We start from the raw sequence: 66,350 nt of genomic DNA, 5'->3' as shown, positions 1-66,350 counted from the left end.
CTTTTTTTTTTTTTTTTTTTTTTAAGTTGTGGTATGTGAGAACTTTAGTTGCGGCTTGTGGGATCTAGTTCCCTGACCAGGGATCGAAGCTGGGCCCCCTGCATTGGGAGCATGGAGCGTTAGCCACTGGACCACCAGGGAAGCCCCGAATTCAGGTTCTTGACACCCAGGATGGCCCAAATCAGGCAAGGAGAAAGCAGCAAGTGACTAAAGAAGGGCTGGCTTAGTCTGAGAGCACCTTCGTGTCCTACACATGTGCCTCTCTGCTCCACGGCGTCCTCACCCAGAGGAGAGGGACAGTGTTGTACCTGCCCAGGGTTCCCTGAGGACTGCAGGGAGCCAGCGTGTGGGAGGCACTAGGTAAATGTTACGTTTCCTTCCTTCCACCTCAGATTTCCAGAGCGACAGACGGGAAAGCCTGGGCCAGGGCCAGGTTCATGTGATTCTCCTTCTTTATATGGTTTTTAACAGCAAAAGTCACTACAATCATCCTGTGAGAAAGGTAATTTGGATTGGGGCCAGCAAACTGCCTTTCTTTAACTGCCTCTATCAAAAATGAAATGCAATTAAAATTCACAGGCTTGCGAATGAACAATACAGTTCACTTTCTGCAGTTTTACTGAATGCTGCTGGCTGTGGCTGCTTGGTGGGCAAGATTACAGAGGCAGACAGCAGGCTTTGCCATCAGAGTGGCCCTCAGTGGGCCGTTCAGACCGGTGGACCCACACGAGGGCCTCACCTGCTCCGAGTTGCTGAGGCCAGCCACGAGCCACCCCTGACACATACTCTGCTCAGGAGTGGGTGAGAGCATGCTTGCCTGTGTCTCTCCAGAGGGTGAGCTCCTGGGGGCAGGGTCTGGGGCCTTGACCGCTTCAGAATCCCCTGCACAAGCCCCACAGGTGTGCAGAAGACAAGGTGAAACCACAGCCAGCAAAACAGAAGAAAATGCATTTGCCCCGGGCCCAGCACATCTAGTTCTAGGGATTTATCCTCCAGGTTCACTCACACAAGTTCACCAAGATGAATGTGCTCAACAAGGGTCCCTGGAGAGCCCTGGGTAGCAGGAAAAAACACAAAGACAAAACCACAAATATCAAAACGCACACACATCTCCCCCCGACAGGAAACAATCTAAATGTCCGCCAAGAGAGGACTGGTTCATTCCATCATGGTACGTCCAGACAGGGGAATACTATGCAGCCTTTAAGACTAGGCCCACACCTGCTGGTAGATGAAGATGTCTAGGATACGTTACACTAAAAAAAGCAAACTGCAGGGGACTTCCCTGGTGGCACAGTAGTTAAGAAACCGGCTGCCAATGCAGGGGACACGGGTTCGAGCCCTGGTCCGGGAAGATCCCACACACCGCAGAGCACCTGAGCCCGTGCACCACAACTACTGACCCTGTGCTCTAGAGCCCACAAGCCAAAACCACCACTGAGCCCACGTGCTACAACTACTAAAGCCCGAGCTCCTAGAGCCCGTGGTCCACAAGAGAAGCCACCACAATGAGAAGCCCATGCACTGCAATGAAGAGTAGCCCCCACTCGCTGCAACTAGAGAAAGTCTGCACGCAGCAATGAAGACCCAATGCAGCCATAAATAAATAAATAAATAAATAAATAAATAAATAAATTTATGAAAAAGCAAAAGCGAACTGCAGTACTATTTGTATAAGATGATCCCATTTGGGTAAAAAAAAAAAAAAAAAGATGATTATACACACCCTTGAATATGCATAGGAAATTTCTAGAAGAAACTTAACAGTGGATACCTCCGGGTAATAGAACTAGGGGCCCGAAGGAGATGGAGAGTTTTATTTTATATTCTTCTATATTGTTTACCTGTTTCATTGTAGGCTACTATAATAATTTTGAAAAATCTAAAAAAGTTTCTGAGCCCATTAGAATTATTAAGAGTGGTAATGGGATCAGGGGAGGCTGGTCTTAGGGAAGGCACACTTGAGGGAGTATGGCACGCGAATGCCCCGAACGTGTGGGCCTGCATGTTGATGCAAGGCTGCATCAGGAGAGTGGGGGACAGAAGGGACAAACCACCACTCCGGGTACACCGAAACTCTCTCAGGTAACTTGTAAACTTGCCTATAAGGAACTTCCTGTTCACCACCCGGTTTCTATAAAGGCTGGGAAGACCACCAAACCGTTCAAACTGGAGACCTGGAAGCTGGTTCATAACACCTCTTTCGGGACACTCAGGCCCACCAGCAAAGAGCTCACCTAGGCCTCACCGGAGCCAGCCCCTGGGTCCTGACTGCGGGCCAGGCACCAGGCCAAAGCTGCCACAGACGATAACACCTTGTGTTTAATCCTCATTACTACTTTGGAGGAAACTGGGTTTGGAGATAGGAAGTGATTTCTTCAAGGTCACTCAGCTAGCAAGTGGCAGAACTGGCTTCTGAAGCCAGGTCTGATCTGAGCCTTAAGTGCTGGGTGACATGGTTGAAGGTCTCCTTACCCACTACTCACAGGGCAGGAGGGGAAGGACTTGTCTCCAGGCAGTGGCAGTTTCCATTCTTCTAGGAAAAAAGAAGGGACTGCTTCAGCTTTGTCAGGGTCCCTTCCAGCTCTACGGCTTTATTCCATGTGGCTTGGGCTTCCTGCGGTCAGAGCCTGGCCAGGATGGGGGAATGGGATGGCATGGGCTCTAGGGTCACGCGAGTGTGGGCTGGAAACCCGGCTCTGCCCTTGCTGGCTGAGGGTTCCTTAACCCCTCAGTGTCTGACGGTTCTCTGTAAAACAGAGTCAAGCCCTCCTTCCTTAGATTGTGAGAAGGCCTCAATACATGTTGCAGAGTACTTACAAAGGACCTGGAAGGTGGTGGGGATCCTTCTTTTGTGGCCGGTTTCCTTCCTGTTCCTTCAGGAGGGACCACCTTGGGAGCGGAGTTGGAGAAGAACACAGCCATGGAAGTCACACAACATGGTAATGCCAGGGGCTCCATGTCTACTACAAAAAGGGGCAGGATTCCTGCTCTCCAAAGGTGGCAATGCCAGCAGTGGGGCTCCAAAAGCCCCACAGCATTTTGGGCTATGCCAGTCCCAAGGTCTCCCAAGAGGCTGAACCAAGCCTCTCCCTAGAGGCACCTGCTATCCCCTGGTCACACCTCAAACCAGCTCTGCCCTAAACCCAAAGACAGGTGCCAGGCACACCAGTTCTGCTCTTGCCAGTTCCCTCTAATGTCCAGGCTACTTTCTCTTCCTTCTGGACCCCTGGGTCACGGACTCCCTAAAGCCAAAAGGTCCTTGGTCTCTTTTGCCAAGCAGGTGATGGTCTGTAAACAGATGTAGAGGGGACAGCTCCATCCTAAATGACAAGAGCCCTTCTCAGTTTCTCTGGTGCTTTCCAACAACTAGATTTTCTTTGAAACCATCAGACCTGTAGACTGCTGGACTGTGTAAGCTCTAGGGAACCCCAACTCACACCAAGACAGACCGCCAAGAGCCAGAAAAGGGTGACCGCCACTGGGGTTCTCAGTGCCCCTTGGGAAGAGGGATGTCAACCCAAAAGTGTATCTTTGCTTTGCTGAGGGAAGATCAGGCTTCTCCAGTTCATTAAAAGGGGGCCAAGAAATTACTTTAAAAATAATGAACATGAAGGATACTCTTTGAAGCAGCAACTCCTCTTGGAATTTATCCTGCAGATACCTAAGGTGGGAAAAACTGCACATATGCGGATAGTCACTTCAGCTTTGTTTGGAGAGCAAAAAAGGCTGAAAATAACCTAAGTTCATCAGCAGAGAGTCTGTTGAATAAATTATACAAACAATGACACAATATTGCCAAAAATGACCCAGACGTGCATGAGACAAAGTGGAAACATCTCTAAGACAGTAAGTAAATCAAAGCAAGCAACACCATCCTTTCCCTTCTCGGATTTTGATTACAGATCCCGAGAGGAGACGCAGGGCTGCTATGGTCCCGGGGCCACCTTCAAGGCCACAGTCTCACCTGAGCAGGTGGAGGAGGAAGAAATGCCCTTGTCTCAGGCCACTTTCCCTTCTACCTTCTTTACACCACAAATGCAGGGACAAATCCTGCAAAAATCTCCCCAATTCCAAAGGGCCTGTTTGAAGCCCCCTCTACCAGCACATCCCTCTCTGCAGCCCAGTCTGATTCAGGCCTAGCTCTGCACTCCTGTAGAGCTCAGGGGGATAAGGGCACAAAGGCAGCTCCCTCTCACTTCCCTGATGGTTCTGAGTGAGTCCCAGGTGGCCTGGGGCAGACATCTCTCCTTCCAGAGAAGAGGGAGCAAGTTGGCTGACCCACAGCCTCTGGAGTAAATCCAACCTCAGGGTCTCTTTCTAGATAAGATCTCCCCAGGAGCACTGGGAACGGCCATCTCTCCCCTGAGGGCATGCTGCTGTCCAGGACCCATCACTTGCTGAATCAGTGTGGATGGCACCTGACTGAAGGGCTGCCCTTTAGGGCCGTCTGAGGGCTGTGGAAGTCACAGGAGTTGTGCAGGAGACTCAGCCACTTGAGTTTCTGGAATACTGAAGGAGTTCGCCTTCCTGGGCAAATCTGGGCAGAGGGAAGATGAAGGAAGCGAAGCTGCCCTTTCCCCAGGCGCTGGGCTGACGCAGGCAAAGCCAGAGACAAGCCTGGCCCGAAGCTGGACAGAGTGCCACCGACTTTGCAACTGACCCTCTCCCATGAGAGGGCTTACTGAATGCAGCTGGCGGATTTCACTGGCCATTATCTTCTGCCGTCTCTACATCTGCACTATCGTTCACTCTGTCAGCCAAATCGGGAAGCTCGAGGTCACCTGCCATCATTGCTCCTCCCTCAATCATCACTGCCAAACACTCCCGGAGTCCAGCTGATTTCCCCCAAAACAGCTCTGATCTATGCCCTTCCTCCGCATCCCAACTGCGTCTACCCTGATCCAGGCCCCCACCAGCCCTTACTTTGATTACTGCAAAAGCCTCCTACAGAGACTCCAGACTTCTTCTATCCCCAGTCCATCCCCCACCGCCAGCCAGAGGGCTCCTGGCAAGATGCAGGTCTAACGGTGTTTCCTCCCTTAAGCCAAGGCATCCCATCACCAACAGAATAAGAAGTTCAAGCATCTTAGCACTGATGCTTACCTCTCCAGCATGTCCTAAAGCCAGGTCCCTTCATGCCCTGTGCCAGAACCTCTTGTGGTTCCTACAATGTGCACACACACCAGCCTGCATCCATGCCCGTGCCTTGCTGCTCCCCTGCCTGGAGTGCCTCATGAACCCTCAGAAAGCTCTATTCATCCTTCAAGATTCAATTTTCATCAAGATCCAGCTCAGGTTCTAAGGGCTCTCCAAAGTTCTCCCCAGTCACCTCCCCATCCCCCAGGAGAATCACTCCTTCATCTCACTCCCACTACATGCTGCACAGACTCCTATGAGACACTCACCAAACTCTATGCAAATGTCAGTTGGTTAGAAGCCTGCCTGGTCCCCATTAGACCACAAGCTCTGCCAGGGCAGGGCGTGTCTCGCCATTCTCATTCTGCACCTGGCACCCAGCACATCCTCAGCCACGCTTGGGAGCTCATGTGTGTGGAACAGGGGTTCCAGATTTTAAGTCACCACACACATCAATGTGTGCTTTCTGATGGTACTAATTCAGATAACAGACTAGGGTCACTAACAGGGACACACATGGAACAAACTCTATAAATACTTTTTCTCCTAGTATACTTTAAAACATGATTTTTTTTTTTTTTCCTCAGCAGTCCTACTTCTATTTTAAAAAATGGTTCTTTTAAAGAGCTGAGCTGAATCATCTGCATGGCTCCCATACAGACTCGGTAAATTCCCCACAGATTTCTTTTTTGGAGAGAACACAATAAAATCCTGTGGTCTTGTGATCCCTCAGGACATTTCTGACAGCTCAACGGGACACAGTTTTAGTTGCCATTAACTGCTTCAACTAATTCTTAGAAGGCCTTTCCTGCAGCCTCTGCGACAGCAGCTAACATCTACCAAGCATTTCTAACTCAGTGTGTGCTAAATGCCCACCCTGCAACATCTTACCGAATCCTCACAACTGCCCTACAAGGGAAGGACTCTTACTGCCCATATTTTCCTCAGCTGAGAAAGCTGGGAACCGAAGAATAAGTAATCTCTACTGAACTGGCAGGGCTGGGATCTGAACTGAGATTCTGTCTGACAGCAGAACCAAATAGGCTCTTAACCACTACAATCTGCTGCCTTCCCAAAAGGCCAAATTAAAAGCCCCAGGGAGCAACTGACCTTACAACTGAGCTTCTGAGAGGACAGCCTCACCAGCCCAGCTGCTCGAGTGACCTGCAATCTCAGGAAGAGAGGGGCACATGTGCCAGGCACTTCTGGGGCAGGGAGAGCTGCCCAGGGCAATGCAGGGAGCTTGTCACCTGCAACGAGTTGCATGCAGTGCTGTCTCGGCAAAGATCCCCCACTCCACGCCATCTCTCTTCTCTCAGAGGCCTGCAGTAGCCTCTGAAGAGGTCTCCAGTGCTTTAATCTCTCCTCTCTTCTCCCTTCCCTCCTGCTGAGGCTCCAGAGAGAGCATTCTAAAACACAAGTCTAATCACGACACTCCTCTGCTTAAAACCTCTTCACTTGCTCCCCACTGCCCTTGGTACAAAGTCCCAAATTGTTAATGTGGCATTCCCTTGTCAACCTGTACTGCTTTACCTGGCACCAGGTCGCCTTTCATACCACCATACTGAACAATCTGAGGTTTCTGGAAAAACTCTGAGTTGACATGTCTAAGTGGAGTACCTTGCCCCTTTGTTCTCACCTGGCTGAGCCTTCCCATCCTTCTAGATGCAGCTCCAGCATCATCACTTCTTCCAAGCCTCCCCAAAACCTCCCCCCGCCCCGCCCAACTCAGGCTGAGCTAGAAGTTTCCTTCCCTGGGCTCCCACAGCCCTCTGTTCTTGCTGTTACTAGTTTTTCAAGACTACGTTTCAACTGTTCATTTACAGGTCAGTCTCCCTTAACCAGACTGTGAGCTCCTTGAAATAAGAATAAGCATAGCTAACATTTATTGAACTCTTATTACGTGGCAGACATGGTTCTATGTGTTTTACATGTGTTAACTTTTTAAATCTTCACAACAACTCTATGTTATCACCCCTGTTTTATAGCTGAGAACACTGAGGCACAGAGAGGTTAAACAATGTGCCCAAGGTCACACAGCTACAAAGCTGCAGAGCTAGAATCTGAACTCAGGAATTCTGGCTCCAAAGCCCACTCTTAACCTCTGTAATATAGGGTACTTGCCTCTCCAGGCAAGGACATTGCTGCTGTCACGTGGGGAATGAATGAATGAATGAATGAACGAACGAGGGCTATCTCGACACTGTCTAGATCTAAGGGACACACAACTGGCACAGCAGGGCCACCAAGCACTGGCCCAGCTCACAAGCACTGTTTACAAACAGGGGTTCTTTGGGCCTGACGATTACATATCCTGCTCTTCCTTATCTCATGCAAAGCTAAGCCAAGAGGGAAGGCGCCCAGCCCTGAGTGACTACCCTCTTCTTCACTGCTCTCAAAACCAAGCAAAGCCAACCGGTTTCCTCCAGTGACTTAATACAGAGCAAAGTCTATCTTGACAGCGAAGGCGGCTGTCATCTCTTCCTTCCGCCAACAAACGGGGAGCAAACCTAGGAAGCGGGGGTGGCAGAGTCGGGAATCCCGATGCCCCCATCTACTGGCTGGAAGGTGGTGCCAAGCGGCGTGGGAATGGGCGGGCCTGAGAGGGCACAGCAGGTGAAACAGTGACCATAGCAGCAGGCTCTCTCCTTGGAAAAGGCCGGCCAAACGCAGCACCGGCAAGCAGAGAGCTCTGACCCGCACCTGAACACCTCCCGGGATCCGAAAATTCCCCAGCAGCGATGGTGCCCGTGCCAACGGGTGAGGGCTCCTGGAGGAAGCCCGGGCTAGTCCTATCTGGGGACTCGTTTCAACTTTCATGTCCCTCTCGGGATCAGGAGGGCAGCGTGGAGAGGCAGAGGGTGTCTCTTGGGAAAAACCTGGCTGGTTCAAATCCGGCGCCTTCACTGACTGGCCGAGTGACTCCTGGCAAGGCTGGCAGTGCCACCTCCCAGGGCTGCGGCGGGACCGAGACTCCCCGCAAGCCACCGGGTACCCGGCGCGCAGGAGCCCCCGCCCCCGCCGCCCGAGAAGGGCAGACCACAGCGGAGGACGGCACAATCGCTGTTGCCATTTCTGTCGCAGCCGGACGGCCTCAGGCTGTCACCCCTGTCCCCGCGCTACAGCCGCTGAGGCCCGCCCCACCAACCCGCACCCCCGGCCCGGCTCCCCGCTCCCGGACCCCTGCCCTCACCTTCCCCCGGTGCTCAGCGCTGCTCGCCCATAGTCCGTAGCCCGGAGCCGGGGCTGCTCAGCGCTCCGTCCCGGGGGGCCGGGGCCGGTCCAGGGGCGTGGGAGCCGCTCACCGTCGCCTCCCGGCGCAGCTGCCCGAGCCTCCGCCGCCGCTACCGCCGCCTCCCTCCATGGCTGCGGCGCCGCCACCTGACAACGGAAGTGACGCACCGCCCCCTCCTCCCGGACGAGCCGCATCCCCGCCCCTTGCTCGTAGCTACAGCCCACGGCGCAGGGATTGGGGGCCATCTTGACAATGGGCGGAAGCCTTCAGGCAAGAGGCCAGAATACGATTGAGGATTGGTTCAGGGTAGGGTCCGAGCCGAAATCTTGGAAACGATTGGACACAGAGACCTTAGGGGGCGGTACTTACTGCTTAGCTATGTCTGCGGTGAGGTGGGGCCGGAGGCACCGCCCCCGCCCCTACTCCACTGAGCCTCGCGTGCCCTACCCTCGCCCTCCCGGGTCTGGAGATGTCTGCAGCAGTTGAAAGGTCGGCCAGTTGTAGTGTATTTCTCAGAAAAGTGGCTCCTCCTTGACCCCCATTTCTCTGTTTCTGGAGCTTTGTGCGGCGAGCGCTGCCGTGAGGCTCAATCAATGATAGGAATTCCTGTTATAGCCTTCACAATTCATTTCCCTCCGGGGCCCTCGCTTTTGTAGAAACCACGCTTCAGTCTGAAGATCCCTAGAGTCTCGACCAGGGAGGTTAACAGTGAAGAGTTCCTGTTAGCGATTCCAGCCACCTAACCTCAGCCCCTCCTGCTGCAGTTTCGGTCCCTTTCTCCTCCTCCTCCAGCAACCACGCCCTCCATGAATCAGCTTCTTGCACCAGCAGATGAGCCCTTTAAAGGGATTGCATCAGGCTGGTGACTCACTTGGGCCCTCTGAGAGCCTGGCTTCCCTCCGCTGGCATGCAGAAGCAGCTAGAAGGGCTCCGTGGTGCCGGCACCAGCCACCATGGACCCACTCCTTTGTCTCCCAGGTGTGAGCCAGGGTGCTTGCTGCATATGACTGTCTAACTCCCGGGTGTCTTTCCAGCTGTGTCATTCTGTATCCATGTGGGCACATGTGTCCAAGGCTGTGTGCACACTGCTGGATTTTCCTAGGGTGTGTGGCCAGGCATTTACGTGTATGCACGCATTTGTCATCTCCACACAGGCAGTGCCAGGACGTGAGAGTTGGTGTGAGTCTTGCTGCTTCCTCCTGTGTCCATCTCTTTGTCTCTGAATGCCTAGTGCACACTGAGCTGATGGGACTGAATAACAGTAGTAATAGAAACAGCTCCAGTATGATGTCACACACTGTGTTAAGCACTTTAGAGACATCCACGTTAAGGAGTCTGTTCACAGATGAAGCAGCTAGAGCTCTGAGAGGGGAGGTAAACTGTCCAAAGACACATAACAGCTAATAATGGCAGGGCTGTGATATGAACCAAGTCTGGCAGATTCCAAAAAGGCTGGATTTGAGTACTTGCTGTGTCCCTTACAAGCTGAGTGACTATGTGCAAGTTATCCCCATCTGTCAACATAGGGATAACACTTGGTGGGATCACTGTGAGGATCCAGTGAGTGTGGAAAGGGCTTTTCACGGGACCTGGCGAATAAGAGTGCTCATAGTTCTCTCAGTTACCGAGCTTCAATGCAGCGGGGGACAGAAAGTCAGGCACAAAGAAGCGCGGCCCAGCCCCCCAAGCTCCTCTCTCTGACAAAGTGAAAAGCCTAGGGATTCCGGAAGCCCTGACTGACAGGAATGAGTGTTGGGTTTTCCAGAGCTCTAATTATCAGCTAGATGAATCACTTAGAGCTGACACCACCATCCCCACCCTCAGGAGGCTCTCAGCCAATTCAAAATACAGAATTTTAACAAAGAGGAGGAGGAGGAAGAGAAAGAGAGGAGTAGGAGAGGTAATGAATAGAAAGGAAAGGTGCCAGCCAGAGGAAATGAAAAACTGTCACCAGGACACCAACAGGAGGAGACCGCTGCATCACACACGTGTGTGTGTGCGCACGCGCGTGCACACACACACACGGTGACATACTCTCCTGCCGGCTCTCCAACTCTGGGCATGCTGGCAGACAGTGCTGCCATAACAAAGTGACGCCTGTCACAACAGCATGAGATGGTTGCTTGAGGATGTACCAGCAGATCTGCCTATTACAGGAGAGGAGGAGACCTTCAACCCTGGGGAGCTTCCTCAGGCTTCTGGAACCCAGCGAACCCTTCCTACTGGCTGACTTCTGACTTCTCTTTGTGGCCAAGCCCCTAGACCCAAGGTATGGCAAGTTCCGAGTGCCAGGCCCACACCTGGAGGCTGGGTACCACCACTGTGAGCAGAGGCACCGCTTATCTTACCCGGTTACCAGCATCAGGAGGGCTGAGAGGCAGGATAGTGTAGTGCAGTAGTGAAGATCATCGAGTTTCAGGCATACAGACCTGAGTTCAAATCCCCACCCTCCTCTTCACTGGCTCTTCAACCTTGAGCAAGTCACCTCACCTCTCTGGGCCTGTTTGTTCATCTGTAAAATGGGGCTACTAATATAAACCTCCAGGGTTGTTGTAAGGATGAAATGAGATGATTCATTCATTCCACAAAGATTTATGGAGTGCCTGCTATGTGCAGAGCACTGAGCTGGATGCTAGAGATCCAGTGGGACCAAACAGACCACACTTCTGCCCTCCTGGAGCACATAGAGCCCCTGGCACAGGGCCTGGCACACAGTGAGATTCAACAAGCAGTAGCTACCTGTGATGACCATCTTGGCATGCTGCCATTACCTTAATCACAGGACGTGGCAGATGCCTCCACCTTCCACCTGAGGAAAGTGGGCCTCAGTTTCCTCAATTGTAAAATGACAGACTTGGATTGGATCAGTGATTCCCAACCTTCTCACCTTGAAAGCTTCTTTTAGTATTTTCCATCCACATGAGCCTCATGTCTGGTAAGATTTTGTCTCCCGTACAACCTGCATCAAGTCATTTTTTCCCTTTTATTCATTACAGCCTCGTATTAACAGCCATAAGAGCTTGTGGTCAAGAGGAGCAAGCCAGTGTGACCACCACGCAGTTGGTATAACTCCAGCCTGAAGCGGAGACCAAGCTCACTTGGGTAACCTTCACATACTATGTGCTGTTTCTCTGGGTCCCTCTGGAACACTGATAAGAACTCAAGGGACTCCTGCTGCCCTCAGGGGCCCTTCAGTTGGGGATGCCAGACTGGAACTCACTGAACTGGATGCTCTCCTGCAAGTCCCATCCAGCTGAGAGCTGGAGATGTCACATCGCTCGTGTGGCCCCCAAGGAGATCTGAACTTCAAGCCATAGGCCACCCAGCTCTCTTCAGAGCCCTGGGAGTCGTCTCCTCCCAAATGAGAGAGCATCCTGTACTCTTCTCTCCAAGGCCTGGAGGGGAGGGAGAGGAGGGGGCATGCCATCCCACCTGAGCACTCAGAATTCCGGGGGGCTCAGTCAGCAACTGGGATCCCCACATTGGTGTATGTGCGGGCTTGAACAAAGGCTGCAGCAATGAGCACAAAACCCAAACTCCGATGGGACGATGACATTTTGAAATATGTTTTTCATCTTTTCCTTGGTGTCCCTCCACCCTTCCCTTGTGCAGGTAGTTAGGATACTCTGCATACATTACGCCAGGAAACAAATGATACGACAGAATGCAGAGATCATTTTTTGCTTCCGAATTCCAAGAGGCTTGCCTTCAGGGAGGAACAGAAAGAATTATCTGTGCAGATCCAAATTTAGAAAACTGTAACAAGGGGGATCTGAGAGACTGAGACTTTAGGGGGTGGTCCCTGAGAATAGAGAAGCTTCTCCTCAGCCTCTGAGCTAGAGGGCATCAGGGCCCGGGGAGCAGGAAGAGTTGTGCTCCTTTCCTTGGTGGAGCACCAAGAAGTAATAAAACCCTCTGAAGAAACAGCTGTGCGCTGCACTGGGGCAAAACAGCGGGGCCTAACCCAAGACCCTAGGAATTTCCTGGGCCTGAGTGGCCTGGAAAAAGTAGAGTAAGAATCTGAATACCGAGAGGGGGATGGGTCAGGAAGGAGCAACTCAGCAGCATCCTGAGCAGGCTGAAGACAGAAAACCAGTACAAAACTAGCACGTCTCAGGGGATGCTAGTGTGACTGGACCAGACACCATCAGATCAGACTACCCTGCCCAGGCTTTGGCGTCTTCAAAGGAAGTGCCCTAGAATTCAACCAATTCTGAGCAAAGTGATGGGGAACTCTGAATTGACTGCAGTTAAGTTTCTGCCACTCTGGCTGAGTGAAGCCAAAGATGAATTCAGTTGAGTTAGAGAAAATTCAATTTATATTTCTTACACACCTGAAATTGGAACCAGCTATACTCCTTAACCACAAGGCCCTGTATCATTTGCCTCACCCCCTTCCCATTTCTCCTGCCTCCCTCCCCTCTGTCAACAGTCACAAGGGTATTCTGTTATTGCCCCCAATCCCCAAGCTTTCTCACCTCAGGACCTTGGCACTGGCGATTTCCTCTGCCTTCCCTTGCCTCTTTAAATGGTATGCTCCTTCTCAGTTTTTCTTTATTTCCCTTTCTTTCTTTCTTTTTCTTTCTCTTTTTATTAATTTTTATTAGAGTATAGTTGCTTTACAATGTTATGTTAGTTTCTGCTATATACCAAAGTCAATCAGCTATATGTATACATATATCCCCTTTTTTGGATTTCCTTCCCATTTAGGTCACCACAGAGCACTGAGTAGAGTTCCCTGTGCTATACAGTAGGTTCTCATTAGTTATCTATTTTATACACAGTAGTGTATATATGTCCGTCCCAATCTCCCAATTCATCCCACCCCCCCTTCTCAGTTTAACTTCTTTGGTCCATACTTTCTGAAAAAAAACCACCTGTTTTCTCTCAAAGGGCCCTGTTTCTTTCTTTCATGATGCCTATATGTTTACTTTTGTTAGTCTCCCCCTCCAGAACATCAGCTCCCTGAGAGCAGGACCTCTGTCTCTCTTGATGTTCCCTCAGTAGCTAGCACTGTGACTCAAATTACTTGTGGAATGAATGACCCGTGGCTTGCCATAGCTTGGCGGGCACTGAGCTCCCTCTACTCCTACACCTGGGCCCCTGCCAGCCTTTCCCAGCAATCCAGGACCAGATGCCAAGACCCATAACCTTGGGGCTTGAACACTTAGCTGTGTTCTACCCCAGGGACTCGGCATGAGTATGTCTCAGTGGACCCTGGTTCCCTCCCTCCCACCTGTCCTCCCAGTGCCTCGCCTCGGAACCATACAGACCTGCTGGCATCTGTGCACAACGCTTATGGAACATGTCCAGAGCCCCTCCGCCCAGCAACCCGTGCTAGCCCTGCCACTTTCACCCTGGCCTGGGGGCTCTTCCTTGCTCTGCTCCCGATGTAAAAGCACACCATTTAAAAGCCTCAGACCTAGACCTCTCCTCCATCCCTAGGCCAAACTCCCAGCATGAGACCTCTTCAAGTTTGGGGGCATCTGCAGACACGTGGGGAATGTCTGCAAGGGAGGCTGTGTGCGGACTTCCCTCCGGTTCATCATTTACCGGAAGGGGTGGCTCTCTCCCCACTGGCTTTGAGAACATGGACGTTTCCACAGTGAGGAACCCCTTTCTGTGCCTGTCCTCTGGTTTCTCTCACCAGCAGTCTTCTTCTTGTACTGCTCCCCTTAACTCTAGCTGTCAAAGGGGCCTGGAAACTCAGAGAAGTGGTTTTCTCCCTGCCAGGACCCAGTGTTCTCTCCGGAAGGCAAAGGGCAGAGTCTAAGTGACTTCCGGGGCCTCTGGGAAATGAAGTAAATACAACAGGCAGAAGATTCATGGTGGGTGGGTGGGTGTTGATAATGCAGATTCTCGGGTTCCAGGTTCTGTTTCAAATCTGGGGAGCCAGGAAGGTGGCTCTTCTAGACACATCTCAGTTGGCTCTGATGAGGTGGTCCAGGGACAACAGTTGGACAGACTGGGCTAGAATGTGAATGCAGTGGCGGTGGGCTGCCAGCGCCCAAATGAACACTCCTCTCCAATCTCCCTCAGGAAATGATTACCTCCTCTGCTAGATTCTAAGCCCCTCTCCAGAAGGGACCAAAGCTTATTGGACAATGTGTGCTCAGCAGAAGGCCTGGCACATGGCAGCTGCTGTGGACGTTTGTTTGGTGAAGACAAACTCTCTGGTTCCAGAGGACAGAGCCGCTTTTACCGAGATGGTGGCAGGGCTGGTATGGCTGCAAGGCAGCTACAACAAAGGCTGGGGTTCTAACCCCGAGAACGCCTCCTTCCCTGAAGACCCAATGACTCTCAGAATCGGAGCCTGATTTCTTGCTGTGGGATGAGCTCCCACACTTGAGGGGAGGGCCCAGGATTACTCCAGCCTCTCCACCTCAGGAAAGACCAATGAGACTAACAAACTCTTCAACGGGGAATCGGAACAGAAGAGCCGCTTTCCCCCTGACCAGACTGAAGCCCTCTCCTACATTCTCAAGCTTTGCTGCATATTCGTACCACCTGCGAAACTTAAAAAAAATCCCACTGCCCAGGCCACACCTCATACCAAGTAAATCCAAATAGGTGAGGGTGAGATAGGTGATTCCAATGTGCAGTCATGCTTGCGACCCAGCACCCTACGACACAGGACTAACAGGGAGCCCAGCGCAGAGGGAAAAGCATGAGGCACAGACTTGTTTGCATCCCATTTAGTTTTGTGAGAAAAAACCCACAATTACAAGAGAAACGGGGATGCTCAGGCCGAGGGCATTTAATAATCCTCACTGGGAGAGGGTTGAAAACTATTTGACACATTCCCTAAACCAGTAAATCAGAGATTCAGATAAATAATGATCCAAAGCGGGGACTGTCATCTACCCCAAGGCCACAGACAGATAACTAGAATTCTGGGTCCCAGGGTGAGTCTGGGAGGTGGGACCCTGTGAAAGGCAGCTGTGACAGGTGACGTCTGTCAGACATCAGCTTCTGGGCTGGCCCTGCTCCCTTCCCAGGTTCTGGGCGGGGAGGGAGAGCAGGCTTTGGCTCAGTAGAACTCTGGAGGAACCTGAGTGGGGACCAGGGCTGGCTGAGGTGACAGGCTCACTTATATTTCTTGGAGGGAAATTCCCGCCGGCCTTTCCCCTTGCCGCCAAAGTTGCGCACCCGATGGATGACCTGCAGCTGCTGCTCAATGGTCGCGGTGATGTCCACATCATCGGGGATGTGGACGTAACGGACATTCCGGCCTGTCACAAAGAGGTCATCCAGCTCGACCTGATGCCCCCAACGGTCCGTGTAGGTGACCTGGGCCAGGCGGATGTTCATGAAAGCATCAACGTTGTCTATGCGTCCGCGGGCCATGCTCTCATCCCGCAGGTCCACGGTGGTGACCTGGCCCTGGAGGCCCTGCAGCAGGATGATCAGGCTGTTCTCGGAGATGGTCCGCTCCTTCACTGAGTGGCTCACTGCCATTCTTCCGCACTGCGGCTGCTCGCTCTGGGAGGGGCACACAGAGGGGAGCTGTGGCAGGCTAGCGGGTGCAGGTGCTAACTCACCTCCACCAGGTTTTAGCACAAAATCCCCAGCCCAGACATTCCCAAGTCTGCCCACCTCCCCAATTTCTGTGTCTATGGAGCACCCTTAGGTGCTTCATGTACACACCTCATAGAATCCTCACAACACCTTGCAAGCCACTTTATACTCACTTTATAAATGAGGAAAATATGGCCGGGAGAGGTTAAGTCACTTGTCAAGGTCACACAGGTGATAAGCGGAGGTGCTGGGATTCAAATCCATTGCTGTCTGACTCTAAACCCCACACCAGTGGTTCTGAACCCTCACTGTATGTTAGAATCATCCGCTGAGTTTTTACCTGGCTGCCACACCCCAGAGGTTCTGATTCATTTGGTCAGGGGTGGGTCCCAGGTATCCTATTTTTTAAAAGCTCCCCAGGTAATTCTAATGTGCATCCGAGTTTGAGAACCACTGCTCTAAAGTGTAGTTTACACCCTTGCTACCCAGGCACTTGTTAGAAATACAGAATCTCCAGGCTTTCCCCAGACCTACTTAGAGAATCTGCATTTTAACGTGACCCCTAGGTGAACCACCAGTTCTCAAACAATCGCCTGCATCAGAATCACCTGGAGAACGTGTTAAAACACAGATTGCTGGGCCCACCTTTCAGTTTCTGACTCAGTCGGTCTGAGGTGGGGCCCAGGAATGGGCACTTCTAAAATATTCTCAGTTGATGCTGTTACTGGCCTGGGGCACACTGAGAACGACTGGTCTATGGGATGCTGCCACCATGTAACCAGAAACTTAGATAATTGATTGAAAACAAGAAATGGTAGCATATACAGCACATACGTTTTGAAGGTAGAGAAATGGAGGTTCGACTCCCCACTCCACCCACACTCTGTAAACGTAGGACAGTTACTTAATGTCTCTGAATCTGTTTCCACGTCTATTAAACCATAGGCAAAATGAGGCTAACAAGCTCTCACCACACTGAATGTATTTTCCTTTGCTTTCGATTATGCCCTGATGCTGTATTAATGTAACTTTGTCTCATCTATTCTCCATTTTCAGACCCTGAGTGCAAGTTGGTGGAACTTTCTTTTCTTTCCTTAAGACCTCACTCAGGATACCGAAAGGGCTGTGCAGGGTGGCATTAAGTGTGGCAAGCTACCCATACCACTGACGAGAGGCTAGGAGCTGGGCCGGCCGACTCTAACGACCCCACCCAGGCTTCACCAGGAGTACGTGTCCAAGCAAGGGTTTGGGGCAGCACACTGACTGCAAAGAGGCAGGTCTGGTCTCGAGGACGGGCTCGGCCACTTCCTAGGAGGGCGACCTCAAGCAAGCCACTTGGCTTCTTCAAGCCTGTTAGCCAATCCCTAAAAGGGGGATGGTGATCACCCTTTACTCACAGAGCGTGGGAGTGGGCTTGGGTGAGGAGCTACGCTCAGCAATCGGGAGGAAAACGCTGGCCCCGCTCCCGCCGCCTCCGCGGCTCCCGGTTCCCCAGCGTTCCGCCCCTGGCTCCCGGACCCACCGCGCGCGTTCCTTCCGCTGTCCCGCTGCGCGTCGCCGCCGAAACTAGCGAGCGCCTAGCCGAGCTGCTACTCTCCCGCGGCCGAACTGAGAAGCCATGGCAACCGAGGGGCCGCTCTGCCCTCCCGGAGCATCGAGAGCGCGGCTGCGCGCAGGGCCCGCGACCCCGCGGCGGGCCCGGAACTACAATCCCCAGAAGGCCTCGCGGGCGCGTGACTCGCGCTCCTGCAGCCGCGGCCTACGTCATTGGATTCTCTCCTATTTTGGAGTCATTCTTCCGTTCAGCGAATCCGGTCGCCCCTCCTCTGTGGGGCAGTTAGTTCCCGAGCCCTCGCGAATACCGAAACCAGGGATGCTCAAGTCCCTTCTATGAAGTGGCGTTGTATAGGAGGGTTCCGCATTCGCGGATACGGAGGGCCAGCTGTATTCATTGAACCTTCACCGTGTGTCGGACACTTTCCCAGGCTCTGGTCGTAGGGGTGACCAAGGAGACAAGCTCCGTGATCTGATGACCCGACCCTTAAATCTACTGGGGCGGGGGGAGGCGGGGGAGTCGCCTATGAGAAAAAGAAAATTATGATAAAATTTCTCTAGAGAATTAAAACGGGTCGATATTATAGTGACTGGGTGACTTTTTATTGGACGGTCAGGGGTGTCCTGAGAAGGGGACATTTGACGTCTGAGTTGAGATGAATTACATGAAGCCAAGCTTGTGAACGCTAGGAGAAGAGCATTGCAGTTAGAGGGAACAGTTTGTGCAAAGGACCTGGTGCAAATGAGCTTGACAATTTGGAAAAGCGGAAAGGCCAGTAAGACTGGGAAGAGTAGTGTGACAAGAAGTCGGAGAGGAAGGCAACAGCCAGGGTATTTAGGATTTTGCAAGCCAAGGTAAGGCGTTTGGATTTCTGGATTAGGAGTGCAGGCTCTGGAGGCTGTGCCTGGGTTTAAATCTGCCCCTTGTTAACTGTGTGACTTTAGACAAGTTAGTTATCCTCTTTGTGCCTCAGATTTCCTCATCTGTTACTGGAAGTGCAACGATAGGCCATCAAAGGAGAGTGACAGGATCAATTTACATTTTAAAAGGTCATTCTGTATAGCCTTGGAAAAGCTGCTTATCTTTCTGCAGCCTCAATTCATTAGAAAAAAACAAAACATAATGACTAACTCAGAGAATTGTTTTAAGGTTTGAGTGACCTTCATTTATGTGTGAAAGCACCTGGCACACAGGAGCTCAATAAGAGTTAGGTTTGTGTCATTCCCTTATCCTCTCATTCACTGGTTTCCACCTTCCCCACGAGCCTTCTCTTTTTACCAGTGATCACCAGTCATCACAGAGACCTCTCCTTATCCTAAAAATTGAAATTGTCTTTCTCCTCCATGCATGCTACTCTTGTTTTCCTACCTTCCACAGTAGAACTTCTCAGGAGAGGCCTCTATATCAGTGGTTCTCCAGTTGCAATCCCTTTTCCAACCTTATTTCTATGTGAGACTGGATTTTCTTCATGTACTTCAGCCGAAACAACATAGCACAATGGGCTGAATGCAGAAGCAGATATGAGAATCCAACTGTCTTCTATTGTGATAGACATTAAAGAGATTTGCAAAATTATAAAGCAGTGTCACTCTTCTTACCATATTTTTTCTTTTGGAAAATATAGTTATTTTTAAATAAAAATATGTTAATGAGTCTGTTGTTATTTAAAAGAGAATTAATATTAAAATTTTAATTTCATAGCTATGTGATTACCATATACACACACACACATACACACATACACACACACACACACACACACATATATATATATATATATTCCCCCACATAAACACTTTTGGGGGTTTTCAATAATTTTTTAAAAAATTATTTATTTATTTTTGATTGTGTTGGGTCTCCGTTGCTGCGTGTGGGCTTTCCCTAGTTGCAGCGAGCGGGGGCTACTCTTCGTTGCGGTGCGTGGGCTTCTCATTGAGGGCTTCTCGTTGCAGAGCACGGGCTCTAGGCGCGCGGGCTTCAGTAGTTGTGGCACTTGGGCTCAGTAGTTGTGGCTCACGGGCTCTAGAGCACAGCCTCAGCAGTTGTGGCACACGGGCCTAGCTGCTCCGCGGCATGTGGGATCGTCCTGGAACAGGGCTGAACCCGTGTCCCCTGCATTTGCAGGCAGATTCTGAACCACTGCACCACCAGGGAAGTCCCTTCAATAATTTTTAAGAGTACAAAAGTGTCCTGAGACTGAAAGTTTGAGAACTGCTGCTCTATCCTGAAGGCTTTCACCTACTCACTCACCTCACTGTAATCTGGCTTCTTCTCGAGTATTTTGAGTTCTACTCCCATTAACTTCTCTGAAGGTTACCAATGATTTCCTTGTTCTTAAGAGAACCTCTGTCTCTTTCTTAGTCCTTACTTCCATGATGCTTCTCAGTGACTGACCATACTGACCATCGTCCTCCTTGGTAATTTCTTTCCCCCTGGGGCTTTGTATCACTTGGTTTCACCCATTTCTCTGTTTCTTCTCCATCTCTCTTTTCTTAACCCCACTTCATTCTGCTCCCTAAACATGTGTGCTTTTTCTGGGGTTGTATTCCTGGCCTAGCTCTCTTCTTGGTCGAGTATCTCTTTGCCACCTACTACTATATGCTGAATTTCTGTCTACATCTCTAGCCCAGACTGCTCTACAGAAGACCTCCATTTCCCAACTGTCTGTTGCTTATTCTCACATGTGTCACTGGTACTTGGAACTCAGCTTGTCTATAGGACAAGTTCATCAAGTCCTTCCCAAATGAATTGCTACTCTGAATTTTTCTATTTCTGTGGTTGCTACCACCATTTTTCAACTACCCAAGTTGGGCACCTTGAATAAGCTTGACAACTTCTATCGTTTCCGGATTCACCCACATCTGTCACAGTCACTGAACTCTGAAGATCCTTTGGAATTTGTCTCCCAGCCTTCACTTGCCTTTTTATTCTGACTGCCACCATTCTAGTTGAGACCCTCTTTTTCTCATTTAATTCATTATAAAAGCCATCTTACTGGTCTTTGTGTCCCATGATCCTTTGCGAACAGGTTCAAAGTACAGTTATGATCTTACTTACCTGCTAAGAAAAAAATCAATTCACTAGCAGAATAAAGTTTCCAGTGCTGACATTGATTTGATTCCAACTTACCTTCCAGCTGAATCTCCTTCAGGTTCTCTACCCAAACTCTCCAACCAGTGTTTCTTAAAGTGTGGTCTGGGAACCACTTGCCTTAAAGTTATCTGGAATGCTTGTTAAACCCAACCCCACACCTACAGACTCAGGAGTGGAGCCCGGGGATCTGCACATCTAACAGTGTACACTACAATTGGAGACGTGCTGCCCTCCTTTCTAGTCAGACTCAGCAACCCCCAGACAAGCCCTGCACTCTTGTCTCTGCCTTTGCTATCCTGCTCCATCTGCCTGGGATCTTCTCTTTTTATCTATAGATGTTAAGTCCAATCCCTCCTTCAAAGGCTGGCTCCATTGCTGTACCTTTCTGAAGTCTTCCCTGATTACCCCAATTGGGAGTGTCGCTGATAGCATATTGCTTGGTATATGTTTGCTTGTTGCATGCAGATTCACCATAGTTATTTACGTAAATCTTGTTTCTCCTGCTCATCTCTTGGGTGTTGAGACAGGGAGAAGGTCCTAGGAGGCACACAAATGCTTCACCCTACAAATAGCAGTTGCAGGAGGGACTGGTTTTATGAATGTGGTGAGAAGGTGATGGGGATCTGAATGAATTGGTGGCAGTGGGGTGGAAAGAAGGGATGAGTGTTACACACTCTGAAGAGAGCTAATCAGAATCCTTGGGGGCTGATTAAATCTGGAGCGTGGTTTGCAGAGGGGGAATCAATGATTTAAATTTTAACACTGGGTATCCAGAGAGGTGGTGGGCCATTGATAGGAATAAGAGGGTTGGAGGGTCATGCCTGTGGAGGGTATCTCAGTTTTTGGCTACTCGGCCACCAAACTCCTTTCCCATTTGGGGAAATCTGACATTCTATGAATTTCAGTGGGAGGTGAGGTTCTGCTTCCCACTCCAGATGATTTAAAGGCCTTGTCAGGTATGGCATGGGCTTGTGACATAAACTCAGGCATTATCAGATTCTAAATCTGGAGCAAGTGACATGAACCAGCAGGAACTGTTTAGGCTCCGTCCTGGTGTCTGCGTCATCCAGTGCCTCATTCCTGGGGGTGCTGCTGGTGCTGGAGTGCTTTCCTATGCTGCCTGCCCTTCCTCGGTTCCTGGCCATTTCCCATGGTCCTTCAACATGGTCCTGACAACTGTGAGTTGCCTGAAGGCACTTTCAGTAGATTCCTTCTCTACGTAAGTAGCCAGAATTAGTTCCAATTCTTTTTGCAACCTCAAACCCAGACAAGGGTCCACTTGAATTGAATTCAAGAGCCTTGAATTTCCCTGTTCCCTTTAGATGAGCTCTGTTGTGGTTCTGTATCCCTTTGTCAGAGGATCACAGAATCCTGAGAGTTAGGGCAATTCCCAGGTCACCTGCTCCAACTTACCACCCAGGGTCCAAATCCCCACTCCACGCCCCCCCCACAGATCCCCCTGTAACCACTGCCCGAGACTCCAGTGACCAGCAAGTCACTCCTGTGCCAGCTGTTTTACTCCATTGTTGAGAAGTTTTGGGTAACTTCTACCCATCACTTCTGGTTCTTTTCTATGGAGAACTGTCTTATTTCATATTATATTTAAGAAGTTTCTTCATGCCTTTCAAAAGTGAAATAAATGTCCTGAATAAATAAAAATGACGTCAGTGTTAGACACTAAGGGTGATGGAGCATCTCAGGGAAAGTGAGTCTGCAGTCAAGGTGAGGTGGGGGATACAGAGATTTGTGAGTTAATAGTACTGGTTGAAAATAATGGCCTCTCTGAAAAAAGGGATGCAAAACAATTTGCAGAAGAATGCAAACTAAGCACTGCAGGGCACATAAAACATTTGGTCAGCACTGGGCAAGAGTGCTGGGGTGAGGGTAAGGGACAGGGTGAAGGTGAGAAGTGGAGTGTGAGAGACAGATGAGGTGAGAGTGAAGATGGGGGTGGGGGAAAACGCCAGGGATGAAATAAGGATCCTCCAGCAGTTGCCCTGGCCGTTCTGACAGACTTAGAAATGGCTACCTTAATGCCTGCGTCAAAGACGGGCCATCCTCTGTCAGAAGCCACGGGGGGAGAGAGGAGAAGTGTGGTCAGAAATCACTAGGATTTGGGACTTTCCTGGTGGTCCAGTGATTAAGACTCCGCACTTCCACTGCAGGGGGCACGGGTTCGATCCCTGGTTGGGGAACTCAGATCCTGCAAGTGGGCCTGGCATGGCTGGTGGGGTGGGGGAAAGAAAAGAAATTAGTAAGATTGGAGCCCCCGAGGCAAGGGTGAGAGAGTTTTACGAAGAAAAGGGTCTTGAGCAGGGCCAAGGAGAATGGGGAGCAGAGAAGGTGGTGGGGTCCAGCAAAGTTGAGGCCTGGAGACTTGAGAAGGGACCTACCTGTGTAGTGGCAGGAGCTATGGGGGGCAGGAGGGAGGAAGGCGAGGCAGCTAGGAAGCCTGTAGAGCTGGTGAGTGAGCTGAGGAGGCCCTGGAGGAGCAGAGGCCGTGCTGCGTGGGAGCGGCTTGGACCGAGGAGCTCCCCAGCTGCCATTTGGTGAACTTTTTAAAACATTTAGTTAATTAATTAATTAATTAATTAGTTAATTTTTGACTGCGTTGGGTCTTCATTGCTGCGTACAGGCTTTCTCTAGTTGCGGCGAGTGGGGGCTACTCTTCGTTGCGGTGCGCGGACTTCTCATGGCGGTGGCTTCTCTTGTTGTGGAGCATGGGCTCTAGGCACGCGGGCTCAGTAGTTGTGGCTCGCGGGCTCAGTAGTTGTGGCGCATGGGCTTAGTTGGTCTGAGGCATGTGGGATCTTCCCGGACCAGGGATGGAACCTGTATCCCCTGCAGTGGCAGGCGGATTCTTAACCACCGCACCACCAGGGAAGTCCCCGGTGAACTTCTGAGGTGCAGAAAGGGGTCTGGGTAAGGAAAAAGAGATAAAAGATGTGGTGAGGTAGAGAGGAGAGGCGAGGGAGGGCATGTGACACAGGTATTATCTTCTCAGTTGTAACTGAAGCTGAGAGGCCTTCTGGATATCCAGAAAACCCAAGTCAAGCATCCTTGACCTTCCCCTTGAATACTTGAAAGAAAAGTCAGCCCCTGGGGAATTTTATAAAGAGCAGGAGGGTGGAGTGATCTGAAACCAATGTGCACATATAGGATTTAGGAGTCTTGGGTCTGCCCCCAGCTCTATAAAGCTTTGTTTATAATACTTATTTTATCCTTTGTGTGTTTTAAAGTTGTATGTATCAAGTAACCCTAAAATAAAGAGGAACAATATATGAAGTTTATAGACAGTGGTTTTGGATGAATTATGTAAGAGATGGGAATTTAAACAACTTCCTTTATTGTAATTTCAGCTGTCTCTGTGACTTTCAAGAAGTCACTTTTATTTTCTTCCTCTTATTTTTCTCCCAGGATACTGGGACTAGTGTTAATGACCCACCCTGGCAGGTCCTTCACCTTCATAATGAAATTAAAAAAAAAAAAAAGGCCATACCTAGTGGTGTGGCCTCGCTAGGCCTAAGGCAGCTAGGGTTTCCTATGGTTCTGGGAACTAACAGAGAAGGTAATGTTATTTGTGACATCAGAGGAGCGACTGGCCAGAAACAGAAAGAACACAGTGTGTGTATGTGGGGTGGGGGTGGGGGCGTTAAGGGGATCAAGTAATCCAGAATAATCTCCATCGGCCCTTGGAACGCATCTTGACATTCTCATCTGGAAAGAGGTGGCTGTGATCTGAGAATTTACTTCACGTTGAATCATGAAACTGGGCAGGGAAGATTCAACTGTGAAGAGCGTTCTCCAGCTCAGTCCCTTGAAAACACTTCTTTTCACTCCCTCTGCTGCCAGCTGTCCAGGAATTTGGCAGCTGACGAGGAGTTTTCCAGGGCATAATTCAAAGGGAGGAAGGGGGAGGTAAACAGTGTATCAGTTTTTGGATTTTAATTTGGGTCTTTATGATTCGGTATTATGCTAATATATATATATATATATATCTATATATAGAATCAAAAAAATAGAAAAAGTGGTTCTGAAGAACCTAGGCACAGGATAGGAATAAATACACAAACGTAGAGAATGGACTTGAGGACATGGGGAGGGGGAAGGGTAAGCTGGGGCAAAGTGAGAGTTGCATGGACATGTATACACTACCAAATGTAAAATAGATAGCCAGTGGAAAGCAGCCACAATATATATTTTTTTTTTTTTCCCCCTAAGATTTGCATTTGTCTTTCTGTGGTTTCCTGAGGCTTGAGTTGGTCTCCATGGATGTAAACCAGAGTGACAAAACAGGTGGAAGAGGATGAGGGAATCTGATCCTGTTCAGACTTGGGGATCTCCAGGATCTGGTTATGATGTTTGAATTTGTTTCTCGCCTACCAGGATCTGGATCAAAGGAAAAAGGTGAGTTTATCTTTTAAAATTGTTACATACTTATGTGGACTGCATGGGATGACTTTCATCCTAGAACTAAGGGCTAAATACATTTCCTCCTTTTTTTCTTCCCCTTCACTCTCAATTTTTATTACATCTTTCTTCTGGGAGCCATTAAAGTACTTTTGTTCAGAGGCTTTTCTAGAACTTTGCCTTGCATGTTCTACGGGGCCTTCCAACACTGTGATAAGAACAAGAGCAGGACAGTTTAAAACTTAGTTGAGAAGAGGTTAAGTCACAGAATTGCTGAAAGAGAGCAGATATACTCCCAAAGCATGGAGTGGGGTGGGGGAGTGTGGCGTGGGTAGAATTCCAGTTCTCAGACCCCACTTGGGGCAGGGGCTAAGAATCTGTAAACTCAGCTACTTAGCTGGGGCAAGCTGGCTTTGAGTCGATGAACTAGTCCTTTTCCTTTCTCACAGATGAGAGAACTGAGGCTCGGTGAGGGTAACTGCCTAAGACGCCGTGGTGGATTCGGGGAAGGGCCGGGGACCACGGTGTGCCTTCCCTCGGAGCGCACTGGGCACTGTTGTGTGACACCCTCAGACCCCGTGGCCTGGTGTTAAATGAACAATGATGCCTTGTCAGGACTCAGTCCACATTCTTGCCAGGGTAATCCTCGCCTTCTGTTTCCTTTGCTCCCTCCCGACTCCCCTGCTTTCTCTGGGTACCCTGAACCACCATGCAAATAAACTTGTTTTTCTCAACATCTGTGCAAGTCTAGAGACATGAAACTCAAAGACTGCCTCATCACCAGGCTGCCTTACCAGAGATCTGTATCTTGTTTATTCACTGAGAGAACAGATAGGTTTGAAATCATCAGCACGGCTCTGGGATAGGTGGAGGCAGGAGGCTGCTTCTCAGCGGCCCGTGGCCCACCTCCAAGGCCCCAGGACAAGCTCGGAGCAGACAGTGAAGTTCAGGTTTGTGGCAGTGCGATGGCAGCCAGACCTAGGACAGAGCCTTCCCCTTCGCTTGTCATGCAGTCAGGCCACCCCAACTGGAGGCCAGATTGCTTAAAAGAGACTAAAGCAGTTTGGAGGCACTTGGTAAGCCTGTAGGAAGCAGCTTACACGGCACGGTGCGCTTTTCCTCCTCAGCGGACCTTCTGGGGCCTTTGGTGGGTAAGAAAGAGTCACTTTCATGGGTAGGAAGCAACTTTATTGGGTGATTTACCCTTCTGTATCCAAACCCTATGCCTTGGGTAAGCTAAAGGACAGGCACCCTTGCATTCCAGAAATATGTTCGCCTCAACTCTTGCTAAGGTGCAAGGGTCCTGAGTGGTCCTGGCGGCTGGCTCGATCTCAGGCAATGATCAGCTCAGCTCAGTTTCTCTCCTACCGTCTGCCGTCCTGGGTATATTGCTTCCATGGGATTGAATGTACCTTGACCTCTGGATATTGGCTGATCCTGAGCCCGCCAGTTAGTTACTCAATTCAGGATGAATATGAGGTGGAGGGCTGACCCTCCTTCCTGAAGCAATCGGGGCAGCCCTGGCCTGAGAGAGTTCTCATGGATCCCAATTAGACTTGGCATCCTGCCAAGGGAAGTCACTCATCTGGTGCACGGAAGGGAAAGTGGTACACCGTGTGCACCTCCCGTACATCCAACTTAAGGCTCTGCTTGGCCACTGATGGCGAAGCAGAGGAGACAGATGTCATGGCACATCATGCTGGGCGTCTTTAGAAGGCAAGAACACTAAGTGGCAGAGGAAGACTCTGGGGGTAAGGAGGACGTATCATTCTTAAAAAGCAAACTGTTTCCTTGGTACACATTTCCATATGGGATAAGTCCACACTACATACGGATAGAGGGATGTGCGGAGAACCACAGACACCCACACGCTCTGCGCGGGGCCTGCCTGAGGATTCCCTGTCGCGGCCTTGCTTCCTCTGCCTCTGAGGTGACAGTTCCCAGAGTGCCAGGGAGAGGAGGGCTCTATAAACTGGGCCCCGACTCTTTGAGGCAACTGCCTTTTCCACTTACGCCAAACTCACAAGGCAGAATACATCTGAGAAAGCTCCGAAGTTTTGTGATGATTCACAGGCATCTGTGAGCAGTAGGTCCCCTGGGCAAAGCTGTAATGAAAACGGCAACAGGAGCGCCCTCTTACTGACTCTCAGGCTTGAACCTGTGGCTCCGGATGCTTTGATTGCCATAAAACTAGCAAGAACATGGGAAAGGTCCAATTTAAAAGCCAGAATATATTTTGCTGAAAATATGAATGTGTGTGTGCCTTCCAGAGACTGTGCTCCCTGAGGGAGACCCGCACAGTTCGTTAGGACATAAACAGGAACAAGAGGTAAGGAAGGGCTTCACTTAGTAGAAAACTAGCAGCATCATTTGGCTCCCTGGGGACGTCCCCCAGGGTCCTCATCAAGAAGCCTCTCCATAGGGGGAGGGTCGTGCCTGGTCAGCACAGCTGTAACTCATCCATCATGGCAAGCAAATCATCGCCCTTGCTGGCACTCCGCCTTGGCTGGTCCAAGATCTCAAACTCCCCCATGATCCGAGCCAGCTCTTCGTTCGTCTGCTGGTCCTGTGAGAGAAATGAGAGGTGGAAGGGAATGAGGAGGATGTGTGGGCACCATGGCCTCTTTGTGCAGTTGGTAGTTAATTTTCCCACCACTGTGATGCATTTCAGTTCCTCACCTGTTTGTCAGAATAGGGACTACATTACGTGCGGATTAGAGGGGAGAAGGGAGGGCCTTTGAAGTTCAATGTTATTACAAGACGAGGAGGGGAATAAGAATTGACTTGTGTAATCCCCTGCACACACCTGAGTAGCTTGGATGTTGATAACTTCATAGAATAACTCTTCTGGCCTGGTTAGCGCTGCCTGTCTGCACAAGATGGTAGAGAAATGGGTCAAAGGTTAGGGTTTTCTCCCTGCTAGTGTGGCAAACTGGCCCTTGATAACTTGGCAACCTATTTTTTCTGCCTCACCTTCTGCCCTTTCCATTCAACTTTCTACCCTGTCCCCAACCAGTGCACCCTACACTCCAAGAAGTCCTTTTATGTCTCTGTGCCTTTGCACATACTACTGCCAAGTATGTTTTTCCCCTTCCTCTGCTTGGCAAACTCCAAGACCCAGCTCAGTTGCCACCTCCTTCAATCCGCGGGTGCAAAGTCAGTCGCCGTGTCCTCCACTGGTGTTTATGACATGGCGCTCGAGTGACTTGTGCACGTGTTCATGCTCCTACGACACTGGGAGTGCCTGAGGACAGGTCCCAGGTCTTCCGCTCCATCTGTGGGTCCCCACACGTACCACAGTACCTGCCACTTCAGTGGAGAGGGAAATAGAAGGCAACCCCCATCCCAAATATTTGGTTGCGAGGAGCATCACATGAGATAATGAAGGCAGAGGTGCTCTGTAAACTGTGAAGCGCTGTGTCGGTCTCAGTGAACTGCCACCACTACTGGTTCTGGGGGAGACTGATCCCAAAGATATCATGCTCCGACCTCCTTCTGGTTTAACAGTCTTTTGTTAACATGATTATCTTGACTTCCAATTCTCTCATTGAGTTGTACTTTGCTAAATGAAACATTAGAACTGTTTTTTGAATGAATCCACAAAGTTCAGGCTATTTAATACTGGTGGATTCTTCTTTAACTAGGTTATCGAGTTTGCTGGTATTTCATTTGTGACCTTTACATCTGTGTTTATCAGTGTCATTGGTTTGTAACAGTCATTTTTCGGCTCTTATCACACTTAGGATTTTTATACATTAGGTCTTTAAAGAAACAGGCTGAAAACATACTCTTCCTCTTCGTCAGTGGTGAAGAGATTCAACCGGAATCCTGGCTCAGGGCCACTGGGTTTCTTAATCTCCATGCCTCCTATCAGCCTGGCCAAGAGATTCAGCTCTTCTTTAGCAAGAGGGTTTGGAGCAATGCTTTCCTGCAGGAACAATTTCGTGATGTTTAGCCACATGAAGGAGATCACATTTTCTGCTGAGACCCCAGAGCCCCGGGGTGGTATTATATAACAAGGCAAAACGATAACAGTTTAACTTACTTCTGGGAAGGACTGGGTCCAAATGAAACATAGAAAACAGGCTTAACCAAGAGAGAAATAACCTGTGTCAGAAGCAGAGGGACTCTAACAAGGCACAAACCAGAATTCTCAAGATGAGGGGAAGGCCCCAGGGATCCCCATTCTCCTCAAATTACCTTCCTCCTTGAACGAGAAGACCGTTGCTTCTCCTTCAGGCAATCTAGTTCCCCAGCCTTTACAGGCGGGAGGCTCCAGGTCCAAGGGCACTCATCCCATGGGAGCCACCACACTGCGCTCAGGTGGTGTCCGTGAACAACCCCTCCCCCCGTCCCCCCATCGAATCCCTTCCGTCCTGTGGCTTCCACTCACACTGCCTGGTCCCACTGCAGCCTTCCCCCCTCCTCCTAACCGGCTCTCTGTAACCCAGCCTTTCCCTGCTTTGCCTCTTGAATCAGGCCCCATGTCCCTGCCCGGGCAAATCTCTGACCACTGCTGCTATCACGTTATGATCTAGCCATGTGGGAGAGACGCTGCCTCCCCGCTTCCCCCAACACGCTGCCTCTGGGTGCCTTTGCTCGTGCTGTCACCTGGGTTTGTATGCCTGCTTCTCCCTCTGGGCTATTTAGTATCTTCTTCAGTCTACAGACTCGCTTGAATGTCGCCTCTGCTGAAAAGCCTTCTTGCTCCCTGTCCCCTGCTCCCAACCCCCTGGACAGGACATGTGTTCTGATACAGCTCTTTACTCAGAATGCTCAGCGAGCATCTTCCGTCCTCCGCCGTGTTGTAGGTATTTGTTCCATCACCGTCTTTATAAGCCCCTTCAGGATGCGACTACGTCTAAGCCAGCTCTGTGTCCTGGGAACCCAGCCCATAGACGTAGTTCAGTAAATGTTTACAGAATACCTGAATATTCCATGATTTGTCCTATAGCTAGCTGGTAGCTAGTTCAGTGAAAATTTGTACAACAGAATTCAGAGAACCAAAAACCCCATTTTGAACTTAGCATCCACATCATTACACAGGGAAGCATTGAAAAGGGATGTTTTAAGGATCAGAATACACACAAGTGCTAAACTCAGCAACCACAGACCTCGTAGCACTGGTACAATGCTATTTCACATGTCCTGGTATGCGGTTCCTGCTTAATTATGGTGGGAGCCAAGCTTAAAATTACCTAATTAGCCAGATCACTGGAAGTCTCCATGAGAAACTGTAATTAAAAACCTGTGTGATGGGGACTTCCCTGGTGGTACAGTGGTTAAGAATCCACCTGCCAATGCAGGGGACACGGGTTTGAGCCCTGGTCCGGGAAGATCCCACATGCCGCGGAGCAACTAAGCCTGTGCGCCACAACTACTGAGCCTGTGCTCTAGAGCCCGTGAGCCGCAACCACTGAAGACCGTGTGCCTAGAGCCTGTGCTCCACAACAAGAGAAGCCACCGCAATGAGAAGCCCATGCGCCTCAATGAAGAGTAGACTCCGCTCGCTGCAACTAGAGAAAGCCCGCGCACAGCAACGAAGACCCAACGCAGCCAAAAATAAATAAATAAATAAATAAATAAAATTAAAAACCAAAAAAACCTGTGTACTGGTAAGGCGGAATGGAGAAGACTGCAAACAATGAGGGAAATGTTGTTGGCCAGCTCCGAAATCTAGAGATCCCCCCCTCTCCCCGTCCAGACTCTTGTATCTAGAAATAAGCTATGAAGATAAACAAGGGAGGCAGAAGCTTACCTGTGTCTGTGCAGCTAAGTTCTCTGATGCTCCAGACATATGGGTTTCCACGGGCCGGTTCACACTGTACCTGGTGGCAACAGAAAACCACGAAAACACCGTCCAGCCCTTTTACCCTGACTTCCTTCTAACTCATAAATATAGTGCATAGTTTTTATTTTGAGGCATTTAAAAGTGTCCAGAAAGGTGCTGGGAATACAGAATACAACTAAGTGGGTGTCAACCACTCAAAGTTTGCTTCTTCCCCAAACAAAATATCTGGGAAGCTGTGTGGAAATTTTTTCCCTGGCAAAATAATGTGTATCTCTGAAAAAAACGTGATCGGTACATGAAGGCCAGGCCCTTTTGGATCGCCACTGCAACAGAGGTTTTGGCTAGTTCTCTTGCATGGCTATTTAAAATTATTTATCTTTTCAACTTGTTAAGTTACCTTATGTTGGGAAATCTGAGGTGCCCTTTGGAAACATCGGGGCTCTGCATGCCGTGTATCTAAGGGGAAATTCCTCCAATCGTCAGCAGGGATTTTTCATAGCAGAAGTCAAGCTGGTTTTTTAAGTGAAGGGACCTCCGTTGGACTTGAATTCATTTGGGGAAGGAGGAATTTGCTTACATATTAGTTCCCAGTTTCAGGACTCGGTCTCCATAGAGTTCAAAAGACCCTTCTTTGGGGGCAGCGACATAGCTCCCGCCGTGCTTGAATTCTACCTTCCTCACTTCTTCGCCTTTGTTGTTGAACGTCCTACAATACAAAGTAGGACGTGATGACGTGTTCTCCAAGCTTGGAGAGTCCCGGAGGCTTCTTTAATCTTGGAACTATGGGACCGGAGGGAATGCGCGCACTGCTTCAAGATAAAGATGCTGGTTGATGTAATGATAGTAATATAATAATAATAATAATATTTATTGAGTACATGTTATGTGCCGGGTGCTGCGTAGCACTTTGGAGCATTACAGTATTATCTTATTCATCCTCACAGTAAACATTCAATAGATGAAGAAATAAATCCTGGAGAACTGGGTGGTTTGCTTCAAGTGTCTGCGAGGTGACAAGCTGGGATTAAACCTCACCTCCTCACTGCTGTGCTCAACTGAAGAAAAGGAGGGGCCCCAGCAGGGCTACATTCTACGTGGTGGCCCACGTACTGGTTTCCCAGCACCCCAAACATTGGTCTGACAATTACTGTTGAGAATTCACCTGATGAGTCCGGGAACTTTGGTTCCCCAGGGAAGAGGCCCAGACACTGGCAACACAAAGCGACCGTTGGAATTCTGAACTTTGTCCTTTAGAAATATGGACACCTGGAAAAAAAATACTTACTGTCATTTTTCTTCATATATTTCCATAGACATATGCATTCTGAGGATGGAAAGTGTGTAATGGCTTAAGAATGCTACCTAAGAGAGAAAAACTCACCGTAGCTAACACCTGCAGAGGTGTAGTGTTTTTACACAGAACTTCTTTGGCGCCACACATCAAACCTTCCAGGTGAGTAGTGCTACCCCTGCCTTAATGAGGAGGCTGAGGTTCACAGAGTGAAATGACTTGCCCAAAGAGAACAAAAAGAGACAGGACCAGGATTCAAAAACAAGGTTGACTCCAAATTCCACACCCATTCCTTGGTTCCTTGCAAACTTTCCATACAGCTGTGAGGCTTGAGCTATAAGAACCTCATTATCTCTGTTTTACGGATGAGGAATTGGTGGCTCAGAGGTTAAGACACTTCCTCTAGGCCAGCCAGCTCATAAGGGGCAGGGCTTAGGACTCAAACCCTTGTGTTTCTGACTCCAAGCTCTCAGCTATGTGCTGGACCGGTGGATCCAGCTGGCATTAGAGTCTGAAGGTCTTCTCTGTGCCTGAAAACCCTACGTGATGCTTGCTTCTACTCCTTGCTTTGTGCGCTCTGTATTCAGGTCTTGGGCAGGTTAAATCCCATCAAGATTGTAGCAGTTAATCAATTTTATTGGGGAGTTCCCTGGCTGTCCAGTGGTTAGGACTTGGTGCTTTCACCGCTGTGGCCTGGGTTCAATCCCTGGTCGGGGAACTAAGATCCCGCAAGCTGCACAGCCCCCCCAAAAAAAAAAAAAAAAAAAAAAAATCAGTTTTATTGGAGCTTAGCTTCCTCATCTGTAAAGTGAGGTACATTTGAAGGTCCCTTGAAACTCTAAAATTCTACAAGATGACATTAGTAATATCATCAAGAATAAGCATCTGTTGCATGCAAGGCAGTGAAAGTGCCAAGTGGTAAGGATTTGTATGCTGGCAGTTTGGCCTGCCGATGTTAGACTGCCCAGGCTCACACCTCAGCTGGGCCTCTCCTTGGCTCTGGGTTTTTTGGCAAGTTACACCACCTTTCTCTTTGGTAAACTGGGGATAATAACAGAACCTATTCAATGGGTTAGTTGACCACTATGTCAGATAATGAACAAAAAGCACTTATCACAGAGCCTGACACATAGTAAGTGCTCAATAAGAGATAACTAATATTCTCAGTATCACAGTCTAATTGGGCACAGGACACAGCATAGAATGGAAGAACGACGACACTATAAAACACGATATGCTGAATGGAATATGCAGATGAGCCCACTGAGGAGAACGACCACAGGCAGAGGGGGTGGGTAGGTGCAACTGCAGGTTTGGAGCTGGGCCTGGAGGAGGAAGGTGGGTGTGAAGACACTTCAGAAGCAGAGATGGGCAGGCACAAGGCGTGTTTTGGGGAAAATGTGTACGCTGGGTTGGTTGGAGGGTTTGGCTTTAAGGAATTCTTAACCTTGAGATTCTGTGACCAAGGGATATGAATATAAGCATGGGGAGGGAAAATTTTGAGAGAGAAGTGAGACCATATGTAGGTACTGGACTCGTGTTAGCTAATTCTAACAGGGTTGACTATGTCATAGATCTGACATGTACAAATTTAAGTCAACTGTGTGTTTGACCTGAGAATCTGTCCTTGGCTGGATGGGACTTTGGGGTCTGCCTGCTTGCCCAGCCCCTCTGCTGGCCCTCAGCTGTAGGTGTGACTCTCCCGTGCCCTGTTCCTCTCACTCCACCCTTTTTATTCCGAGGTGATCTCATCTACACCCATACGCCAGTATTCACCTCTGCGCTGATGGCTCCCAGATCTGGAGCTTCCACTCAGTCTTCCCCCCTGGGCATCTGAACCATCTACCCCATTGCCTATTAAACGTGTCCACCTATGGGTTCCATGGGATGCACCTCCAATTCACCCTACTCAGAACAGGGCTCAAGCTGTCTTCCCTAACCTGATCCCAGTGAATGACACCATCAGGTCACCAAGTCAGCAGTCTGAGTCCCCTGCCCACCACCTTCCCATGGCCCTTCAGTCGCCAAGCCCTGCCCACCTGGTGATCACTTCTGTGTCTGGCCCCTCCTCTCTACCCTGCTCCCTAGTGCAGACCTTCATCACCTCCAGCCTGGCCACTGCAGAGCCTCCACACTGGTCTCCCTGCCTCTGCTCTCATCTGTGTTTCATCCATCCTCCACTTTGCTGTTAGAGAGACTCTTCTAAACTCCTATCTGACCGTGTCCCTCTCCTGCTTCACTGGCTCTCTGCTGCCTGGCAGATAATGTCCAGTTGACCCTTGTTCCTCTCCGCAGCCACGCTCCTCCCTGAACCCTGTGTTCTCGCCATACTCGATTGCTTGCAGCTTTCTGGCCCCCTGCGCCAATTACACCAGGTGGTTGCATGCCTGTGCCTTTACTGAGATAGTGTCCTCTTAACCCCTCCTCCTGTTTTCCCACGGTCCCGGTGAAAACCTATTTCTTTTCTTTCGTTCTTTCTTTTTGTGGCCACATCACATGGCTTGTGGGATCTTAGTTCCCCGACCAGGGATCAAATCCGAGCCCACTGCAGTGGAAGCATGGAGTTCTAACCATCGGACAGCCAGGGCCCCCAAACCTATTTCTTTTAAAAGCTATTGGATCCTCTATGAAGACTCCCTGATGCTCTTGGGTAGAGGTGGCCATGGCCCACATTGTGTCCTCTCTCTTCACACTCTTCTGGGTCAGAACCAAACATACCCAAGGTACTGAGTGCACTTTCCCTTCTCTGATGAGGCCCTGAAGGCAGGACCCACGTTTCCTATGGAAAGAGGGAATGAAGGTCACGGAGCTGTGGGGCTGGAGTGCTGGATGAGACATCTCCATGAGCACCCACATTCCACAGGACGACGGTAGGAGTCAGGTGGCCAAGAGGAAGTGAGCCAGGGATGTAAATGCTTGGTGAATGTGGGTGAGTGACTTGGCAGTCGGTTTCAGCAGTGAGGGATGACTGCAGGGCTTCGGATGGTGTAATGGTTGCTGGACTGGCCTTACAAGAAGGCTAAGTTTGTGAGGGCAGGAAAATAATGATCGGAAGGTGACCGGGAGAAGCTGGCAGAATGCTGACCCTGATTCTCACATCCTGCCTGAGGATGAGGGAGAATGAGCGGCCTCCTTCAGGTGGCCAGAAGGCTTCGCATACCGTCTCTCTGCTGTATGCTGAGGATTCCCACATTAACGTCTCCAGCTTGGCGCTCTCCTCTGAGCTCCAGGATTAGGTATTCAACTACCTACTTGACTCTGCTACTTGGAGAACAAATCCAATTTAAATAGAATTGATTATTTTTTTCTACTCAAATACACTTCCCTTCAGTCCTTCCCCCAGTCAGAAAATGGCACCAGCCACTTAGGAGTTTTTCTTTCTTCTTCCCCTCATTCCCCACATCCAATCTCTTAGTAAATCTTACTGGCCCTGCCCTGAAGGTATATTCCATATGTGTCTCCACTGCTAGCACCTAATCCAAGTGCTTTCATTTTTACCTAGATTTTGTAACTGCTGTCCTACCTCTACCCTTGTCCCATCTAATTCATCTTCCAGACACAAATCATGTTACCACTCACCTTAAGATGCTCCAGATCTTTGCTTTACTCTTAGAATAAACTCCTTTACTAGGGTCCAAAGCTAAGTCAACTGGTAGGTAGGTACCAGTTTATTCATGACTGGCATCTCTTCTGATCAGTTACTGCCCATGCTGCACAGGTGGTTAACTTTATTTTAAATATCACCCCTGCCTAGATATGCTCCATCCTCATTGGCTTTCGCTCTGTCCAAGGAGCATATCATGCTTTTTCCTACCTAATGGCATTTGAACTAGCTGTCCCTTCAGGTTAGATGCTCTCCCCTGAGATCTTTGTTATTACACTCTCAACGGAAATATCTGTCCTCAGAAAGGCTGTCCTTGCCTCTATTGACTACGGATGTACTGTCCAGTATGGTAGCTACCAGTTAAGCATGACTATTTAAATTTAAATTAAATCAATAATTCAGTTTCTCTGTCGAACTAGCCATATTTCAAGTACTCAACAACCACATGTGGCTAGTGGCTCTCATATTGGACAGCACAGATACAGAACATTTCCATCACCGACAGGAAGCTCTGTTGGACAGTGCTGGTCTAAGGCAACATCCTGTCCCCGTTGCCTTCTATAACTTTACTGTATATGGCCGCCTTCCTAAGAGTTATCAGAGCCATAACACGATTTACGTGTCCTCCTTGTCTCTACCTACTAGCACGGAACCTCCTCAGGGCAGGGCCTCTGCCTTGTTCACTTCTGTGTCTCAGGACTGAAAACTGCCTGGTGTAGAGTAGGCACTCAATACATATTTGTTAGATGGACTAGTTTTCCAGGGATGAACTATTTCCAAGTGGAGTGGATAATGGAGTGGAGGTGTAAGGACCATGCTGTGAAGAGGCGAAGATGGAGTTATGTTTTCCAACGACTGGAAGAGGGGGAGCGCAGGAAGCAAGTCCATGATAGAAGACGCACGTGTGGGAAGGAGCATTTGGAAGAGGGTGGGTGACCTGAGGGCCCACCTTTTAGAAGGCAACTCTGGAGGGGCTCTGGAGAGCTGAAGGGGGTTGGGACTTGAGATGGTTGTACATAACTGCTCAGGACTCCAAATGGAAGCGGTCTTCGTGCAGCCTCTGGGGCCTGGGGCACAAGTCAGGCCTTGACCATACTAAGGCCACTTCACGTTGTTTTGTGATATCACAGAAAGCTTTGGACATTAGGATGAGGAGTCTTGCATTTGCTTTGGTTAAACAATGAGCAAGGGAGTTTTCAGAGCTGTGTTTTCTTGATTTAGTTAGTTTTGCTAACAAAGTCTAAAAACTATGGAGGTTGTTTTAAGCATAGAGAGAATCTGTATAGGCAATCATAAATTGCAGCTGAGCAGAAATACCATTAAAGACCAGATGTGGAAAAGCAGCCAGATGTTACAGATCAGTGGCTGAGTAATGTCAGGATATGTGATTCCTATTTCTCTTGATGAACATTCTGATGTTTCATTGCCTGCCCATTTAGCAATTAAAGCTTAATATATTTTGTGGTTTAATATATTTTAATGATTTTGTTATAGACATTATTAGGAAAGTCTTTTTATCATAATGAATTTTATCTTGCCAGAATTGAGAAATCAATATGGCTGCTTATATTACTACAGTCCATAAAATAATGTCCAAATATGCAGTCTTGACAACCATATGATGCAGAGTTTTTAATATTTAAAGCAATGCGAAACTTAATCTTATTTGTACTTTCGTATTTTTAATTTTAATTGGTGACTATTAGAGATCTTAATTTATATTGATGTTATTATTGCTCCATCCATAGCAAATGAAATTATTCATGGGGGTTAAAAATAAAATTAGCCTCAGCATTGAAATCTATTTGTCTTTCCCTGCCACAGGAGGGAAATAACAATCAGGTTCTAAGCATATTCTATTTCTTCTTTTTTTGAATTTTATTTTGTGAATATGTTACACGTGCACATATACAAAATTTAAAAGGTTCAAAGGGTGGGAATTCCCTGGTGGTCCAGTGGTTAGAACTCTGTGCTTCCAATGCAGGGGGCACAGGTTCGATCCCTGGCCGGGGAACTAAGATCCCACAAGCCGTGTGCCACGGCACCCCCCCCCAAAAAAAAAAGAAAAAAGGTTCAAAGGGTACACGAGGGAAAGTCAGTCTCTCTTGTATCCCTGTTCTCCATGCAGTTCCCCACTCCCAGGAGCCAACCACTGTGACCAGTTTCCTGTACATCCTGCCAGAAGCATTCTATAGTGTATACATATATACATATATATATATATATATATATATACAAGCAAATACATATATATTACATGTGATGGTTCACTTAATCCTCCTGAAAAACCCTAAATTTGGTACTATCATTTCCATTTTTCAGATGACGAACTAAGGCACCAGGGAAGTAATTTGCCCAAGGTCATGGAGCTGTGCTGTAGGTGGGATTCAAGCACAGGAGTGCCTGACTCCCGAGCCTGGGCTCATTTTGCTGTATCACCCACCCTCCCATACCAGCGTGTTAAATTCTGGGAAGGAACAAAGTCCTGTGCAAGAGAGACAGGCCCCAAATTCAGAAGCTCAGAAATGTGTTTTTCAAAGTTAGGGTGTAGAACTGTCTGGAGGAGGCAGGGTCAACTGGGAGGCAAGAGCCAACAAGAAGTAGGAAGGCCTGAGCTGGGCTGGTGGCGACAGGAATGGAAAGGAGGGCGTGGAGAGTGAAAAGGCAGACTTGATGGGCCATAGAAACAATTAGAAGGTCAGAGAAGGGAAATCAAAGGTGTGATGCTCTGGTTCTGAGCTGAGTGAGTGAGGGAATGGTGGTGCCCTGAAAAGAAACTGGAAGTTGGGCAGGACTTGAATTGTGGAGACTAGTTTAGCTACAGACATTAGGTTGTGGGTATGGGGGAGTGTCTCCCCAAGCGGGTGGAGATGTGGGTCTGGATGGCAGGGCTGGGGCAAGGGTTGGGTAGAGGTTAGATGTAGGAGTCATAGGTGGAAGGGTCAGTCGGCAGCCAAAGTGGGAGGAAAGCGATTCCTCACGAGCAGGGGGCGGGTAGAGGCAGAAGGGGGAAGGTTTGGAGACAGGAGGAGGGGGAGGAAAGAGGGAAAGGCAGAGAGATGGGAGAGGGAAGGGAAGGCCAGGACGGTATGGTGAAGAGTGAAAGGCAGAGAGATGGGAGAGGTAAGGGAAGGCCAGGACGGTATGGTGCCAGGAAACTCCATGAAAGGTGACAGTTTCATGCAGCAGGAGGGCAGCCTCCTGACAGCTCAGACACTGGAGAAGTCAAGATGATAAAGGCTCGAGAAAAGGTTTTGGAACTGAGATCAGGCTGGTGGCCTGGGAAAGCACGGGAAGAAGCCACATTTTAAAGAAACACATAAGGTAACTGGGAGGGAATGGTGGCATCACTGTCTTCCTTGGTCCATTGAAAAACTGCTGAGATTTGCAATGGGCATGGAGCCAAACACCGAGGATGTTGCTAACTGGGCAGAATCCCAGCCTTATCTGCCCTGAAGATTTGCACCCTGTCTCCCCAGGACAGCAGCGGCAGGGTGCTCCCAGGCCGCCCACTCACTCACCCTGATATGCAGGTCCTGGAAGAAGATAAGGAGCGTCTGCCGGATCAGCTGGAACTCCCCCGCAGAGAAGCCCCCGTATATCTGCGGAGGCAAAGCAGATAGAGGCATTCCACTTTCAGAAGTGAGATGGAAAGTGCGGACAGGCGGGGGTGGGTGGGTGCCCAGGGATGGGAGCCAGAGAGCAAGGAGAGGACTCAACTGCTGGGCAGGCGGGGCAGGAGGGCCAGCACTGCGCCCTCGCCTGAGGGACAAGCCCCACGATGGCACACTGAGCAGCGTGCACTTTACCTCCCCTGTTCCCCAAGATTCTATAGAACATCCACCACCAACTCCCTTTCAGAAAAGTTAGGCGAGAACAGCTATGCTCTGTATCATTGCTTCCCCAATTATGAAGGCAACAGTGAGAGGGTATAAGATGATAATGTCTCTTGTGTTTCCAAAATGGATACCTGTAGATTTTGAGAGTTTTCTAGGAGAGGCAGGTTTTGTCATTCCTCACCCTGTTCTCTTTGTCATAGAATCTGCCTGTCCTTAACAGAGGAATGAGAACGAGTACTGGGGCTGAGAGGTGATAAACTGACGATACGCTTACTTCAGTCAGCTGCTGGAAAGTCTCATCCACTTGATGCAGGAGGGTTGGGGAGTCTTGGATGAATCCCTTGATGGCATCTAAATGATTGAAAGTGACCAGCAACACATCCTTGGGACGAGGACACAGCAATACTTGATATTTGAAAGCCATTGTCATCAGGTCATAGAGCTGCCAACCCATACGTGAATAAAAGAAATAGGACCATAAAGGCAGACATCAGAACCTCAAACAATGATTCAGTCGGCACTTACCGGAAACCAATTCTGGGCTTATCATGCAGCTCAGTGACCATATCTAGTCATCACTCAAACCAAGACACTGTTGAGAGTAAAAAGGGGGTGATAGTAATAATTAAGCTGGGACAACAGGAGTAAACCAGGATATTCCTGGGCAAACCAGGATTTCTGGCCAGCTTACATGTATTGTTGATGGACTACACATGAAACAGTATGGGCAGCTGGGGGGCCCTGGACAAGGTGCTGGACATGGAGAATGAAAACCCAAATTCAAGCCCTCCTTGCTGCTGACTTGTTGGATGGCCCTGGCCAAGTCTCTTCACCTCTCTAAGCCTGAGTTTTCTCATGCGTAAAAAATATTCCTGGGACTCCCCTGGTGGTCCAGTGATTAAGAATCCTCCTTCCAATGCAGGGCACGCGGGTTTGATCCCTGGTTGGGGAACTAAGATCCCACATGCCACAGGGCAACTAAGCCTGCACGCCAGATCTACTGAGTCCATGCACTCTAGAGCCCATGTGCCACAACTAGAGAGCCCTGCGCCACAACTACTGAGCCTGCGTGCCACAACTACTGAGCCCATGCGCTCTGGAGCCTGCGCGTCACAACTAGAGAGCCCATGTGCTGCAACTGCCGAGCCCGTGTGCTCTGGAGCCTGCACGCCACAACCAGAGAGCCCGGCACTGCAACTACTGAGCCCGCACGCTCTGGAGCCCGCACGCTCTGGAGCCCGCGCACTGCAACTGCTGAGCTCGTGCGCTCTAGAGCCCGAGTGCCACAACTAGAGAGGAGCCTGTGTGCTGCAATGAAGATCCTACATGCCGCAACTAAGACCCGATACAGCCAAATACATAAATAAATATTAAAAAAAACCTCCCTAATTTCCCAACATTGCGGAACAGCTGAGATGAGTAAATGAGAAAACACATGTGAAAGTGGCAAGAATGAAGTTCCACGACTGTATGAGATGAAAAACGGAACTTAGTAAGAGATCAACAAGCCCCAAGTGCGGTATGACCACCCATGAAGATCACAGGTGAGACACTGGTGAGGACCAAAGTGGTCACGACAGGCTTTGTGGAAGAGCCGGGCCCGCTACAGACTCAAGGCAAGGCTCCCGCTGGCTGAGGGAGGGGAGAGGCGTTCTAGTGGAGGAGACCAGCATGTGTGGGGTCTGGAGGCAGAGCCACAGCCACGCTATTTTCCCGGGAGAAAGGCTAGAGCAGCCTGACTGGAGGGGATGGTTTGTGTTCGGGGTGGTGGGAAATAAAGGTGGGTACGGCAAGGTTGGAATGTTAGAGGTTTTAAAAGATGGACAAGGTAATCTAGACTAGATGCGGTAGGAATTAGGGGGCTACTGAAATGCTCTGTGCTGATGTGATAAAAGTAGTAATTAAGTGAGATTGGTGACTCTGGCCATGATGAGATGCGAGAGAAGGGAGAGACTGGAGTGGGGAGGATTAGCTGGTGCCTGGCTCCTAAGAGGGTGGCAATAACATCTACTGACTGTATGAATGAAAAGAATTTTGTTGCAGTGACCCAGATGGAAGGCCTGGAATAAAGATGGTGGGGATGGATAAGGAAGGGAAAAGAAGAGCATGTGACACTCAGGAGGAAAAAGCTGTCAGTACGTGGTGCTCGCCTGACTGGATTCGGGAGACCATCTGAGGGCTGTCCAAAAGGACCACAGCATTTCCAACTTAGTGCCTGGGAGATACATGATGCTACGACGGAGGCAGGGGAGTCTGGGAGAGAAGGTATGGACACATCTGAGGTGGGCTTGGGAATTAAACTACAGCCACCTGAGTGCTGTGCGAGCACGTGGATACGCGTGGCCTCAACTGATCCCCTTTAATTTCACAAGAACTCTATGAGGTACGTATTATCCCGAGTTTAAAAATGAAGAAGTCTGCCTAATTTCACAATAGCTGGTGCTTAGTAGCAGGGGTGAGATTTGAAACTAAAGACGGTCAGATCCTGAAGCACGTGCTAGAACCCTCTACACGATCCCCTTTCTCCAACATGCAGGTAAACATCTTGCTTAGAAGGTGGCATACAGCAGGAGCAGCCTGGTGTGTGTGTGTGTGTGTGTGTGTGTGTGTGTGTGTGTGTGTGTGTGTGTGTGTGTGTGTGCGCACACACGCAGGTGTGTCTGATACTAGAGATGTAGATTTAAGACTCTCCGTCATCATCATCAAATATTAAGTACCTGGGACGTCCCTGGTGGTGCACTGGTTAAGAATCCACCTGCCAATACAGGGGACATGGGTTCGATCGCTGGTCCAGGAAGATCCCTCATGCCGCGGACCAACTAAGACTGTGAGTCACAACTGCTGAAGCCTGTGCGCCTAGAGCCCGTGCTTTGCGACAAGAGAAGCCACCGCAGTGAGAAGCCTGCACACCGCAATGAAGAGGAGCCCCTGCTCGCCGCATCTAGAGAAAGCCCGCACTCAGCAACGAAGACTCAACGCAGCCATAAATAAACAAATAAATAAATTTATAAAAACCAAAAAACGTTAGGTACCTGTTGTGTACAGGGCACTGTGCTAGGAATAAAGGATAAAACCAGGTATAGGATGAACAAATGAAAGTTCAGATGAATTATTCAGTCAATTGCATCTCAGAGCTATTGGTAGAAAGAAGACTTGAACCCAGGTGTTTTTATTCCAAGTTCTGTGTCTTTTCTCAGTGGAAACCTAAACTTTCTTAAAGGCAGAGTGAGAGGAACAAGCAGAGAAGAGAAGATACCGAACATTTATCGAACATCTATGTGCTAGGCCTTCTTGTGTCGTTATAGCTATGTTTCTCACTTAATCTTCCCACTAACTGATGAAGTAGCTGTTATTATCCCCATTTTATAGATGAGAAAACGGAGGCTCAGGGAAAGAAAGAAACTTTCTAAAGGTAAGTGGCAGAAGGTAAGAGGGCATAGTTAAAGGCAGTCTGTCTCTCTGAGGTTTCCAGGTACCAGCAATGAGACAGTGTTGATTTTTGCACACCTGGCACCCACTGTCAGTCCTCATGATTTATAAAAATTCACATAATGGGGCTTCCCTGGTGGCGCAGTGGTTGAGAGTCTGCCTGCCGATGCAGCGGACATGGGTTCGTGCCCCGGTCCGGGAAGATCCCACATGCCGGGGCGGCTGGGCCAGTGAGCCATGGCCGCTGAGCCTGCGCGTCCGGAGCCTGTGCTCCGCAACGGGAGAGGCCACAACAGTGAGAGGCCCGCGGACCGCAGGAAAAAAAAAAATTCACATCATGAAGAGACTTGAAAAGGAATTATTATTATCATTATTTAAAAAACTAACTGAAGTCCATGTATTATTCAGATTTTATTAGTTTACCCTAATGTCTTATTTCTGTTCCAGGATCGCATATTATATTTAGTCATCATGTCTCCTTAGGCTCCTTTTGGCTGTGACAGTTTCTCTGGCTTTCCTTGTTTTTGGTGGCCTTGACAGCTTTGATGACTGGTCAGGTATTTTGTAACATGACCCCCGAATGGTATTTGTCTGATGTTTTTTTCATGATCAGCCTGGGGTTGTGGGTTTTTGGGAGGAAGATCACAGAGGCAAAGTGTTATCCTCATCACATCATATCAGGGTACCACCACATGGCTTATCACTGTTGATGTTATCACCTGCTTGAGGTAATATTTGCCATGTTTTTCCACTGAGAAGTTAGCTGTTTTGCCCCTCCTGTCCATACTGTCTTCTTTGGAAGGAAGTCACCAAGTGCAGCCACATTCAAGCAGTGGGGAGTTATGCTCTCTGTTCCTGAGGGCAGAGTATCTATATAAGTGTTTGGAATTCTTAGGAACAGGAGATTTATCTCTTCTCTGCCATTATTTATTTGGAATTATTCCTTTTAAAATCAGAGTGCCCAAAAATTGGTTTCGCAAAGAAACAGATATGTATATATTACAAATATTGGGTTGGCCAAAAAGTTCGTTTGGGTTTTTCCATAAGATGTTACGGAAAAACCCAAACGAACTTTTTGGCCAACCCAATAAAGACTGAGCAGTTTTGAATTTGCTTTAAAAAAAAAAATGCCTGGTTTGCAGAGCTGAGCTTTGTTAAGGAAGAAGCAGAATTAAAGCTTTTAGGGTTGGGTGCTTGTATTGGGTTAAGGTGTTCCTAAACATGGACATGCAAATCAGCACACTCTTTGGGTGACATAATGGAATAAACAACACAGGGGTTGGTGCAGATGACTTCTGAGGTCCTTCCCAACTTGAAACTCAAGAACAACCCATGTTCACACGTGCCTGTCTTTTGCCGGGCACCACTGCATGCGTCATCTCATTTGATTCCAGTCTGTGATCATCTACAAGAAATGCAGCCCAGGGGACAGAGGCAGCTGTCTGCTCACCTTATCCATGCTGGCCTGGTTTAGTCTCATGATGGAGGCGTGAGCCAGGCGGTCATAGACTGTCCTCAGGGCCTTTTTGGAGTAGAGCTCTTGGGGTTTGAACAATTCCTCCATAAACTTTCGATTGAACATGGTTGAGATGATGTCATTCAGAACTGTAGAGACAAGAGAAGATGCAGCTGAGCAAGGTACTGGCGGAAGCTTTATTCAGGAAATGCTCCCTGTGGACGAATGGAATGGAGGAGCTGGGCCTATGTAGAGTGGGGATGTGGATGTGTTTGGTGAGATCTGCTCCCTGGGGAGAAACCACACAGGTGTCCCAGTAGAAAGCAGGGTCAGGAGTGCTTTATGAGACCATCTCAGGGAAAACATACATGTGACAATGTACAAATATGCTGTGCTTCAATGGTTACAAACCACTTTTACATACATTATCTCACGTGGTGCTAGGGGATAAGTTTCTTCTTTCTTTAAAATAGATTCCTATTAGAATCTTTAAAAAAGATTCTTTTCGATTAGAGCTCTACCTTAAAATGATAAACAGCATCATGCTGTTTTGTTTGTTTGTTTAGCAAGTCTATAACATTTTTACTTAAATTTAAATTTTATAAAAATGGGACCTATAATGGTAATTGACTCTTTTATTTTTGCAAAACAGTTTACAAAAATAGACAAGTCTACCCACTGGTTAGAGATGAAAACTTTTCTAATGTTTCTATAAGATGTGTACTTCAGATAAACACCATTTTAGGATGCCTTAATTTCTATATATGATCTATAATATTGATATTATACTGTAGTGATATATCTCATACTGTTGTTCAGATGGAAAATGTCCATATGGTGAGAATAAAAGGTCCTAAGGCATGTGCAAACCAAAGTTTCTATGATTCTAGTTTTTCATTCACTCATTCATTTAGATATTTTGTGCTAATCAAATAACATTAGTTGAGGGCTAGGAAAACCCTTTGGTACAAGAAATAAGAACAGGTATGGTTGAACACAGATTATTCTTAATTAAGCCAGATATATTCCTGCCTAAAGGTGAGTGTATATGGATGCTGAGACTATACATTCATAGTAATTAAAATTTGAAAGAAAACTGGTTACTTAACATAATTATACAAAATCAATGATCAAACGTGGGTGATTATTGCTGAAAGATACAGACGCCTCTTTCTCTTGCCACACAGAGGACACACCAGGTGACTGGCTGTGGCCTTGTATCTTAGAGAGTGAAGGCAACGTCATGATTTCGGGCACCCTCTCAACCTGTAAGTAACTGATAGACGTACACTGAGGGCTCAGGCCAGCATTTTAAAGTATCTCAAAGAGCAGTTTTGGGGAGAAGCAGGGAGCTGAGGGCTAGTCGTACTTAAATCTTAAATGGAAGGGTTACAGAGAGAGGGGAGAGGGGGAAGAGAAACACCTCCCTCCCCACTCCCCCCGCCAAGACACAAAAGAACGAACTGACTCTGACTCCTTCCAGAAGTGTTGAACTCACACTTGACCTTTGGATTTTACTCTATACTCCATCCCATTAGTGAGGAAGAATCAGATCCATTACCAACACAGGGCATCCCTCACAATGGACAGTTCCAACCCAGGGCAGCTTACCCTCGATGTGCACTAACATTTCCCCATTGTCTCCCTAGAGACAGACGAACTCTTCTGGGTTTGCCTCAAGCACAGCCTTTTGCCTTTGACCTAACCAAGCAAGTACTTGCAATAAATTGGGCTTTCTGACATTATTCTTACCACAGCCTATATAACATGTAGAATTTGCAAGGAAACAGCTACAACTGGAAAGACACATATAAAGCCTCAGAAGAGAGAATCTGAAGAATTTTCCATAGGTGTATGTAGGCCAGGGAGGAGTGCCAAAGAGGAAGAATTCAAGTTAAAGAATCACACCAGCTCTGATTATGTTCATGCTTACAAAGAGCTCCCATTCACCTAGGGGCTGAAATATGTCCCTAGAGTCTTTGAGCCTTTAGCAGAATCTAGGAAAATAGCTTAGACTCAAATAAACCAGCTCTAAAGGAAAGAAAATCCCAAGGTGATTGTTAGCCACTCTGGCAAAGTGAAAAGCAAAATGAAGCCTTTCCCCTGGGGGAAGTGAACAAGCTATGTATCACCATGGCTCATTGCACGAGAACTTCCAGAAAGTTCTGCTGGAAAGAGAGTACAACAGGCCCTGTCCCTGTGGGCAGAGCAGTGAACACAAATGTCCCCAAGAGGAAATGGCAGTTTTACTGTTGGGCCCTGGCACCCAGAGCGCCCACCTTTCACTTAATTCTTTGGGGGCACAAATGAACATGCTGATATCTCACAGTGTGCTTCACCTGGCACTTGGTTGATGGAGGCCTGCTGAGTACCAGACACCGAGATGAACAGCAGGGCACAAAGAGGAAGTAAACTCTGTCCTTGCCCAAGAGTAGCAGCCTGCACCGTATTCAAGTTAAACCTGAGAAATAGTTTTAACCTGATCTGTCAGTTGGTGCTGGTGTTAGTTTCTGGCACTCTCACGAGCTCTGCACACTTTCATGAGGCAGGAATGTGCTAGCAGCCAGATTTCATCAGGAGACTAAAGCCAGGGAGTGGGGTGGTTTTTCACAGGTGCACTGGAAGTGTCAATAACTGAGTTCTTAACATAACAGGCTTCTAATACCGGGGTCAGATTATGAAGTCAGGTCCTGCTTATTATTTTTGGACGCTTAAGTTAAGATAAATTCCAGTGATTCAATTACTTACACGAAGCGTCTTCAAAATCCATACTTCTCACCTGAAGTTCTGCCGTGCGTCGAGAGGTGGGCCAAAAATTGCTCAAGAGAAGTGGTGAAAGATGGTTGTGAAATATCATAAAAGAGTATCAACCACTTCGATTGGGCCTTTCTTCGAGCCTGGTCTGATGAAATAATTCTCTTGATGAAAGCAACTGAGTTTTTATCAGCTACCTCTGCTGTAAATTCTATTGTTTATGGGAACATACAACTTGGAACCAAGGGTAAAACAGAGAAGCTGCTACTTCTGCATGATTACCATGTTTTGAAGCCTTATTATGTTCCAAGTACTGGGCTTAGAACTTTCCATGCATTATCTCATTTAAACCCCAGGACAACTCTGAATTATTATCCAATTCTGTCAAGGGGGAAAACTGAGCCTTAGAAAGGTTAAAGCCCAAGATCACACAGCAGACGGTGGACTTGAAATTAGAATGGGGTTGTTTGATTTTAATGCTTGTGCTCTTAAATATTATATACATTATCTCCTCAGCATACTTGGTGTGGGGAGAGCACTTAAAACATCGAGGACGTTGGCTATGACGTGCATAAACTATACCCAAATGTCAAATGATGGAAGATATTCGTGACAGTTAAAGGTGAGAAAGGCTAAGGTTTTATTCTGAGGAATCGACAACTTTTTCAGGTTTGCTGCTAGCTGTAGGTGAAGAGGAAACTGAAGATTTGGCATGATAAGGCCATAGTGCGTGCGTGTCATGCCTTTTGCACACAATCCTGGCGGCCGTGCAGCCATAGGCTTCCATTTTTCTCGGTTGTTCAACAGATATCTCCATGTGCTAAGCAGAACAGCTCTTAGGCTACACGATGCTATCACAGAATTGTTTTAAGGATGACTAAATAGGACAGCCTATCCAGAAATATAGCTACTGCTCCAGCTATCCTTGCAAGGCTTGGAACTGATGAAAAGGGACAAATACCTCAGGTGCAATACGGTCCTTTGACCAATGTTTCCTTGGTTTTCAGCTTCCACTCTGTATTTATTTAAGTAAAAGATTCAAATGTATAACCGATGTCTCAGCTAAAGAGAAACTCACACCTATTCTTTTATTTGGAAATATTTAGAGTGGTCCCACTTTAAGCCCCGCTGACGAAGGACTGGGTGAACATGTGGATGCAGACTGAATACATGCAGCCCCGAAATAGCATACCTCGTTTTCTGTCCACCTCTGTCCATTCATCTACATGAAGCATATAAAAAGAAAACACCAGTTCATGAAGCAAGAACGTTATTTTCAATGAGGCTTTAAAAATACCAATTCCAATTACCTGGCTTATGAAATTTTATTTTTCATGTTTGCATTAATGTTTAATGCAAATGCTCTGCCTTCCATTTGAAACTCTTAAAAGGATGATGGTTAAACAACAAGCTCCAAAAAAGCCCTAGGGAGGCTGTTATCTTACAAAGGGTGGCTCAGGAGGACTATAGCTACCCTGGGGTTTATCTTGAAAGGCTCAAGAAGTCATCCCCTCTAACACTCTGAAAATACACATCATTCAATACAAGGCTTTTAAAAACACTAACTTCCACAAGGAAGAATAACCCCAAGAACAGGGAGAGAAAGGATTTTCTTTCTTCGCAACCAGATTTTCTTATTACTGTAAGATTTCGCTTTCTAGAGTACAGACAGAACCGCTCAAATGAAAAAACTTGAAACGTGAATTAATAGGGAAAAAAGTCTATTTGTTTCTGATTTACTTTTCATAGAGAGAGGCATGACTTCCATGTAAAAAGAGGGAAATAACGATGGGACCACTGTACAGAAAGCTCCTGAGGACAAAGGTAGTCAGGGAGATGCCAAGAAGAGACCAATTAAGGAAAAATGTACTTGGCTAGAGAAATCTGTGAGAATCAAGACCCTTTATGATTGAGACCTGGCTCTACCACTTACTAGCTAGATAACTTCAAACAGCTTGTTTAACCTCAGTTTCTTCATCTGTGAAAGGGGGATGATAACTGCACCTACCTTGTAGGGTTGTTGTGGGGATGAAACAGACACATCAGGCACTTAGCTGGCTTCTCTCCTAATTCTGCTTTCTCTACTGCAGAACTTTGGACACCACCCATAAAGGATGGTGATTTTTTTTTTTCCTTAATTTTTTGGGAGAGATTACAATCTAGAGAAACCACCCACAGATAAACAGAGTTCTACACACATCCACATTTCAAAAACATTTTGTATTTTGGTGTAGTTTGGAAACATTTGCACTAGATTGTTTGGGAGGTGATTTCTGAGGTTGTAAGCAAAGCATATATGTGCCTTCAGTACACAATACCAACAGCTTCGAAGAGATTGGCCTGAAAGCACAGCCAGTGCCATGTCCTAACTAACTGCAAAGGGTTCCCACTGCAATGTCAGACTCCTCTGGGAAAATTCATCATCTTTCTCCCACAAGAGTCACAGGGTTTAGGAGAGAAAACACTGGGGAAGCAGCACCACGAGTCTGGCCTTCTTAAAGCAGATGCTGGCTTCCTTGGCATAATGTCCGCATCTTCTATCATTTCGTGGCATTTATTTTACAGGTGGTCTTGCCTGATAGGCTCGTGGGAATTCAGAGAGATAGAGCTGCAACCCTCTTGAAGGTGTGTTTGGGAACAGAGGGGCTGCCAGGGGCTCACCTACGCTAAGGGACAGTGATTACCTGCTGCTGACAAAACAGAGCTGGTGAACACATGCCCAGGGCTACCAGGCACTCCTGCAGGCAGTGACAATCAGCTCCAGCAGAGGTCTCTGTCGTGCTATGTGCTCCTGGCCTGCTTCCTCCTGAGGATCTGGGGAAGGTAAAGGATGCCCTGTTTTTCTATTATTTCTCCAGATGACTTGTTTGTGACAATTCCACTTTACGTATATTTTGAGTGGGAGGTAGGCCCAAGGATATCCAGAGCTGCCTGTTAAATTGGAACTAGAAAAATAAAAACAGAACCTCACAGCATTTGGTTGCTCAGTACTACACTGTGATCTGCGCATCTTGGGAAAATCACGTAATGGCCCCATGCCTCAGTTTCCCCTTGTCAGCTGAGGAACGTAGACAAAATGTAAGAGGGTCTTACTGATGAGTATCTTTAAGAGGGTGGGAGTGAGGCAAAGGCAGCTTTTATTATTCTCGTGATTGCTTAAACATGGGACCGCATTCAATATGCAACACTCAAAAGTTGCCCCACAGAGAGAGCACTTCCTTTCTGTTGAATTCTAAACTAGAGGCTGCACTGTGGGGAAAAACTGCAAGATCTGCACTGGCCTTGTGGGAGCAGGATGGCCTCCAGGAGACCAATTAGTTGTATAAGGCAGTGAAAACATCTAGAAGAAATACGATTTCCATTCAAATCTTCAGTGAGGACTAGTTTACCGTGTCTGGTGTTTTATAGGCCTCTGTGCAGGGGCATCTGTCACAGAGGCCCCTGCTCCTGCAGCTACACCAACTCTAAGTGGTGGAAGAGATGAGTGTTTCTCGATGTTTTGAATCCTGCACTCTCTGCCCTGCTTTCTCGCTCTGTCTTCTGCAGGTCCTCATCCACCAACTACTTTCTGTCATTTCTTTTATAAAATCAGTGGTTATACTGTTTTTTTTTTCCAAACCTCTCTGTCTCCTCCCAATCTTCCAGTCCCCTCCCCACCCCACTCCCCCCACAAAGATTCTGACACAGTCCCCTCGGGTATGGAAGTACAGGGCAGCAGTCAAGGATACAGGTGAAGAGAATGAGCTCTGGAGTCTGATGACCTGGGTGCAAATCCTTTACTCTTCCTCTTACCAGCTATGTAACCCTGGGCAAATTAGCCTACTTAATAGTCCTGGGGACAGGACTATTACCTATATGATAAGATAGTTGTGGGGATTAAGATGCTCAGAGACATCTATGGTACATGGTAAGTGCTTAATAAATGTTTGTTGGGGCTTCCCTGGTGGCACAGTGGTTAAGAATCCGCCTGCCAATGCAGGGGACACCGGTTCGAGCCCTGGTCCGGGAAGATCCCACATGCGGCGGAGCAACTAAGCCCTTGTGCCACAACTACTGAGCCCATGTGCCACAACTACTGAAGCCTGTGCGCCTAGAGCCCATGCTCTGCAACAAGAGAAGCCACCGCGATGAGAAGCCTGCGCACCACAACAAAGAGTAGCCCCCGCTCAACACAACTAGAGAAAGCCCCCATGCAGCAACGAAGCCCCAATGAGGTCAAATAAATAAAATAAACAAATTAAAAAAAATGTTTGTTGTTGTTGTATTAGGAAGACATATCCCCCAGTTTAGAGTCAGATACTGGACAGACTGATCAGAAGCCCTACCTCCGGTGAATGTGCAGAAGGGCTGCATCAGGCTCCACCCAGCATCTCACATGGCATCTGACACTCAACCCAACTGTGGAAGGAATGAGTGTGTGAAGGTGAATTACGAAAGGAGGCTGAAACTCCCTGAAGCTGTATCTAGCAAACCCAGAAGGACTGCAGCTCCTGAACACAAAGGAAGCCAGTACCCTAGTATTCACAGGGTCTTGCCCAGACTGCCTCCTGAAAGACCGCATCTGCTACTCATTGGGTTAAACGTGTTAAATACATGACCTCATTCGATCGTTACAAATTCATGGTAAGGTGCATATTATTATCCCCCTTTTATGGAGAAAGAAACAGGCTTATAGAGGTTACACTCCAAGGTCACACAACTAGTTAAATGGCAAAACTGGAATTGGGACCCATATCTGTATGACTCCAGAGAGCATGCTCTTAATTGCTAATTTCCACTGCCTTCCAAGATGCAGACTACCAGTTCAAGAACTGCCTGTCAGCTCACTAGTGCCAAGAGCCCAGATGAAATCACATAACATAGCACCAAGGAAGACAGAACCCTTTTGAGGGAGAAATGGCAATGTCATACAAAAGAGCAGTTCAACAAACATTTACTGAGCACTGATTTATTCTGTTGTAGGCATTATGCTAGGTGCTGGAATACAAAGATGAATAAGACAATCACATGGGGGAGACGGACGCATATACAGACCATTTCAGTATAATGTGGCCAGCGATAAGGTGGAGAGGGACGCACTGGGGTGCTATGGGAGTATGCGCAGGCCCTTTGCCATGCAGAGATGAGAGGGAGATGGTTCTTAAGCTGAATAATGCAGGATGCAAGCGGATAACTAGCATGGAAATGGGAGGGGTGGGGTAGAATGGGAATTACTAGCATGCAAACACGAATGAACATGCTTTAAATGGAGACCTACAAGCAGTTTGGTATTAAGATACACAGTAGGAGGCAGGCAGTGGTGAAGGGTGGGACTGCAGAGGTGGACAGAGGTCAGATCAGGAAGGGCCCTGAGATGTCCTGCCAAGGACTTGGCCTCCATCCAGACAGCAGTGGAAAGCTGACAAAGGGTTTCAGGTACCAGGAAGTATGGACGGATCTGCAGTTTAGAAAGCTCACGGGCAGCAGTGTACAGAATGAATGGAGGTATGCTATAGGGAGTTCTTTTATCTCTTTATCCATGGACTTGGACTCAGTTACACAGATACAGTAGTGAATATCTGAATATGTATGCTTCACATCTGAATTTGTATGTTTAACATCAATGGAGCATACAGAGACTGCTGGATAGAATAAATGTTTTAACCAGCGGCTATGTCAGTTACCTTTATACCAACTTTTCTTCCTCTACCTTGAAATATAATATCTCCTTCATAGTTAATCCAGGAAACTTGGTGAAAACAGTTGTTGGTTGAGAAGAGGGGGAAAAAGGGAGAGAAAAGGGGTGGCAGAGAGTTCTGGGTGGCCCTTCCTCTGGGGTTAGATGTGCTGTGCACAGGAGGCACATTTTGCACTTCAGAAGCTCTCATATCATTACTTCCACAATTGCATTCTCTCCAAACAATTGTGAAGGGAAAAGATTTACAACTTGAAAAAAAAAAAAAAAAAAAAAAAAGGGGGGGGGGGCCTTCCGGGGGGGCGGGGTGGTGGGCCCCCCCCCTGCCGATGCAGGGGACACGGGTTCGTGCCCCGGTCCGGGAAGATCCCACGTGCCGCGGAGCAGCTGGGCCTGTGAGCCATGGCCGCTGAGCCTGCGCGTCCGGAGCCTGTGCTCCGCAACGGGAGAGGCCGCAGCAGTGAGAGGCCCGCGTACTGCAAAAAAAAAAAAAAAAAAAAAAAAAAAGATTTACAACTTGTCTTCTATTTTCTTATTTATCTATGTTACTTCAGAACCTCACCTTTCGAGAAATAGCTTCTGAACTTAGCAAGACTGGCCTCCAGTTTATGAAGGAGGATAGCACACAGAGGAATGGAGGCTCAGAAGCTTCCCTGGGGGGAAAGAGGATGCTCGGACTAGCAGAGTGTGTCGCCAGGTGGTGGGCTACTGGGACTCCCACATTGGGGAGGGACCGGTTGTCAAGAGAGATTGGGAAATCATCTCCAATTTAAGGGGATGAGTAAATGGCGGGGAGGGGGCGGTCAGGTTCCCTAATAATATCCAACGCGGGTATTAAATCCCTCCGCGGTTAAACGATCTTTTGGGGACTTTGCTCATGAGGGCTCTGCCTGGATGGGGCTGTGGGTTGTGAAAGAGGTCCATGGCTACGAGAGAGCAGGGTGCAGGGGTGTTGGTCAGTCTGTAAAGGGGCCTGGCTGGGGAGCTCTGGCTGCGAGAGCAGGGGCGGGGTCTGGCTGTGCGGGCCTGGTCCCTCTCACCTTTTCGGGCCTTGTCTCCCGGGATGTTCTGGGCTCGCAGCCGCTGATCCAGGATGTAAAGCATCTCCCCACCCAGGTTCAAGAAGAGCAGCGGTAGCGTCCGCACCGACATGGTGTCGGAAGCGAACGCAGCTGGTACAGAGCCCGGAGGTTTGGTAGCCAGAGGCCTGGAGGCCCGTCAGACGCGTCCTTGAAGCCCGGTTGCTAGGCAACACGGCGGCCGGCAAAGAAGAGCCAATCAACAGGCCGCTTGTTGAGAAGAGCCCGGGGGCGGACGCGTATTGGGCGGGGCGGCGAAGACCTACAGGGTAGATTGGTCCGAGCCGGAGGTGGGAGTGGCGTGGGCCTTAGGCCCGGAGCGCCGGTTTTGAGTTTCTTGAGCCCCGGCGGATGGGTGGGTACCCGGCAGGGCTGGCGGCCCGGCTTCTTTCACGCGGTCACCCTCACCCCGCCGGCCCGCGTGCTCACGTGCCCACGTGCCCCTGAACCAGGGAAACCCAAGCAAAACTCCTTTAGAGCAGACTCCAGGCAGACAGACCTGGGTTTGAATCCCAGCTCTGCAGTTTCCTCGCTGTTTGACTTGGGGCAGGTGTTTTGAGCCTGGGCTTCCTCATACGGAAATGGAGGGGACACCCACCTTCCAGGGTTTCAGAGAGGTGTTATTGCGATCACAAAATGCCACGAAAGCACTCAATAAAATGGTAACTGACTTTTAGGTGGGGGAAGGACCAGAAGTGCTTGAATTATCTGCATTTCCTCCCTAAAAGCTACTTGGAGTGTAGCCCCTCCTGTTTCATACACAGGGAAGCAAACCAGGCCTGTTCACGTCTGTCCCGCTCTCGGAAGACGCGTGTTGGGGGCTCTCCGAAGCTACCCCCCACGCTGTTAAGCAGGCCTGGCATCCAGTTCTGTGCTTTGAGGGCAGTGACCACATACTTCACCCTCATCTTGAGCTCCAGGATCACCTTCTCATCACCTGTTGCACATTTTTACTTTGATGAGCAACCATTTCTGTAAATTTCAATACTTCTATGACCTACTCATCATCTTCCCCTCCAGCCAATCAGACTTGAAACCTTAGCCTTGCTTTCCAACTCCCTCCCCCGGTCCTCTTATGTCACCAATTCTGCTTTTTCCACCAAAATCTTTCTCAAATTTACCTCTTCATTTCTTTCTATCTGCATTACTGTTTCTCCATATTAACTGCTCTCTTTTCTTCTCCACGGGCCTGGCTGCTTTGGGCCTGGAAGCCCAAAGCCGAGTTTTAAAAAGAGTAGCCTAGGGATTTCCCTGGTGGCACAGTGGTTAAGAATCCGCCTGTCAATGCAGTAGACACGGGTTCGAGTCCCGGTCCGGGAAGATCCCACATGCCACGGAGCAATTAAGCCCGTGTGCCACAACTACTGAGCCTGCGCTCTAGAGCCCACACGCCGCAACTACTGAGCCTGCATGCTGCAACTACTGAAGCCTGTGTGCCTAGAGCCCGTGCTCCGTAACGAGAAGCCACTGCAATGAGAAGCCCGTGCACCACAACGAAGAGTAGGCCCCACTCTCCGCAACTAGAGAAATTCTGCACACGTGCAGCAATGAAGACCCAATGCAGCCAAAAAATAAAATAAAAAAATAGTAGTCTACACTCACAACCTGAATTTCCATAACATCCTCATTTCCCACCTCACTACCACTGGATTTAGCTCCCTCCACTCTACTGAAACTGCTTCACCATGAAGACTTTTTGGTCCTTAACTGACATCTCAGCATTGGATACTATACAGTAGTTGAAAGCCGGCAGCCCAAGGCTTTGATTTGATCTTGCCTGGTCTGGGCACAAAAGGGAATATAACTAGGATGGGAATGTAACAAGCAGCTTAGCATCATCATCTTACACCTGGCCTTCATGCATTATGCTATCTGCCTGGTTGCTAAAGGCTTTTGAGTTTGCTACAGTGTAATTACCAGAGCTTCTCAGACCACTTTTTGCCCTAGGCTGTGTGATAATAATGAACAGAACATGGGCTTTGGAGTCAAGACATATGTGGGTTTGAATCCTTGCCTGCCCCTAACCAGCTGTGTGAATTTGGACAAATTACCTAACCTGAGCCTTAATTCTCTCACGGTAAAATGAGGATAATTATGCCAATATGGTGAGGGGGGGCAAATAGGTAAAGGTGGCTTTAAAGATGAAATGAGTTAATGTGCCTAACACAGCACTTAAAACAATGTCTTTCCCGAAGGGCCTGTTCCACGAATGTGCGAATGTGTTCCTTTTCTTGTCCTTTCCACTAGCCCCCTTACATGTCAGCACCTGGCCCTCCACACAATACCTCTTAAGTAGCTGTGAGTCCTGCCCCATAAAAGGCCTTCCCTCTTGTTCCTGAGGTGGTATTTGAGCAGCTCATCTTCAGTTCTGACCCTCTCATCTCATTTCTGATTCTGCAGGATCCCAGGCCCTCGGTTCCACCCTCACTTCACTTTCCCCTTAACCTCCTCCTGACTCAGGCTATGCCCTCAGAGATCATTCTTCCCATCCAGACATGGTCCTTTCTTCTTTGTTTACATTCCCTCCCTGGGCAATTTCACTCACACCCATGGCTTGGGTCACTTTAAACATAACTCCCAAACCTGTCTCCAGCTGCTCTTTGGACATCACTTTAACACACCTTCCTTCCTTTCCGGCTTTCCTCAATGGCAGGGGTATTGGTGTTGATTGAGAATCTGATAAAAGCTACAAGTCCTGTCCCTAAAATTGCACACGTACAAAAAACATTGCTTATAAATTCTGGCTTCCCTTCTCACTCAGAATGAAGTCTAAGGTCTTCCCCACAGTGATATGGACTGAATATTTGTCCTTCCCAAATTCAAATGTTGAAGCCCTAACTCTCAATGTGATGGTATTTCGGGGGTCTTTAGGAGATCACGAGAATTAGGTCGCGAGGGTAGAGCCCTCATCATGGGATTAATGCCCTTATAAGACGAAGAGATTCACTCTCTCTCCCCGTCTCTCCCTCCTTCCACATGTGAGGACATAGTCAGGAGGCAGCCATCTGCAAGCCAGGAAGAGATTCCTCATCAGAAACCAAATAGACCAGCACCTTGATCTTGGAATTCCTAGCCTCCAGAACTGTGAGAAAATAAATTTGTTGTATAAGCCGCTCAGTTTATGGTATTTAATTTATTTATTTGACGGCACTGTATCTTAGTTGTGGCACACTGGATCTTTTAGTTGTGGCATGCGGGCTCTTAGTTGCAGCATGCAGGATCTAGTTCCCTGACCAGGGATTGAACCCAGGCCCCCTGCATGGGGAGTGCAGAGTCTTAACCACTGGACCATCAGGGAAGTCCCAGTTTATGGTATTTTAAAATGGCAGCCTGAACAGACTAATACACCCCACAAGCTCCATATCACCTGGTTTCTGCTTGCTTCTCGGACCTCCTACTCTTCTCTTTGCTCACTCAGTTTTGGACACACTGTCTTCTTTGGGTTCTTCAAACATGTTAAGCATACTCAGGCTTCAAGGCCTCGGCACTTAACTTGGTGTAAGTGGGTGGGCTTTGTGGGGAAGGGCTTATCCATGACACCCCAGAATTTATAAGCAATGTTATGTACATGTGCAGTTTTAGGGACAGGACCTGTAGCTTTTACCAGATTCTCAATCTGAACACCAAAACCCCTGCCCCCCAATCAATCAATCGCTCTGATATCTCCCCCTCCCATCCACCTCCACAATGATGCTGCTTAACTATCAAACAGCCTTGTTGCCATCATCACGCCTTTGGTTTTCAAACCATAACTGTCTCCCCTCTCCGTAGAGGACTGTGTAGAGTCTCCTCAGCCAGCATATGAAACCTCTCATATCCCAGCTTCAGCTTACCCGTCAAGCTGTACGTCCAGTTCTGCTGCTCTCTGAATGCAGCATGCACCTGTACACTTCTTTGCCTCTGCACCTGCAATTCCTTCTGCCCGGGACGCCCTCGCTCCCATTTCTGCCCGGTGAACTTCCACTTATCCTATACGGCCCCATCTAGAAGGCAGTTCGTATGCTGGCCTCCTCACGCTTCCTCTGTGCTGCTGTGTGCTCAGTCTTGCCTCCACTGAACGGCCCCTGGAGGACAGGGGGTTGTTTCTGTGAGTGTGTGTGAGGTGTGCTATGAGAATGCGTCCCGTGGCGTGTGAGGGCAGGGACTCTGCCTCAGATATCCCTGGGACCCCAGAGTTGCATGATGGAATGAATTCTTCCTCGTCCTCAGGCCACTAAGAGCCCCACCTTCTCTACCGTTATTCTTTAAGGCAGCAAGACATAATTTTAACATTTATTGGTTTTCTTTGATTGCCTCTGGTCCAGTTTTGGAAAGGATCTCTGGGTTCTTCTGGCCTTGTTTCTGGGCTGCTGCAGCTGCAGCTTTTAAGGCCCTTTTTTGCTTCTTCAGCTTTTGAGCCTCTTGGAAAACCTGGGGATGAGAGAGGGCAGGAAAAAACTTTGTAATGCTATGCAAAACCTCAGACTTCGAGCATCTGGGGTGGGAAGTGACTCCCCCAGATGGTCACCCTAGCCTTTCTCTATGGGCTTCGTGCCCTGGGAGCCACCTCAAAGCCTCGGGGCCAGCTCCACGCCTTGCTCAGAAACAGATGACCCCTCCCGTATGCTCTCCCCACCACGGTCCTGGAGTGGGGCCAACCAAAGCAGCAGTCCCGACTCGTACCCGAATGCACAGAGCCTTCTTGGTCGCCCAGCGGCGGTGGGCTTTTCGGTAGTACAGAGGGGGAACGGTGTACTCAATCCCCAGCTCCCTGCATGTCTTCTCAAAGACAGCATAGTTGGTCTTGCGGAGGTTTTTGAGCATCTTTTTCCTCTGGTCAATGCTCATCAGTAGATAGCGCTTGTGGGCTTTGTCCTGTACGAGAGTTGGTATTACTTTGAGTATTATGTAAATAAGTGGTGTGCCACTTCACAGTAGCAAAGGATGGTCATTTTACCCTGGCAATGAAACTTCCCCACAATCTTAGGCAAATATTAGTGCAACTCTGAGGTAGGTAGTGTTACTGTTATTCCCATTTTACAGATGGGAAAATAAAGGCTCAAAGATGTTAACTGATTCATTAAAGGTTCTAGAACTGCTGGGTCGGGACCTTGTGTTAGGTCAGGTCTTGAATCCAGGTCTAGTGGTCTGACTCCACATCTCATGCTCTTTCCCCTGTACCACCCACTCAGCCTCTGCACAGCTCAGCAAACTATCAGCTGGGGTGGAGAGGAGGGAAGGCTTAAGAAAACCCCTGCCCTCAGCCAGGCACTGCTCCCTCAGTGGGGCTGGCATTCCATACTCCAACTCTGATCTCCAAGGAACAGCTCAACTAGCTTCAGGGAACACTGAGGTGCTAGGTGTGGAGCTGGGCCAGTCTGTGTTCACAACTGTGTGTTTATTAAAAATACCAGCAATTGCCTAATCATAGCAGCTCAGTGTCCGACACTGTGCTGAGATCCAGCAGAATGGTTAGGAGTGTGGGCCCTGGAGCAAGATCACCAAGTTTCAAGTCCTAGCACATCATTTCCTAGTGGTGTGCCTGTGCCTGGAGGGATAACTTCATTACGCCAGCCTAGCTCATTCTTCTGTACAATGGGACACAAAGACAAGTATAAGGGTTAAATGAACTGATGCATGTAAAATATTTAGCATGAGGCCTAAATACTTTATATGCGTCATGTTGGCTGCCATTACTTCATACAGTCCTTGCAATCCTGTCGGTGGGTACTATTATGATCCCCGTTTGACAGACAGGAGAATTGAGGCTTGGACATGTAACTTCCCCAGGGCCACACAGCCAGTTAAGTGGCAGTGGCAGAGCTGGGATTTGAACTTGGGGCAGTCTGACTCCATGCACGCATTCAACAACTATTTATTGAGCGCCCACTGTGTGCCACACGCTGTGCCCTCGCTTTGAAGTTTGTGTTCTTGACCATTAGTGACACTCAGCACTGTCCTGTAAGGCTCCCATTTCACCCCTGGAGGTGGAAGGGAAGTGTGTTTCCCACCGCAGCTGAGGGGTGGGTGCTCTGCTGCTCTAGCCACCTGGCTTCTCAAGCTGTTTTTCTGGACCCAGAGCCCATCAGTGTTCAGGCTCCTCTCCCCCAGCTAGCTGTGAGTGAGGCTCAAGGGTTACCTTTCGATGTTTCTGCATGTGTTCTTCGTAACTGTGGATCTTGACAGTCAAGGCAACAACTGAAACCACAAACCACAGAGGATGAGAGCCGGGCACAGAGGAAGGAAGAGCCAGACCTTGGTTATGTTTTAAGGCCTCAAGGAAGGGCTTCCCTGGTGGCACAGTGGTTGAGAATCCGCCTGCCAATGCAGGGGACATGGGTTCGAGCCCTGGTCCGGGAAGATCCCACATGCCGCGGACCAACTAAGCCCAAGCGCCACAACTACTGAGCCTGTGTGCCACAACTACTGAAGCCCGCGTGCCTAGAGCCCGTGGTTTGCAAAAGAGGGAAGCCACCACAATGAGAAGCCCGTGTACCGCAACCAAGAGTAGCCCCCGCTCACCACAACCAGAGAAAAGCCCACGTGCAGCAACGAAGACCCAACGCAGCCAAGAATAAAATAAATAAAATAAAATAAATTAAAAAAAGAAGAAGACCTCAAGGAATAACAACCACCCAAAGCTCTTGTAAACCTCTCTATCACTCCCAGAGCACTCTGAACTTCAAGATCTCAAAAGACTTTGGATTATCTTTCCTTTAGAAAGCAAAGCATAAGGAAGGGAAGTTCCTTAATCTTATCAAGGTATCATCCCCAAACCTCAAATCCCAAATTAGCATTCTTTTTTTTTTTTTTTAAATATTTATTTATTTATTTTTGCTGTGTTGGGTCTTCTTTTAAATGCGTGGGCTTTCTCTAATTGCGGCAAGTGGGGGCCACTCCTCATCGCGGTGCGCGGGCCTCTCACTATCGCGGCCTCTTGTTGCAGAGCACAGGATCCAGATGCGCAGGCTCAGTAATTGTGGCTCACGGGGCTAGTTGCTCCGCAGCATGTGGGATCTTCCCAGACCGGGGCACGAACCCGTGTCCCCTGCATTGGCAGGCAGATTCTCAACCACTGCGCCACCAGGGAAGCCCCCAAATTAGCATTCTTAATGGTAAAACTTTAGAGCATTCCTGTTAAATTCAGGAATTAGTCTGGGATGGCTGCTGTCATGGTTTATGATTCAATACTGCCCTGGAGGTCCTCACCAATGCAATAATTTTAAGATCCCAAAACTGTCAAGGGTCTCCTCCTTGCCTCTTCCCTTCCAGCTGCCATCCTTATCTCTGTGTTTTCATTAATGAGTTTTCACAATTATCAGCTCCCACTCATCTCCTAAAGCCCCAGAATATCCTTCCCTCAGCTATCCTCTTGTTTAACTCAAACCTATATTGCAAAGGCAAAAGCAGAAGGTGGCCCCAAGGAGAGGCCGTCACTATAGCAGGCCCTTGCCGTACACACACTGAGCTCTGGGAGCACTGCAGAGTGCAGTGGGAATGCTGGCCCTGACCCCATGCCCTTTCACACCACCTCAGCTGCAGAGTGGAGAGAGAGACAAGCTCTGGTTCCTGAGGAGCTTGGCCTGAGCTCATACGGAGGTACGAGGCAGGACCTGGGCGCCGACTACAGCATCACGGATAGAGTCCAGTTTTCACTGTCCTTGGTCCTTCCCGTCTCTCCCATTACCAAGCCACATCTAATACTAGCGTATCTGCAGGTGAGGGGCCTGGATCAAGTACCAGCTAGCAGACTCCCCTGCACCCTGACTCCCCCAGGGCCCCCCGACCAACTTCGAGCCTCCAGGGAGCCGGTGTCCTTAGGGTTTTCCACGACCTTGTTCATCAGCTGCTCTTTCTTGATTTTTAGCTTCTCTTTCTGTTGAAGACAGAGACCGAGAATCTGTGAGGTCTGCCACCCTGTACGAACTAGCCCTTATACCGCCAGGGCCAGGGCCACAGTCATAGCAACTAGGCCATAAGGCTCAGGGCGTGACTTTACTCTGCTCATCAGGGTGTGGCCTCTGGCCAACCACATGGTTGTTCACATCTAGGTGAGCCCAAAGCCAATGCCACTGACAGAAGAATGTTGGATGAATGTCCCCAAACCGTGCTCACTCATTCAGGCATTAGGTCTTTATCGAGTACCTACTGTTTGTCACGTGCTAAGGGTACAATGGGAAACAAGATTGTCCTGGCCTTGGAGGCGCTCAGTCTGGGGGTATTGACAAGTAGATATAGAATGAGAGTGGGATAAGTGCTGTGACTTGAGAAGCGTGGGCTGGGAGGTGTTACCAGGGTAGAAGGGAATCTCAGGGTAGAAGGGAATCTCAGAGGCCAAGCCTTGGCAAAGGCCACTCACCTGGTTGGCCATTTCCAAAGATAAGAGTTTTTTCACGACATCATCAACCCTGTGGAAAAACCACAGCAATGAGAGACAGGTGTCGGTGGGGGTGGTGGGTGGGAAGAAAGAAGGGGAGCAATGCTGTTTTCATTTTAGTTTGAAAACCAAGGATGAGTGAAATTTTCTTTTACAACATGAGTCTCTCTGGAAGTGGGGTGCCATTTCTCAGGGATTCAAAGTCAGCACGGGTCTGATTTGCTGGGCTGTGAACACGGAATGATGTGATACTACAGAAAATTGGGGCTGTCAGCTCAAGTGTTTCAGGCTTGTCACAGGGAGAGCAAAAAGAGGATTTCCATTTTAGTTGGAATATGGTTCAATCTCTCTTGAGACACTTCAATTCTACAATCATTGTTTTTTTCTCATGTCACACTGCACAGTGGGAGGGACTGGAGGGACTACCCAGCTCCCACTGCACAGGACAGGGGCTGAGCAGAGGATCCTGGTTTTCGTATCTTTCAGCCCTGGATTCAAACTCCAGCTCTGCCCCTTAGGAGCTGTATGACACTGGGCAGTCTGACAATCTACAAAATGGGGACACTATTTCTTCCCTCACAGGATCAAGAGATGAAAGATTTCTACAAACGCCCGTGAGGCATGGGGCCTCCTTGGTATCTCATGGTAGAGGGTCTTTACCCAGAGCACAAAAATGGCAAGCAGGTGTGCTCCATGTGCCCCTGCTGCCCACTCATCCTCACCATGCCTGGGCTTCTATAGTTCTCTGCCCTGTTCCATAGTCAAGCGGAAGATACATCAAGCATCTACCTTGAAGCCCCCTCCTTGCCAATCCTCCCAGGGCCCCCTGCCTCATCAAAGAGATTTCTTCCTGCTTACTTCTCAATTCCAGGGATGTCCTGGTAGTCCTTGAGCAGCATAGAAGGGGGTGGGTCATCTTCATGGCTGGGCTGGACTGTCAAGTGGAGGGATGGAAAACACCCAGAGTCAACTCTCACTGCCCATCCTCCCAGACTTGGCTCTTCTCACCAACTTTGTCAGACATCCACGGTCTCAAGCAAGGCACTGGGTAACCCCGGGCTCAGTTTCTCCTCTGCAAATCTTGTGGGCCTCTGCCTTGATATTTCATGCTGGGAGTAGGTGGCCTTTCCCAAGACCCTGTACTGTGCCTGTACTTCTCACACACCTGTCTGGCTCTACAGTTATCAGACGTCCTGCTAGGATGGGTGCTCCTGTGGACGGCCTGAGGTCGACTCCCTTTGAATCCCCCACGTCTGGTCTGCGGCCCAGCACAGAATAGACACCCAACTAATGCTCGCTGGCTGACTGCATGAATGCAATAAGGGGCCTGAGGAGGGACTCTGAACTTTAAGATGCCTGAATTGTAGACACCAAATAGAGATCAAAGGAAACCCTCAGGCTTGGTGTGTTCTTGTAGGAGAGGGAGAGGCACGGGAGAGATCAATTTGTCTTCTGCAGTCAGCCCCTGCTCTGCCGCTATGCAAATAGTACTAACTAAATAACACTAAGATTTAGTAAGAGATCTGAACAACTATGCAGACTGCCTGGGAATGGGAAACCAGGCCCTCCCCCTCGGAAGGGCGGACATGAAGCGCTATATCCCACCCTCCACCTCCCCTCCTCTTGCCCTTCATGCAGGATCCAGGCCCACGGCTTTGTCGTAAGGTGGACGTGGGCTTCTTCGCACCCCCTCCCCCCCAGTGGCTCCACGTAGACACCTCTGTCCCCCTGGCCACCCCAAGCTTTCCAGGCAATCTAATCTCTCTTCCGCCCCAAATCCCACCCAAGAGCTCCTACCTGGTTTCTGGGTGGCATATCCGCGGGCGGCCCGGAGGATGAGACCTACACAAAAAAGAGGGGGCTGAGGACATTCTCCTTCAACAGTCCAGCCTCGATTCTCGTCTACGGCCCTTGCGTTACCCTTCTTCCAAGGTCTTGGCCCCTCTGCGAGGGCCACAGTCCCATTTCTTCCGCACCCCGAATACCCCATGTCTCTCCCACCGCGCCTTACTTGTTCCCCACCCACCACTCTTTCTCCTGCCGCTACACTCCGCCCCCCTCCCCCCTAACCTCTTCCCGCGTACCCTCTATCTCCGCCGAACCCCATTTCCCTACTTCCGCTGTCCGGCTTCTCAGCTCCTCACCTCCAGGACGTGAAGGAAGGTCCCGCTGGACGGAGAGAAGCTTGGCACACCCTCCGCCCGGCAGCCCGAGGACTGGGGCCTGGGTCACTGCCTGGGTCCGAATCGAACTCAGCGCCCTCCACGCCGCCCTCAGCATGGCGGCTTCTGACCCCCGAAGGACCCGCCCCACGGCCGCCATCGCCTTCGCGGTACGGATTTGGTTATAGGGCGCCGCCATGTTGGCTCAGGCTCGACCAATCGAGTGCAGTTGCGAGACCGGATGAGCAGATGAGGACCGAGATGATGGATTGGCAGGCCGGACTCAGTGATGACGCGAAGTTGGGTCGAGGGGAGAGATCTGGTTAGCTGTAGCGCGAGATTGAGGGAGCTTGGTCGTTGCCTGACATCGTTAGTGGCGTGCGGTGCTGTATAAACTCTTAAGATGCCACGTTTTCTTGAGCATGCCTCCCGCCCTTAATCCTACTCCATGTTCCTGACCTTGGGCCCCGATTATCTTGGGGGCTTCCCTGGGACCAGTCGTGTCTTCTTCCCCCAACCTAGTATTTCCACCCCCTCTCCCTCCAGAGTGCAGGATGGACCCCTGTAAGAACTACTAGGTTTCAGCCTCTTCTCTGGCAGTGTTGCAGCGTGGTGATTAAGGTCGCTGATTTTGGACAGCCCTGGGCTGGAATCCTAGCTCACCCGTTTACTGGCTGTGTGATTCTGTGTGCAAGTCGCTCAGCCTTTCTGGGCCACAGTGCGCTTACTCAACCATGAAATGGGAGTGGTAATAACAGTATCTTATCTTTTAGGTTGTTAGAGGATTAACTGAGGCAGTTGTGTGCAAAGCACCCGGAATATAGTTAAGTATTCAAGAAATACTAGCTTTGATATTTGTGAAATAAGGGGTGTAAGGACAAATGCCAATTAAAAGTAGGAAAAATAAATCTTAATTTTCCCTGGTGCAAGAAAGGGAAAGACTCTTCTCTCCCTTGCTTTTCTTAGAGCATTTACTTTAGAATACCTGTAACTGTGAGTTCTTTCTCTGCCCTTTAGAGACGTGTGTAAATCTTTTTAAAAGCTAAATAAGCCTCTTGCCAGTTTTACAACCCAGGAATGTGTTTCTCAAGGACCTGGGAGCTGGCTCTTTGAAATATAATCATTAAGAAAGATAGAGCCCCTGTCTCCCAGTTTCTGCTGGAGGGTAAGAGCCTAACTTCAGCAGGTGCCCAGCTCCAAGTTGCAAACCTCCCTCCTTTCATAAAGATATGAGAAATTTATTTTTCCTTTGGTTAATGGCAATTAGCAAACCCAGGTGGCTACCCCATTTCCCAGCTGAATTTAGGATGACCCCTGTGTGACAAGTAGTGCTGTCAAGTCGTCTTGCTTGAGGACTAGTGATTATCTTGAGAAAATGTATGCAATGAGTTGTATCCACTTGGCTGTGTAAACAGATACAATTTCTCTTCATCTTTGCAAACTCTTGAGCTGATTGCCTGTGACATTCTGGTTTAATTCTCATCCAATTAAAAAAAAGTTTTCTTCCTCTTCTACCCTTGTGGAGAGGTTTCCTAGGTTGGCAGGGGATTTTGTTTTTAATTACATTTCTGCAACAGGGGCTACTCTTTTCTGAGGTCTGTTCCACGTGTCCCACAGTTCTCTGTGACTCCCTTGGTAACCCTGGCCACCGTGCCCCAATGGTCATTTCTCAAGTCTCCATCACTAGAATGGGAACTCTTTTTTTTTTTTCTGGCCTCGCCGTGCAGCATGTGGGATCTTAGTTCCCCCACCAGGGATCGAACCTATGCCCCCTGCAGTGGAAGCGCGGTGTCCCAACCACTGGAAGTCCCTAGAATGGGAACTCTTTGAGGATGGACTGAGCCTAGTCATTTTGGAACCCCCGCTGCCAGCACAGGGCCTAGATGCTAGGTGAGGGCTGGCTGAATGGAGGAATTAAGGAAAGGATAAATAAATGAATGATTCTAAGGAGTACCCCCCCCCCCC

The 66,350-nt window shown here is 48.8% G+C and overlaps 4 protein-coding genes and 2 non-coding genes across 8 annotated transcripts in view; 1 reads left to right on the top strand and 5 right to left on the bottom strand.

Moving 5' to 3' along the window:
• STK40 (serine/threonine kinase 40) overlaps positions 1–8,513 on the bottom strand; it is a 36,395-nt gene extending 27,882 nt beyond the window's left edge. Inside the window, exon 1 of the mRNA XM_007453816.1 lies at positions 8,333–8,513. The gene's annotated coding sequence lies outside the window, so the exon portion shown is untranslated. The remainder of the gene's footprint in view (positions 1–8,332) is intronic.
• A 6,585-nt stretch (positions 8,514–15,098) lies between these two features.
• Positions 15,099–17,571, bottom strand: LSM10 (LSM10, U7 small nuclear RNA associated). Its single transcript, XM_007453815.1, has 2 exons — positions 17,290–17,571; positions 15,099–15,856 (listed from the first exon to the last, which is right to left on the bottom strand). The coding sequence occupies exon 2, from the start codon at positions 15,830–15,832 to the stop codon at positions 15,461–15,463; it is 372 nt and encodes a 123-aa protein (XP_007453877.1). The 5' UTR covers positions 15,833–15,856; positions 17,290–17,571; the 3' UTR covers positions 15,099–15,460.
• A 9,590-nt stretch (positions 17,572–27,161) lies between these two features.
• On the bottom strand, positions 27,162–54,052 carry OSCP1 (organic solute carrier partner 1). Of its 2 annotated transcripts, none has more exons than XM_007453813.1 (10): positions 53,829–54,052; positions 44,355–44,509; positions 39,750–39,917; positions 39,158–39,238; positions 31,904–32,007; positions 31,319–31,447; positions 30,709–30,778; positions 28,739–28,878; positions 27,757–27,820; positions 27,162–27,516 (listed from the first exon to the last, which is right to left on the bottom strand). In XM_007453813.1, exons 1-10 carry the CDS (start codon positions 53,938–53,940, stop codon positions 27,391–27,393), a joined length of 1,149 nt encoding a protein of 382 aa, XP_007453875.1. In that variant the 5' UTR covers positions 53,941–54,052; the 3' UTR covers positions 27,162–27,390. The 2 variants fall into 2 exon arrangements, with proteins under 2 accessions (XP_007453875.1, XP_007453876.1); XM_007453814.1 differs by lacking the exon at positions 27,757–27,820 and adding an exon at positions 48,307–48,336 and having other exon boundaries at positions 27,170–27,435; positions 53,829–54,018.
• On the top strand, positions 37,578–37,650 carry TRNAG-UCC (transfer RNA glycine (anticodon UCC)). The gene has a single exon. It is a non-coding gene; the product is annotated as a tRNA-Gly (tRNA).
• A 3,040-nt stretch (positions 54,053–57,092) lies between the features above and the next one.
• TRNAG-CCC (transfer RNA glycine (anticodon CCC)) lies at positions 57,093–57,165 on the bottom strand. Its single transcript has one exon. It is a non-coding gene; the product is annotated as a tRNA-Gly (tRNA).
• Positions 57,166–58,134: 969 nt separating this feature from the next.
• Positions 58,135–64,503, bottom strand: MRPS15 (mitochondrial ribosomal protein S15). 2 transcript variants are annotated; one of them, XM_007453812.1, is made up of 8 exons: positions 64,377–64,503; positions 64,021–64,065; positions 63,082–63,157; positions 62,206–62,254; positions 61,638–61,722; positions 59,986–60,044; positions 58,530–58,721; positions 58,135–58,277 (listed from the first exon to the last, which is right to left on the bottom strand). In XM_007453812.1, exons 1-8 carry the CDS (start codon positions 64,501–64,503, stop codon positions 58,140–58,142), a joined length of 771 nt encoding a protein of 256 aa, XP_007453874.1. In that variant the 3' UTR covers positions 58,135–58,139. The 2 variants fall into 2 exon arrangements, with proteins under 2 accessions (XP_007453874.1, XP_007453873.1); XM_007453811.1 differs by having other exon boundaries at positions 58,140–58,277; positions 64,353–64,503.
• Positions 64,504–66,350: the final 1,847 nt, after the last annotated feature.

This window comes from Lipotes vexillifer, unplaced genomic scaffold (assembly GCF_000442215.2).
Source record: "Lipotes vexillifer unplaced genomic scaffold, Lipotes_vexillifer_v1.1 scaffold213, whole genome shotgun sequence".
Taxonomy (NCBI): Eukaryota; Metazoa; Chordata; class Mammalia; order Artiodactyla; family Lipotidae; genus Lipotes; species Lipotes vexillifer.
This window is presented reverse-complemented; position numbering and strand designations above follow the sequence as displayed.

What these genes read in the sequence shown, in the direction of transcription:
- LSM10 (XM_007453815.1), bottom strand. Translation starts at nt 15,832, where the DNA reads ATGGCAGTGAGCCACTCAGTGAAGGAGCGGACCATCTCCGAGAACAGC.
- OSCP1 (XM_007453813.1), bottom strand. Translation starts at nt 53,940, where the DNA reads ATGTCGGTGCGGACGCTACCGCTGCTCTTCTTGAACCTGGGTGGGGAG. An exon ending in GGGAGACAAGGCCCGAAAAG is followed by an intron (nt 44,510 to 53,828) that starts GTGAGAGGGACC and finishes TTGTCTCTACAG; the next exon opens with TTCTGAATGACATCATCTCA. An exon ending in AAAGTTCCCGGACTCATCAG is followed by an intron (nt 31,448 to 31,903) that starts GTGAATTCTCAA and finishes TTTGTATTGTAG; the next exon opens with GACGTTCAACAACAAAGGCG.
- MRPS15 (XM_007453811.1), bottom strand. Translation starts at nt 64,503, where the DNA reads ATGCTGAGGGCGGCGTGGAGGGCGCTGAGTTCGATTCGGACCCAGGCA. An exon ending in GACATCCCTGGAATTGAGAA is followed by an intron (nt 62,255 to 63,081) that starts GTAAGCAGGAAG and finishes GTTTTTCCACAG; the next exon opens with GGTTGATGATGTCGTGAAAA. An exon ending in ACATGCAGAAACATCGAAAG is followed by an intron (nt 58,722 to 59,985) that starts GTAACCCTTGAG and finishes ACTCTCGTACAG; the next exon opens with GACAAAGCCCACAAGCGCTA.